The following is a 72,089-nucleotide window of genomic DNA, read 5'->3' as shown; positions in this document are numbered from 1 at the left end:
GTCCGTCCAGGGAGAGGAATCCCTTCTCTGTTGCTCTTCTTAAGGTTTCTTTAATTTTTACCCTGTTTTCAAGTTTTTGGGGTAGTTTTTCCTCATCTGAATCAAGTGATTGTAAAGCCCCTTGAGGCAAATTTGTGATTTGTGATGTTGCGATGCACCTGCCTGCTGACATTCAGAATGAAGAGCATTGTGTAAGGTATTACCAATACAAAAAAGCAACTAACTACAATGCTAGAGACTACATTGGAATGTTAATCACAATACTAATTTCCTCTCTCTTAAGTTCCAGTAGGAAGTGTAGAGTTAATGTAGGTTCAGACTATATCAGCTTGATTATAGCACGACCTAGCAGACGCAGGGTAGGCTCAGATTGGGAATGACAACGGGCGTCAGAAACGACAATTAAGCGTTTTATCCCGTGTAATAGACTGCAACTGGCGCAGCATCTAGTGTAGTATGACGTCCCGACAGAAAGACTACCAATTTTGTTTTTGCCTTCCACAACGTGTTCCCTCACGTCTGTGACTTTGACCAATAGGAGCACAGAGCGATCTGCCACGGTCAACTGTAAACATGGCAAGGCGAAAGAGAAATAAGAGTTATCTCAAGACACTTTACAGATAGAGTAGGTCTAGACCACACTGTATAATTTACAAAGACCCAACAATTCCAGTAATTCCCCCAAGAGCAAGCATTTAGTGCAAAAGTGGCGAGGAAAAACTTCCTTTTAGGGAGAAACCTCGGACAGACCCAGGCTCTTAGTAGGCGGTGTCTGACGGTGCCGGTTGGGGGTGTGTCAGTTCCTAGCATCTCCTTCCTGATGACATCAAGCCAGCTTTGATTGGTCGGGAACCAGTCATGTCTCTCGGCCGAGTCACGACAAGAATTTATGACTATGATTGTCTAATCTGATACAGTGACCATCATAATAGATAAAATACCATGTACTGTAAACCCGGCATTACACAACTCCAGGAATTCCACATTTCCGAGCATGAAAATGAACTACATTGTTTTCTACAGTAAAACCCATGCTACTGCCTTCTGTCAGTGCTATTAGACTTAGCCTTGGGGAGGTCACAAAACTAATCGTGTGCACATCACTATGGCTTGCCCAACTGTTCATGAGTGCAGCCTCACAGTGAAAATAATACACTTGCACATTTAGTGTGATCGTAGCATTTGTGTGAAGAGTGAAAAGTGAAGAAAAGTGAAAAACAGCATTAGGGTATAAATGTATACATAGTCATACACAAATACCATGTCGACTTACTGCTATAGTGGCAGTTAACAGAGATGGAAACACTTTTGGAATAAATAGCTAAAGAAATGCTGCTAGTGTGAGAAGTAAAAACACCATGGATGAACAGAGAAAGAAAAACATTATAGAAACTCTGGTGTGATCAACAGAAAAGAGGTCCAAGGAAAGGAGGTCCGAGCACCACTCACACTGTTTGACTGACAGCTGATCTTTGGCAAGTTCAGTGCAGACACACCACAGTGTCTTTGGCTGCTTAACTCCAGAGATGGAGCCAGAAGAAGAGAGAAACCTACACATAGAAAAAAAACTACTGCTACATAGCCACTCAAAAAAAATCCATTGATAAAAGAGAACCCTCAGCGCCACTGCTGCCACACAGTGCAGAAAGTTCTGCAGCATAGATCAGAGTAACGCATATATAACAGGATCACGGTGTCCTTCCCTCCTCTGCCACAGTCTCCCACTCTTCTATATCTGAGGACCTAAAGACTTCTGTCCCTGGCTAATAATTGCTGACACACCAAAGCCAACATAGCCCAGCGAGCCTTTAATAGTTGTCATTTTTCTTCCTTACAGGATGGCCTCTAAGGTGCCATCATGAATGATCAGCACACAGCACTGCAGCTCCCTGTGCAAGCTGCAACACACACACACACACACACACACACACACACACACACACACTATAGCCATCCCAGACATCTCAGCTCTACAGTATGGTCATTACTCCTTCTGTTTCCTCCTCACCTCTCATCTCTACCCCATACAGACAATTTATATAAAAGATTTTCTTGCCCACACCTTTCATCACAGGGCCTATTTTCATCACAGGGCCTATTTCACAACATTAATACTCTCTCTTACCAAAACCATCATAACATTATTTTATAAACTATTTGCGGATTACAATTTATCAGGCCCTGACGGAGGATTTTGCACAAACATAAAGACAGGATGGTGGCTGGTATACTACACTTGACCTAAGCTACTTAAGCTCCTCAGCACTTGTTACTAACTGACCATTATTTAGTCCAAGAGCCTGACATTGTGACAAGTAATGAATAGAATGAATAACTGGAAATCCAAGAGCCCACAAGGCTGAAATAATCCACCTGAGTGGAAATGTCCATGAGGAATTGGGCGCTCTTATGTTCGGCCTTGCAAGTCATTAGTGCAGCAGTATGCATGGGCGGAGAAGAAGCAGAGCATGGAGTCTCAGCAGAAGCAGACATTTCCCACATCACAACTTGGTGCCCAGTGTGGAGGCGACCTGCAACACTCACCATCTGATGTTAGTCCTATTATTACTCTAAATCAACACCCTTTCATCGTAGTAAGTTATTATGATCATCTACATCCATATTGTGAGATGTATGCTGTATACAAACAGGACATTATAATACAACCACAGTTATTTTGATAGAAACTTCCTATCTTGAGTCTGAAGCCTGAAGTCCTTTTCTTAGATTTGTCCCCTAGATTTAAATTGTTTTAAATTTGAGCAGTCCCAGAACTCAATTCCTCCGATATCTGAATAGATACAGTTATATAGGTAATATAGTTTATCTAGAGGCTTTTCTACTACAGCCCATACACCTTATTTTTCAATGTTTTTCCATCAGTGACTACGTTTACATGCACATAATATTCAGTTTTTTGCCCTTATTCCAAAAACAGATATTCCGACTAAGCTGTTTACATAGCTAATGAAAGGGAATATTCGAGTAACATTCCTGTTCACATGTGGCCTTGCAAAATACGATTTTTTCAAAGTTTACCAGCGGTGGCTAACCATAACACAGCGTCCCTCTTTCATTCCTTCATAGCGACGTTGAACTGTTGGCTGGTTGGTTTGAGTACAGCAACCATAGCAACGCATAGAGCTGACTGTAAACCGTAAACAGGCAAGAGGCCGTAAACTGGGCGTAAACTCCGGTCAAAACCTAGATTGAGACCCATGTTCCGAATGCTCTGTATACATGTCCAAAGAATGCCTCTAAAACCCAAATTATACCAGAATATCCCACGTCTTAATTGGAAAATGCTATATTCGGAAAACGGCCTTATATCCAACCGGAATATGCTATTTACATGACCTGTATCAAATTCGGAATATTGTCATATTCGGAATAATAGTGGAATATTAGTGTGCATGTAAACGTAGTCAGTGATTCAAAGTGGGAAATACAGTACAGTAGCTGGAGTCCAGTACCTTTGTGTGAATGTGGTTATGTTGCACTTGCTGGGTGCCCCCAAAGACCAAAATCCAAATTGTGCAATTTTGTTGCCATTTACCATCAACTTAATTTGAATACCCTAGAATCAGAATCGGATTTATTGCCAAGTAACACTTACAAGGAATTTGCCTTGGTGGTTGTTGCATACATAAACATGAACATATTGAAAAGAAAGTTAACAATAAATTTGAAAGACACAATAACTTAAACAAATATGTACAACATAACTTTAACAATTACATTGTACATGTTTGCTTGATATTGAGACTTAAAGAGGGGTATGTCCAGGAACAGACTGACAGCTGTCTCAAGCTGTCAAACTGAGCCACAGCCATTGCTGTTTGCTTCCAGCATCTCATCCCCACCCAACCTCTGCCACCTAAATTTGGGATTTCAAATCTAATCTCAGGTCTACTAAACATCCCTTTAAAATAAAGATCTTCAACAGGGGGTCCATGACCCCTACGGGGTACTCAGAGTTAGTGCAGTGGGCCTGCCAAATTATGTTAAAAAAAAAATGTTTTTTTGAAAGTTTCTTTGTTTAAAATTTGAAATATGTCTGAAAATATACATTATTTTGAATCCAACATATTAATAGCAAAAATAAATTGGCCTATTTGTGAAAAAAATATTTAAAGATGAGCTTACCATAGGTAAGGTGGCCACTATGATAGCAGTTGAGCTCAATGATTCACTGTGCCTTCCAAATGTATGTTTAACGTTAAAACATGATGTTAAATAATAACCATTTATTTTCATCCATTCGGCCCAGTTTAATATGCAACTCAATTGTATACAAAATATGTAGTAGGGGGTCCCTACTCGGACTCTCTTTCAGCTAAGGGGTCCCTGGCCTAATAAATGTTGAAGACCCCTGCTTTAAAAGATGATGGATTATAGCCTGGTTGACACCAGACCCTTCTCAGTTGTAACTGAGAGTGGGTCTGGGCAAGCTTAATTCACAATCCATTTCCAAAGGGGCGTCACCAACGGACACCGCTCAAATGCCTCTGGGCACAATTGGATAGTCCTTCAACCAATCGGACCAAAGATCCGGGTGACGTAGCGGCGACAGCGGCATCAACGGGTTGCTGCGCTTCGGTGGCCGTCATGTTGAATGTAAACAAAAAGCTGCTTGCCGTTGCTGCGCTATCGTCATCGTGTAAAGCCCACCTCAACGGTTGTGATTGGTGCCTCGATTTGGAAAAATTGGAAATGGGCTTGAATGGGCTCTTGGCCAGACTGACTTGAGCAAAGAGCAAATCTCAAATTTGCCAGAAGTTCATCAGGGTTTTCCCAGGCTAGATGGATTATACAACAGACACACAAAAGCCTCTCTCATTTGTTTTAATTGGTATCATAAATTGTAACACTGTTTTTCTTCTTGAAGATATATCTGTGTGAACCAACCGTCTCCTAGGCCCTCTTTCTTATCTATATACTCTCACGTCATCTAATTGAATGAGCAATTGTTAGAAAATGAACCTTTTCGAACATTGTGAACTGAACCCTGCTTCGTGTCACTTTGTCCTCCAAGCTCCTCACTGCTTTTAGAATCAACTCACATAGATCAAGCCAGTAGATTGTAGGATACAAACCACAGTCGTGATCGGATTGTTTTACAACACGTGTTTCTACAGACTACTGTATGACCTCACCCTCATTTGCCCCAAATCCCTCCCCCTTAAAGCCAGAAAAGAAGTAGATGTAAAGAAGAAGTAAATGTAAACGTGACTAATAAAACATTGAACAAAAACAAAAACTTTGTCTACTTTCTATTTAGCTTCATTGCGCTTTGTGTATTTGCGTCCCTTGTCACGGGACTCAGAGGCCCCAAAAGTACGACTCGAATCAGATGTAAAAGGTAATGGAGTTTATTGTACAAAGGTACAATGCAAGTGAAGGTACAAAAACGGCATGCAAAAACGTGGTCAAAGACGGGCAAGAGGTCATACAAAAACACAGGGAAGAGACACTAGGAATAACTCTGGAGAGTGAGACACGAGGTACTACAACAATCTGGCAAATGACAAAGGGACACGAGGTAAGTATATATACACTGAGGTGGGTGGAGACAATTACACACAGGTGGCACACATTAGGGAAGGGAGGGTAATCCCACAGACGGGAAGGCAGACAAAGACGGGAAGAAAAGTGACCTATCATAGAAACAGACTGAGTATTTCAAAATAAAACAGGAAGTCAACACAAACTAAACAAACGAGCTAAGAGCGGGAGCTGGACCTGACATCCCTCCACTGTGGTATCATGCCTCTGATCTGCTTCAATGAAAAAAGTTTTGTGTAGCATCTTTAAACTCAAACAATTCTGCTCTAATCCCCCTGACTCACTCTCACTATCAATCATCTCCGACTGTCAGCTGGGGGAAAAAAAACTCTCATTGTTTGTGATGACAATTTGCATCTTGTTTGTCATGATTGCTTTACATCAATATTCTACCCTCCAACCCTCCCAGAGCTCCGTAGCTGACATACATCCCCTATCAGCCCCGGTTCTGATCTCCTTTCGGGGGCTTCCTGATCTAGCAGTGCCGGCCCTGCCGGCTCTGTCTGCTCGTGTGCTGGGGCTCCAGCTGTCAAACATGGCAAGGCTGGGAGGCCACTCTTTTTTTAACACTGCATCTTAGGCTTGTTTTTCTGTCTGTTTTTTGCTGGTGGGCTTCATGTCTGGCTGGACACAACAGGACTCAACACAAATGTTGCTTTTTGGGGACATGCAGGACATAATATGGAGGATATCACTGAGATTACTTTGGTTTTATGACATATTGTGTTTGTCTCCAGACCAACACATAACCTGCTGGTGTCAGTGCCTAAAAATATCACAATGGCAGCTCATTTAAGCCTCTATTTCATCTGTCTGTGAATAAGCACACAAGAAGTCGGGTACATGCTCTGTCAGCCGTGGTTGAGCTAATGGGACAGGCAGTGATGCACCTATGATAATTGCTAGGATGAAGTTTGACGTCACTCTACATTCTCACAAACCCATCTCAGAGAATACTGGGGCGTTTCATGCCGGAGCACACACTCCTCCATGATTGATCACTCTGCTTATAATTTCCTAATTTCCAATCCACTGGGGGACTTAACTGGAAGTAGCCATTTTTCCTGAGCACCGACCAGCTTCCTTTTATTTTCGCACAGGGCTAAATGGGAAGAATCTTCCAGCCCATTAAGCAGACTTTCTGTGTCATAAAAGTTTGGTGGCAGAGTCTCTCGCCCTCTTTCCCTCTCCCTCTCTCTCTCTCTGTCCCTCTCTCTCAGCGGCAGCATGGAACAGTCTGCAGGCTGCAGGTTAATAGAAATCAGCCTGCTCATCAGCAATAGTGGATTGAACTTAACCACCCACCTCCGCCCTGTCAATTCAGATTTGGAAAAAACCCACTAACGCTGGCCGTCGTCTCATTTCCCTCTGTCAGGTAATCAGTATTTCACTATAATCCTTTAAGGAGTAAAATTACAATGACCTATCCGTATATCCTGGGCCAGGACAGGGAGTTTGCTTTTGGGAATGCAAGCCAAGGGGTGTAAAGCCTTATTAACATAGAAAAAATGTGCTATAATGCTGATATACAGTTATTAGCCAATCACAATTGTACTGTAAAAACCTAATGTGGTGTCTAATTAAACAAATGCAGCAGTTTTCTGAGACTTAAAGAATATATACATAAAGCTACATGGCAAAGCACAGTCATGGCTTTGGATGGTAAATGCAGCTTTTATATTTAATTCCCTGGTAAAGTCACTGATGTTCATGTTTTTAAGGCTGATTTGTTTCCCCGTAAGTGACAAATTTACTGTCAGTCCTGCAATGACACTCACAATTAATGTAGCGTGTGTATGCATATTAGAGTCTAATATCTGCAAGTGTGATTTTTGCTGCAGAACAGTATGTCATTAATCTGAGGGTCTACATTTTTAGAGTTTTTTTGGCATCCGGGACACTTAATGCTAAATGCGTCTTTTTCTCATGGCAACGGTTGTTATATGAATTTGGTTTAGCACGAATGATGGAAAAAATATTGTAAATCTTCCTACGCATTATGATGCAACTGTTGCAGCAGCCCCTCAAAAATGTAAATGGACAACAGTGTTAACAAAGTGTTGTTGAAATATCATTCTTAATGAATAATGAATGCTTAAACCGGGAGTGTGCAGGCAATTAAGCTTAGCTTAGCATAAAGACTGGACACAGGGGGAAACAGCTACCCTGGCTGCCTACCAGCAACTCCAAATTTTACAAATTAACACTCATTAAAATTTCAGCTTCAGCACGGATTAAACATGTAACATGTTAATTAGTGAGCTATAGAGCTTTAGGACAGAGCCAGGCTAGCTGTTAACCACTTCTTTTAGTCTTTATGCAAAACTAGTTAGTTAGTTAGTTAGTTAGTTAGTTAGTTAGCAGTAGCCAAACTAACTCCCTGCTGGCTCAGGCTTCAGACTTTACATGCAGACCTCTGAGAGTGGTATTGATCTCTTTTATCTAACCCTCGGCAACAAAGTGAATAAGCATATGTCCCAGAATGTGAAACTATTGCTTCATGCTGTATTCAATGGGATATAATTCAGGCTGTTTTCACTGTGCACAGACTTTAGTATCAAGTCAAAACTCCTGCTCATAACTGGTTTCTTTTGGATCACTGCTAACACATTCTTTGTAACCAATATGAACAGACACCATTGTCAAAATGTATACACAGCCGTTTACAAAAGGTGTCACATTCCTTTTTGTATCTAAGCTTCTCCAGCTTCTTTGAGCACTTTTCTATCATGCTTCGTGCTCTCAACCTTTGACTGAATTTAGGCGCCTTTCCCAAGTAGTCTTCTGTTTGTCTTTCTTTCTTTGGGATCAAACACTAATCGGAGGTTGTTCATTTGCATGTCCCAGAATCTGATTTTGTGCCACATATTCCTATAATTCAGTAGTCTCTGTGTGCAGCTTTTTGTCGTTTGCAGTGATAAGGAAAACATCAGATCTGCGTCATACGTGAGGGAAAAAAAACTGGGACACAGTCTTTGCTGTGGTATCACTTTATCTGAGACCTTAGCAGCATCCCCGCTCTCTGACTGGGCAATCAATCACTGAGAAAAAACATCCAGATTATCACTCTGTAATTTGGTTTAATATGTTGCTTGATGGAGTGACTGGAGCAATGCTGGGTTAATTCAGGTTGTAGTGAACGACAGTGAGTCAAAACAAAGACGGGGTGTGATAGGCAGCACATTTACTGTCTTTAATGCCATTAACTGATTAATTGAAATAAATGGAGAGATGCTTTTAGGATGGGGAAGGGGGCAGAAGGACCACCGTATGTTTGCATATCATAATCAGGTGTTGATTACAGACCTAGCTGCTGATTGAGAGACTTCAATCAGCAAGCAAAATACATCTCCATAAGCAGTCAGGTGAGGCAACTTTCAATCATCATTTAATTAGTGATTAGTAGTGATGAGGAAGAGATGCGAGGTACCCCACTTTGGAGATACTGGGTGAAAAACTAAAAAAAGAGTGACTGTCTGCAAAGCAACATGAATAGTGAAGAGGTTAAAAATATCTACAGAGAGTTTGGAATCTGTTATTCAGAGAAGCCAAAGACAAGAGTTGAGCGGAAGAACATGAACTTTTTATTTCTATACGACGACAACAATAAAAACTAAATTTCTCAAGAGCAATTTTTGAAGGGGACAAAAAATACAGCCAAAATTGTACAGTTACATAGAATATGTGTATAGTTGTGGAACTCCAGTAGTGAAGTGATTCTTTTCTCTAATATAGATGTGTTGAACTGAGAACTTATGAGAAATATATATATATATAACATGTGTCATGTTAGCTAGCCTGAGTCGACAGATGCCCATTACATTAAAGCTTTAGTGCCCAACTTTTTTATAATAATGAACGTCCATTACATTCAAGCTATTGCCAAATGAGTTGATACAACGCTAATTAAGTCTAGCGGCTCCACAAAACTCTCTGTTTCTCAGTATGGTTATGTTTAGAAATTGTGTCGTCTGGCGACTTTCGCGCAGAAACTTGAGTGAAGATAATTACCTCTTCTGAAGAGTCCATCATGTTTTAATCCTCCGTGTCCTCCTTGGCTACGTAGCAACTGCGTGGAGGAGGGGTGGGGTTGAAGCGCGATCACGGAAGGCTTGTATCATGTGGATGCACCGACAGAATTGTTGTCATTACTTAGAATTCCTCATGGGGGAGACAGAAACTACGCACTATAGCTTTAAAGCCATGAGTTTTTTATTAGTTCCTATTAGTTCCTTAAGGAAATAGTACACTACTATATAGTATGTTCGCCATTTTGTAGTGGCGTTCGAATTCTCCGCGGTTAATTTCATTAACTATATAGTCCACTATAAAATACCCACAATGCACTGCTAATTTGAGTGTACATACGATCAAAGATCCTCTATACTAACGATGCGCATTTCAAGCCTCGCCAATGGCATGAAACGGTACACACTTCCTGTCTCCTAAAGGAGTGTGGCCTCATTTGAAAGTGTGGTAAACGTCATGTGGATAGATGAAAAGTTATATTTGTATAATTTATTAATATTTTCTTTTGCTAACGTTAGATATTTACACAGCTAAAAGACATATTTAGCATCACAGAGATTAGTTTTGTTAGGGCGTTCACGAAGTTGATGTTAGCTTATCAGTGTTGCCAGATCTCGCAAGAGTTTGGTCCTGAGACAGAAACAGGTCTCAAACTAAGTTAATTTTCTCCCAATGTGTCTGTCTGAAAAATGCCGTTATAGTGTTAGAATGTTCTGGAGCTGTGTGGCTTGTGAGAAATGGCTCCAATATTTACTTTGGTGACTACGTTCAAGTTCACTTCTCCCGTTGGAATCAATACAAACGGGCCTGCCGCTAGTCTCTTAAAGAGGCGTGGCAGTGGCGGAGCCCACGTGACACAGATAGAGGAAACTACTCTGAGTAGGGGTGTCTTGGTTCTAAATCGTCTCTGATACGATGTACCGTACATTATACTCCCGTATACCACAATGCAACGCGGCCATGTTTTCCAGCGGAGAAGAAGAAGCAGAAGCACCTGCAAAAACTGAAAAGGAAAAATGGACCAGGCTTTCGTTTCTAAACATTGGTTAATGTAACATGCAACATATATACAACCTTTTTACTATTCTTCTGAGTGCTCGGTTTGTTTCAGGGACATATTAGAAGTAATTTTGTTTCGGTTTGTTTACAAGATGCTGGGCGCACCCGCCTCCATCACACAAATAACCGGCGCATCTTCTGACGCAACAATGTTTTTAGTGAGTGTCCGAAATCTCATTTGGTCGTTCCCTATATAGTTCACTATATAAACTGTGAGTGAACAGTTTCAAACACAGCTCTTGTGTGTGTTTTGTAACTGATAAGAGTGCCAGTAAGTCTGACACTCAAGTGTTTTCCCGTACTTTCCAAATACCTCATTTCATATAAAAGTGTAATGATACATGCAGGATATCAGATTGGTACACAACAGAACTAAAACCTCAAACTAGTTCAGAACACAGCAGCTAGGTGTGTCAATGGTTTTAACAGACGACATCACATGATCCAAATCCTGGCTTCGCTCCATTGGCTCCCTGTGTGATTTAGAATTGATTTTAAGATTTTACTGATCACTTTTAAAGCTAGTCTGGGTCTGGCTCCAAGCTATATAGCTGAGGTGTTGACCCCATATGAGCCAGTTGGCAGCCTTAGATCCTCGGGCGGGGCCTTTTGGCCAAAGTCCAGGCTTAAATCTAAAGGTGTCTGAGCTTTTGCCATCAGAGCCCCTCGACTTTGGAACAACCTGCCTGAGGAGATAAGGCTCACAGAATCAGTGAACTCTTTCAAATCACTTTTTAAAACCTATTTTGATAGACTTGCTTTCATGTGATGTCGTCTCTTTTTATTGCTCTTTATTTTTTATTTTACTTCCTCATTTTATTGTTTTTACCCTTTTTATTTGCATATTTTTATCCGTCTCCTTTTTCAAATTTTGTCTTCTCTCTACTATGTTTTGTGTCTTTTGTCTTCACGTTTTAATTACCAAAAAGTTGTCTTTCTATTGTTTGGCCCCACTGATTAGCTCTCTGTTGTTATATTGACCTCTGGATATCCTGCTTTTGCCTTTCATTGTCTGTCAAAGCACTTTGAAACTCTGTTTTTAAAGATGTTATAAAAGTTATTATTATTATTATTATAAAATTTCCAAGATCTGTTTTTCTAAATAATTGTGTTGCAATAATGAGCGGGTTACATGTCTTTTGAGGGGGGGCTAACATCAGAAAGTGTGGGAGATAATTAAGATAAGGTACGTTTTAACAATCTTCACAGGAGGGAAGCGGGGCGATCCCATCCGTGAAAACAACGCATATATGGACATGTACCATTGTAGTCTGTGACTAAAAACTTATCTACGGGGAGCTAACTTATGTCCGGGGAGCTTATTCCCCGGAGTCCTTATGTTTTCTCGCCTTGCAGTTTTCCTTGGATTGGGTTGGCACCTAAATCATGACAGGGTCCTCTGGTGTGCCCTACTACGCCCTGCTATGCCCTACTATGCCCTGCAACGTCCTGCTATGCCCCGCTACGCCCTGAACTGCTACAACTATTATTTCTAGTCATAGTTCCACTATCTTTATTGCTACTATAACTGCCACTGTAGATCATTCCAATCCATTCTTTAGATGTGAGATGGTGTCAGACTTTTCAGAGTCTGATTTAAACTGGTACATATAATTTCCCAAACTCTAGAAACTGTAAACAGTGTTTTTAGTTGGGTTTTAAAAAAAATAAAAAAATAAAAATAAATGTATAAAGAACCTAATAAAAACATCAGGATAGTTATATTACAAGTAAAAAAATATGATATAAACAATGGCACATTATGCAGTGCTTTAAAAATCATTGTTATTACTGCTGATTACATGAGATCAACTACAGCTTTTCACAGTTGGAAACCTCTACTGCGTAGTGTACAACAAAGCCACTACACACAGCTGCTGAGTGGAATCATAATTGTAATGTTTTGATTCCTGCTATACGAATGAAAAATGTAAATGGTCTTCCACGTTACAAAGCAGTAACGCTACAATACTCTGAAGGGTCAATCTCTCAAAGGGAGCTTCTATATATACATTTTATACAAGCATCAACCACATATAATAAAAAAAAAAAAAAAAAAAAAGGCTCACTGCAGTATTGATAAATGTTCCCAGTGTTTTCTGGGTCAGTATTTAACCCCAAAGCAGATGGATGTATCTGCTGTTTTAAATATTTTAAGAGTTGGATTGCATTTGAGGAATTAAATTCACTCTTTACACAAACAGTACTCTATTACTCTTACTGGTTCTCTAATATAAGTAGTCAAATGTGTGTGTAGGAGAGCGAGAGAGAGAGAGCGAGAGCGAGAGCGAGAGAGAGAGAGAGAGAGAGAGCGAGAGAGAGAGAGAGACATGTTGTCGGGAAGCAGACAGGAACACCAGGTGCTGACAAGCAGAGAACTGTGATTGTTCCAGAAGCTTCTCCAACAACAAGTCACGGCAGATGCTGGAGATGACAGAGCGATCTGGGAGCGCAGTGACAGACTTCAGCGTGCGTCGAGACCCAGCTGCAGCACACTGCGCCTGACGCGCTGTCTGCAAGCTGTGCAGCACCATGCGAGCACAGATCTGTACTGACCGCAGAGTCTGCAGAGTCCTCACAGACAACTTCTTGTACTAAAAGACCCCCTCCAAAAACGCTTTAACGCTCCCGTTGTCCTCGGGTCAAATTTGACCCATTTTCAAGTTTCTGTATCAGAAATGTGGGTTTCTCTTAACCAAATAATAATAAAAAAAAGATAACGTGGATGGTTCCCTAGAACGCTCTTCACAAGTATAATAAATGATCAGTTCACTACTTTCATTGAATTTGGGTGTTTTATTCAATTTTATAGCATATGTCAAAAGGCGCAGAAAAAAACTGTTGGCTGGTTGGTTTGTGTACAGCAGCCATAGCAACGCACAGAGCTGACCAAAAGCTGTATACAGGCAAGAGGCTGTAAACTGGGCGTAAACTACGGTAAAAACAGATTGAGACGCATATTCTGAATGCGCTGTAGACATGTTCAAAGAAAAGAATGCCTCTAAAACCTGAACAATACCAGAATATCCCACATGTCTTAAACGGAAAATATTCGCTATAATGCTATATTCGAAAAAAAGGCCTTGTTCTGAATATCCAAAGTTTACACGACTTGTTTAAAATTCTGAATATTGTCATATTCGGAATAATAGTGGAATATTAGTGTGCATGCAAACATAGTCATTGTTGTTGGACTGAAAGTGCCAAGTTGCATACTGGACCCCAATTGGCTTCCAACCTTGTGATGTCATAAAACTCTGGTCAGACGTACAGTACACGTTTTAACTCAGATTTAAGGTGAGCATACAGAAACTCCTCCTTTGTGACAGTGCTGTATTACTCCGATCCAGTCTCGAGTTTTTCTCGTGTCAGACTTCTCTAACGAGTCCAGCAAAGCATGTTTTTTTTTTCTAAAGTTACTTCCTCCTTCAAAGCAAAACCATTGATGAAGCGCAGAATAATGTTATTGTTACACCATAACAAAAAGACTCAACATCTAAAATGTGAAGCGCACTTCAGCTTAAGTGAAATTGCTTTCCTTAAAATAAATAATATGGCCTAATTTGATCCTACAGGGTTGTTACTCTGCACTTGCTTTTTGATAATTACAAATAATAATGCTAAATGATCATCTTAAAGGGTAACTGTTTTTTTTCAACCTGGACCCTATTTTCCTATTTTTTTTTGTGTCTAAGTGGTGATGGGAACAACAATCTTTGAATTTGGTCCAGTATTAAGCAAGATCACTGCAGTTGGCAGCGGCGAAACAGGCTACAACGTAAGTTAATAGGGCAATTGTGCAGCTTGTACTTATGCCGCGTTCTATTTACCTCGGAACTCGGAAGCCGCAACTGGGAATGACGTCATACCTGAGTTGAATGCTTTCTATTTAAAAGTCGGATTTTCATTGTTTTCATTAGCTCTAGCCCGGTTAGCTATTGTTAGCAATACCAGTTGATAACAACGCATTACGCCGTTTTTTGTGCATGCAAACAGCGTAACAACATGTCCACAGATAGAAGTTGAACATGCCTGTGTGAACGACTGATTTAGTGAAACACAAATAAGACATAAGTGCTTATAACTTTATGTTACTGCAGCTTTCACAACTGTTGATACAGGGGGCAGCCATGTTGGATTTTGAACTCGGGCTACTGCGAGGTTGTACGAGTTCCGAGCTCGTAAATACGAGGTCAGGGGGCATGTTTACGACTTTGACCTCGTAAAAAAACGAGTTGCGAGGTAAAAAGAACCTTCACAAAAGTGCTCGTTTTGCCACTGACAGGCTCAGATTAATATTCTAAGTGTCTGACAACATTATGGAAAGGATTTCTAAAGAGGTTGACCTTCCTGTTAAAGAATAAGATCCTTTTTTAAAACATAAAAACATCCGCGAAATTGCGTTCGCTAAACCCACCAGACTCCATGTAAATAAACAATAATTTTACCATCGTAAAATACACTTAATTCAAAGTCAACAGAAACAAAATAAAACTATGAAAAGCCGTTTTGGGTCATCTTTCCACTTTTCCAACAATCACAACTCTAGTTTTGGTTGAAATAAACACATAGTTTACCGATTTACATGTGAAAACATGTTGGCTCTATACATGCTAAAATTATTGCTTTTTAAAATGGAGTCTGGTGGGTTTAGCACCAGCGACTTCAGAGCTGTTTCTGGTTAAACAGAAAGGTCTCAAAGAGGTTTTAAAGGTCTATCTCTGAAGGGATCCTTTCCATAATGTTGTCAGACACTTAGAATATTAATCTGAGCCTGTCAGTGGCAAAATGAACACCTTTGTAAAAGGTAAATACAAGCTGGACAATTGCCCTATTAACTTAAGTTGTAGCTTGTTTCGCCGCTGCTGACTGCAGCGATCTTGCTTAATACTGGACCAATGTCAAAGATTGTTGTTCCCATCAGTCACTTAGACACAAAAACATAGGAAAATATCCAGGTCCAGGTTGAAAAAAATGGTAGTTACCCTTTAAGGGGAGACACCCCAGGTGAATAGGAAAACAAAATCACCATGAAACTTCCCCAGTTGATTAATTACATTAAGTTTTCTGAAATGTTATGTTTAAATATGCAAATAATGTGTTATCTTGTTAAATATGCGCAAATTTGCATACATTTCCAGAACAGAAATCTGAACATTGGATACAGCCAGGTTAAAAATTCTTGTTTAATTTTGTTGACATATTAGGGTCAAAAGTTTTTACAGAGGGAATTTTGGATTTGGTATAAAATGTTACATAAATAAGGCTATGAGTGATATCTGAACAAACCCCTCTGTAAAAACCTTCAGAATATAGATAGGAATGAAACTGGAAAGTTTGGTGTATGTAAGTGCTACTGAAGTGGAGACTTCTGGCTCGGAGTATGAGAAACACATTTTGAGAAAACGGCCTTTAGAAATATGCATTATGAAATTCCATGCATTGCATTATCCAATGCTAACTTATGGTGATTTTAGGAGAAATCTACAAGGCGCAAATAGACATAGTGGGGTAAAATAAACATCTAAATGTGTATTTTGAATTTTTTTTCTCCCAATAGTCTGAAAGAAGACATGCTACGGAAGCAAAATAGCCCAAAAACTCAAAATTGAAAACTTATGGTTTTGCCTGTAGTGTCTCCCCTTAAAATAGAAGATATACTGTATCTCGGAAGTAAGGGGTCTTGAAGAGGATTCTTTTTGTGTCTCGGTCTTGACTAGTCCAGGTCTTGGACTTGTTTTGAACTCGACAAAGGTGGTCTTGACTACAGCACTGCTTTATGAATATGAAAACAGCCTTCGAAGGTCAAATGTTGCACATATTTCATTCTGCAAAGGTCAAAGATCAAAGTAAAGTAACAATATGAAAAACATTTTGAGTGGAGCGGGGCTTAAAATAAAAGCATTTAACATTTTCATGCAAACCTTGAGATAAAAGGAAATAACAGTTTACATGTGTATTTTTTACTATTTATACTCATTCATCCAATTTAATTTTGAATCAAGTTTCACACTATTAAATTTACAGAACAAACAGATTATTATAGATGTTAATGCCATCACGCCTGTCAAAAACATACCATTTTGTATATTTTAAGACAAAAAAAAAAAATTTACATGGAAGAATCAGTGCCATCTGTTACTCTTCAATGAGGTTATACTACTCTCTAGTGGTTACCTGACACTACTGCAGCATTGCATAAGTGTAGGTATAAAATGAACTCAAAGCCTCTGTCTTTTCACATACCTTTCTCCATATATTCCCCAAATTCCAATCATCTTGCTGCCAAAAAATATATATTTTCAAATATATTTGAGCTCTACAGACAAAGTGACTGCCCTAAAATGTTTGTTTTTTTCTTGCCTGTGAAATGAAAAATATTTCAGATTTTCTTCAAATAAAGAAATAATCAGAAAATCATCAAGTGAATTTTCTGTCTGCTTCCCTGTTTTTCCTTCAGCCGGAGTTGTAAAAAAACCTTGAAGGAAAGGAGTCTGCATTCAGCATCCGGCAGCTTCGCCCATTACCATGTCCTAATAGCTTGCTCAATGGTGCAGTGTGTTCTGTGGGTTCACTGGTCAACCGAGACACACGCCATTAGCCCAAGCAAACGTTGCCTTGCAATGCTACACAAAGCACACCTTATTTGTATCACATTAGCTCTTTGATGTGGCATAACATATTATATCAACAGCTGCAATTTATCAAACAATTTTAGCACTGATTTGCTTCACTACCAGCACCGCAGCAGCAACATCACCACCCATCTCCAACTCCTTCCTCTGTTTCTTTGAGAAGCTGCCGCAGCAAATAAATTAAACATGTGTCATTGAACATGCTAAATGGCTTGCAACACATAATCATCTAAATAATTACGAGGCTGCCATTAAAGTGAGCTAGATGGATGACACATGAGGCGTTATGGAAAAACTGGAGGTAATGGTGCAATATTTGATATGGGCGAAAGGGAAGATGGGGGGGAGTGGGGGGTGGGGGGGTGGGGATAAAAAAAATAAAGAAAAAAAAATAAAGAAGGAAATGCAGTTTTCTGTGCGATCGCTTCCACCAGTCTTCTTTTTTGCCGTTAAAATCCCAGACTCTAAATGCTGAGGGACAATGGGGTGATTAGCCCAATCAGAAAAAGCATTGAGGGATTGTGGGTAGGCTGTGGCACCGCTCACAACCATCTTTTTTGTCCTCCCACATTTCATTAATCAGCAACCTGAGGCCCCCCGAAATCAGTTCAGCAGATTGGCAGCTCGCTCATTTGTTCCCACGTGGCAATCAGAGAGGAAAAGAAATCTCTTCACAACCTTTATGCTGTTACCTGACATTATAAACCATCTCTTTGTATTCTCTTTGTTACTTTTCTCAGCTTTTTTTGCACCTTCTCTGTAATTTGTTGCTGAAAATAGGTTTCTGACACAAAATGTGACCTCTATTAACCCTCAGACGAGGTATTTTTTTGTGCCTGATGGTAACAATACTGTCAATTTAGTCTGCCAGTTACAGATAAAAAGAAATAGAAATAAAACATAAGGAATGCTTTTTCTTTTAATAAGCATGGTTGAATACATGTGCCGTATATTACCTGCATTAAAAAAAAAACTGTAAAATAGAGTCTGCCATCAAGCATTTCCATGTACAATATTTAAAGAGCCTCATGTATCAGCCTAAATGATGCAGCATGTCACCAGACATGCATGACAAGCACAATTATATTCTGTTCATGGAGAATATTGTTCACAGCTCCCCACTTTTTACACACCATTACCTCACAATGTCTGTCCAGTGTGTACTTTTCATGATCCCACTTTAATGTAGAAGATTTAAAAAAAAAAAAAAAAAAAAAAAAAAAACTGTACATAATCTAAACTGCACTCTTTAAAATGAAGAATACGAGAAACACAAGCACAGTGTGCAAATGGGTGAAATGTCAGTGCTTTATATAGGGTGCAATAATGCGCTTTATTAGCAGTATAATTGTTTTAGGCAACGCTTTAGATTGCAGCCTGCAAATTACAGTTTAATTACTTACTATACACACAGTATGGGGTATCATTAAAAAGGACTCACAGAGTACATACCAGGACAAACTGTAGTTGGTAGGAGTAGTAGTAGTGTGGAGAGAAATGAGGGTTGAAAATTAACTTTTTCATGCACCAGCCAAATGGCTAGTGAATTTTCAAATTTTACAATAGCCACTCGATAGATTACAATTGGGTTTTTTTTGGCTGGTGAGTGAAGCAAATCCACCAGCCACTTGCATATTTTAGCAGCATTTTACTGGTGGATGGTGCAAGTTTTCAACCCTGTGACCACAAATAAGAACAAGATGTGTATGAAGATCTGTGATTAATTCACAGATGCATTGTCCAATCCACAAACAAATACCAAATCATTTTAATAAATGTTAAACAGTTCTACCAATAAATACAAGCCTATTTGAATAGGTGTCAGTATTCTACATATACATTTATAACCTCAAGGTTATTTATCTAGTAACATTTACTCTTTCAAAATCTCCTGTGCATATAAATGTCTAAAAATATGTTGTGTGTACACTGTCCAATCTGCCCCAACGGTTTTTTATGCTTTAGAGAACAGGCCTGAGAGCATGTACAAGTCAATAAGTTATAGCGCCACCTACTGGCAACAGGAAGTAAGTTACCTGAAATTTACATGATGTGGAAATTGTGTGTGTTCTCTAGTGCCACATAGTGGACAAAGGAAGTAATGTAGAATTTGAAATATGTCATTTCCAACACTATGCTACATGGAAGGAAATTAATTTAAATCTCCAATGGCAACAGAAATACACGGCCGCGTAGACTGGGAGCCCCCGGCCGGCACCCCCCCAACGTGCGGTCGTCGCTGCCTGCAAATTTAGTTTTTTTATTTACAGATTGTTGGATGTGTGTGCATGGATCACCAGACACGTGTGGGTTACATGTGTGTGCAGAGTTTTCTCTTAAAACACACCAGCACTTAAACCAGACTTAAACAAATGTTGCATTGGTGGAAAACTCCAACATCCAGCTTTTAAGTGCATTTATGTGGAATTTTTAAAGTGGGACAGGCCTATTTCCCAAAATTCTTTCACAAAGTATTTTACATGGAATGTTCCGGTGCCATATGGTGTTAATTTTGGCAACTTCAATTCACTATTTTTGTCATTTCAAGCATGTAGAGTCCCTTTCCTGACCCTTATAGACATGCTTCCTGACTGCCACTATCCCAACCTGATAAAACTTTAAGAATCCATTTAAATTGATGTGGATCAATTGGATTGGAAAATGCATATATAAACACCATAAATTAATCACAAATCATCACACACATTTTATTTGTGGGTCATGACAGGTCACATTTGTCACCAGTACTGAGACTTATTTCTCTCCAATACACAAGAGGTTCCGGACTAAGGTGGTAACAACTTTGTGTTCAAGACAGACTTAGAAATAAATTAAATTTCTTAGTACGTACTTAATGATGAAAGGGTACGATCTTATAATGTATTTTATTACATTATTTTATTTTTAAATGTATATTGCTGGGCAATAAAACTTTAGGCTAAGCTTGGGAAGAAGGGTGTTTCTGTTAAAATCCATTTTTAAAATAAAATACTGCAGAACAGTCATGTAGTTTTGAGTTTTTATGTCAGATCCATCAAATGGTCAAAACTGATGTTAGAAAAGAACCTTTTTGTCCTGTCATCATTTGATCATAACCAATTATGGAGCCAAAAAACATGTACTTACACTCAAACTTTATTGTGCATAAGCTATATTCATCCATGACAATACTTTATCATTCACGGCTTTAACATTTACAGTAGGTGCTTTGATGAGCAGTTACACTTTACAAACTTCTGTGCTTGATATTAACTTGCCTGCCCCGTGGTTCAGCCATGAGGAAGCAGTTCTCCTCCTGGGATGAATAAAGATTGAGCTCCATCCCTTTAGGACACACCATCTGCTTAAATATATCCCAACAAATGGGACCAATCTGAATGACAACCTCCAGCCAATAAACAATCAATTCAAGTCTATATTGCACAAACCTGCTCAAATTGGAACCCAATTCCCCCTGGGATATAGCTAGCCACTGAGCAATGCAATAAGGGACCAAGTTGTTGGTGTCAAATTGCAAGCAGGAAATGTAATTTGACAGAGATGAGGTCCTACTTAAGGGACAGAAAACCGCTGGGAATTGAGACTCTGCCATGAGTGACCTCTGGTGGGAGGGATCGGTTACAATCAGCCTCATAGGTTTCACTAATGCCAGATTATGTATTAGGATTGGGCATCGAGAACCGGTACCAATTTGGAATCGTTTTGAAAAAAAAAATTATTGGAATCGTCTGGAAAATTTGGCTTGTGTCCGAAATTGCATACTCTGCACTACATATTCAATATGTATACTATTGTTCAACATCCTTTTATGTAAATAAACAGTAGTGTGTATCTTTTTGGATGCACTAAACTGTAATTTTCAATGACACTTCCTGAGAGCCTCCTTGCCGTTGAAGACGCGTAACTATGTTAACCCCTGCTGACCTCCGCTCTAGCGGCATCGCCAGATAATTCTTAAATTACTGAAAGAGGTGAATAACTAGACCAGCAGTCCTTTAAAATATGTAGAAATGTAAATTAGAGTGTTATTGACGTTACAGAGCTCCTTGGTCTCTGTCCGTTATGATTGTTGTCGTTACTACCACATTGCATTGTGGGATATTTATACCGCCGTAGTGCCCAGTATTGCGTACTTTAACATTTTACCAGAAATAGTATGCAATTTGTGTACTATTGGTTTCATACTAAGGTTTCGGACATACAAAAAAAATCTCACATACTGTTTTAGCCTACTTAATAGCATGTTAGTATGGAATTTCGGACACAGCCTTGGTTTCGAATCTGATCATCGGTTCCAAATGAAATGCCATGGAGCACAGTAAGCGGCGCTCTAGTGTATTATTACTTTGTTGGAAAAGCCCGGTAAAACTGTAAATTACAGAAAACTGTTATTTCACCTATGTGAAATAAGCAACCCGTTTCAACCCATGAACCGTTTCAAATCCACCCCTTAAAGAATTGGAATCGATAAGAACTTGAATCGAATGGAAGAATCGGAATTCGAATCAGAATTGCTCAAATCAAACCGATGCCCAATTAGGATTAGATGCTATGTTGGTACTTCAGTTGCTGATATATCACCTATCAGATGATCAGCATTGTTCAGCTTTCAAACGGTATAATGAAGGGTCTTCTCTGCCATATTGTAGAAGAAGACTATATAATACTACAGTCTTTAGCCATGCAATTTGCGTGGCTCTATGTATGGCAATGGATGATGTATTGGATGGATGAACTCTGTGGACTTTTCCTCTAGCGTCACTATGATGGGTAGCACTTGAATTGTGTCTTTTTTTAAATTCTTTAATCATCCAAACAGAAATTGGAAAGGGACAGAGCAGCAGCAATAACTGATCTGAATTGAGTGAAAAATTTAACAATAACTTTTGTTTGAAAAAATGTCCAGTCTAAAAATGAATAATTTGTGTAAAAGTAGGCTATTATTTTGAATCCTATATTGTTTAGGGCTTATAAATTCAAAACTCATTAGCTGCTCCATACTTGACAGACATTTGTTTACACACTTTTTTTTATCATTTTACACTTAATTTGAGGTTTAGTTGTGCTCCCTTTACAAATTATGTTCATGTTCAATGCGCATTTGACCAACTGATACAGCGACATAACACAACATCTGCAGTTAATGAGAACTTTCCATTTGCTGTTATTAATGCCCAGGGTCTTGCAGGTCCGCCTTGGAAAAAAAAAAAAAATCAAACAACGTAAAAGAAGTGCATCATTTTACTTCATAGTTAGTTAGTTAGTTTTTGACCAAATACCTCGATATTGAGGCGATATTGCAGGGTTGACTTTTGTGACAGTGTCAAGGTGGAGATGAGGCTTGGACCCAAATGCAGTTCAACAAGATTTACTCCAACCAGGAAAAACACTTACAATGAATCGTCCACAGGGAAGCACACAACACGACATGAACCACACCAACAGAAAGGAATACTCCCACGAGACACAAAGGGAAACACAGAGACTAAATACACAAAGTAAATGAGGAAACAAGCAACAGGTGACACTAGGCTGGGAAACAGGTGAAACACATTAGGGCTGGGAGAACAATCAAAAAAGGCGGGAAACACAAGACAGGAAGTAACAAGGGAGACAAGACAGACTTCAAAATAAAACAGGAAACAGAGCAAAACAGAAAAACAAGACTACCACAATAAGACAGAACACGGAACAAAATACCAAAACCATGACACACAACTCTATTTAGTGTACAGGTAGCATGTGAAAACAACTCGGATGGCAACTCGCCAGCCAGTAGAGCTCTGTCTGGGCGGTTTACATCTCTGTACATGAGAGATAATACTGGTGTTTCTCGCACCTTTCTAAAGTCGATAGTTTAATTGCTGCTTAGAAATGCTACCTGTCACTTAATGCTGTGATGGATATTTACAGTGGGCTATAATCATGTAAATGTGCATGCATTATGTTGCTGCTGCAGAAATAAATAATAAAGTTCCATTCATTTGTCACACGGATAAAAATGTCCTCAGCATATACCACTTAGTTTGATACTGTTCTCAGATGGCACACTGTGCTGTAGCAGATGACATACTTTAACAGAAATAGAGCTTTCATGTTATGTGAAGCAAAAAAGCTGAAGGCAAAAAAATGAGGAGCACAGATGAAATAAAAAAAAAAGAAATGAAGAGGCTCTACTGGAGTTCCCAGCTGGCAGAGCCATTTCTGCTGTTTCCAGCAAAGCCATCCTCAGCAACCCCATGGAGTGAAACCATATGATTGCTGTAAACGCCGGAGGGGAAGGACGCTCGCTAATGTAAAGCAAGCAATTCCCTTCCCCAGAAGTTAGAGATTAAAAAAAGAAGCACAAGCCAGGGTGAAGATGCATTTGAGGATAAGGGAGAACTTTAACAATCTTTTACATTTGTCATTAGATTCTTTTACTATAACGATGCACACGTTATTTTTGACACAATGTTGTACTTAAAGTGGCTATATGTAACTTTCAGTTTGTGTTGATTCCAGCAGCCGCTTTGGACAAAGGCGGTAGTGTTTTTACCACACCTGCTGTCGTAAAGGTCTTTTCTATACGGTGCTGCATTGCCCACTGTTGATTACTGAGTTAGCATTTCGGGGAGGTGATATAGTTGCGATGAATGTTTTGCTCAGACAGGAAATCATTCATTTACAATAAGAGAATAAGTTACAGATGCATCGTTGCATTTCAAGTGTAGCATACGGTAACTTAGCCTACTTTGGATGTATCGTGAGCTAAACCGGGTATCACTGTCACTGTGTCACAAGCCAAAGCATTAAGAGTTTGTTGCAACCAACGTAGTAATAACCTAGATTAATATAGCGCATTTCATGAAACCCAATGACGCTATACACAAGTACTGGGGGACAAGGGAAAAGAAAATAGTAGGCCAACACAAACACGGACTAAAAGGAATAAAATGTCTGCGCAATCCCATAATTGTCTCCATCTGTTAAAAGCCCGACCGAAGTTGACTTGCGTTATCGCCCGTTGCCTTTCACTTTCCCTTTTAGCTTTTAGTTGTTCTTTGTTTAATTTCCTTCTGTTCTGTGATGGTCCTGCCCCAGTATCAGCCATAACTACAGCAGATAACTACTAAAATAACCTAGGCTTATATAAAGAAATCTCCTGCTGCTACCTTTTACCTGGCTCAGCTGGCTGGATACACTAACACAGGCTTTTCGGTGTTACAAAGAAATCTGTGACCCTTCACATTTTGTGACTTTGCGCGAAAAATCGGACCAGGCAGAGGCATTAATAATAACTATATAAAACTAGCGTTCTTTTCACTGTTAGTCTCGTTTGCTGTTACAGGTCATTTATGATCATCAGATGGAACATTACACAGTTTCATAAACATTAAAAAATTATATAGTCACTTTAAGGATGGCGTGTAAGAGACCAGTATTAAAGGGGAAGTGCATGTTTTCTTCTTAAAGGGTCAGGCAGGTCAGGGAATAAGGCTTGAAACTCTAGGGCTGAAAATGAGTCCAACTCCGGCCCTGTATCCATATACAGTATGAGTAAGACTTCCTCTAGATATTCCAAATGAATAATGAAGCCAGGAAAGGTTTACTGTGGTAGGTCCTCTGTCCGATTAAGACTGGACAAACTGCTCCCAGCTCATCAGAGAAATAAAAGCAGCCATGGTGGTAAGTACTCAAATCAAAGGATGACAGTGAAATAAAATTATGATTACACTCCAGGTGTACTGAATTTCCCTTTTCAGAATTTGAATCTGAGGAAAAAGTGAATTATTTTACCACTAATTTAATTGTTTAAAAAAATGTCATGTCTTTATGTGCCCATGAACACCTTGAAAGTTATATAAGTTATATATATATATAAAGTTATATATACTGCTCATGCACACACATTCATTCTCCCTTGTCGGGGAAGGGGCTTAGGAGAACGTTTTGGGCTTTAGCGGAAAAGGGGGAGGGACTGAGAAGTTGTTGATGTTCAAATTTTGTTGGCTAAGTCCTTGATCTTCCCAATCCTACCTACAGCACCTTTAAATGTCTTTGTGCCTGTGATTTGTTCTTCACGCCACTGGATGGAGACAGTGAGACAACATCTAAATTGAATACTGATATCAGATTAATTGCATGTTTCATGTTTGTCAGGGGGGATTTTGAGCAAATTCACTGTATAGCCTAATAAGGAAATAAGGCCAAAGCTAGGACCACAGCAGATCTTGCCATGCACCAACAAAAATCACTGGTTGGCTCCCTGAATATCTTATATTCAGCCAAAGGGTTTTAGGCCTAACTGTATTAAGACCACGTCCTCATCATAACTCATAGTGAAAGGCTACAGTGGGTTGTTTCAGTGATGCAATTTAAAATAGAGTTTGATGAATTGTGACCATCTTGCAAAAAACATCATAAGGAAATCAACAAAAAGCCAATTGAAATTTCAGAAGGTGTCAAGCTGTGTTTTCAAACTACATCTATGGGTGCAGACTGGGAAATGGTAAGTGAAGAGGATATATTTTCTGATACATGTGGGCAAACTGCATCACACAATTGTTCAAGAATACAAAATAAAGACGAGAAAAAGAGAATTAACATCACACAGTCAAAACACATGAATACAGATATGCACCAAAAAAAAAAACATATACTTAGCCCTACTCAACACGCCCAAGGTAAATTATATTGAGTAATTATAATTATTATTACGAACAATCTTTTTATAAAGCACTTTTCTATGATCAATTGATGAAGGTTCCGTCAGGCTGTGATAATTACTCCTATGTTGCGTATTCATTCATTTTGAGCCACTTAGCCTAATCGTTACATTATTACGCTGTCATATAGGCTACTGATGTAACAGTATGGCTACTACATTGCATCATTGTTTCTCTCTGGAACTTTTACATTTAACTTGTTGCAGGGTGTTGTGGCCTTCCAGCTGCTTCCATTAGTCATATGTCGGACTAATTAAGAGTAATTTAGTAAAATAAACTTAGTTTAGGCGGGTTTACCCCTCAACAACATCCTTGTCCCTGAAAACTGCGTTCCACACCGGTGTCGTGCCAAGGTACTTATCCCCGCCAGGATTTGTATCCCCTGGTCGCGGGAGCGCGCATAAACTCAGAGCGGAGTTTAACTGCTGCACTTCGAATTCACCTCTTAAATGGAACAAATAGCGGCGTGGAAGACACAACAGGGTTTTCCATAGTAACAAGGGTCTCATTTATCTACATAAATATGTTTATTTGTATGTAACATTATGGAAGAGGTATGACTAACCCTAACCCGTTGAATTTTAAAGCTGATTCACATACTACAGATACTACAATTCCCATTGATGCCCAGCCTGTCCATATCTACCCTGGAGTTATGGAGAAAACCCAGCTCCAACCAAATCAAATCAACATTTTGACAATTCTATTGCTAAAGTGCCTGAATTTGCACTGGCCCAAATGGCCAAATATGGCTACCCGTTGAATTTTAAAGCTGACTCACATACTACAGATACTACAATTCCCATTGATGCCTAGCCTGTCCATATCTACCCTGGAGTTATGGAGAAAACCCAGCTCCAACCAAATCAAACCAAATCAACATTTTGACAATTCTATTGCTAAAGTGCCTGAATTTGGACTGGCCCCAAATGGCCAAATATGGCTCCCCGTTGAATTTTAAAGCTGATTCACATACTACAGATACTACAATTCCCATTGATGCCCAGCCTGTCCATATCTACCCTGGAGTTATGGAGAATACCCATCTCCAACCAAATCAAATCAAATCAACATTTTGACAATTCTATTGCTAAAGTGCCTGACTTTACACTGGCCCCAAATGGCCAAATATGGCTGCCTGTTGAATTTTAAAGCTGATTCACATAAAACAGATACTACAATTCCCATTGATGCCCAGCCTGTCCATATCTACCCTGGAGTTATGGAGAAAACCCAGCTCCAACCAAATCAACATTTTGACAATGCTATTGCTAAAGTGCCTGACTTTGCACTGGCCCCAAATGGCCAAATATGGGTTCCCGTAGAATTTGAAACCTGATTCGCATACGTCAGCTCTTCAAGTTTGTAGAGATGCCCAACACGTCCATATCTACTGTTGAATTATGGAGAAAAGCCAGAAAATTCCAGAAAAAAGCCAAGTCAAACAAATCTAGATTTCGGCAATTATGTTGCTAATTCTCCTGACCTTGCCCTGTCCCCAAACGGACAAATATGGGTTCCCGTTGAATTTGAAACCTGATTCGCATACGTCAGCTCTTTACGTTTGTAGAGATGCCCAACATGTTCATATCTACTGTGGAATTATGGAGAAAAGCCAGAAAAAGCCAACTCAAACAAATCCAGATTTTGACAATTATGTTGCTAAACCTCCTGACTTTGCACTGTCCCCAAACGGCCAAATATGGGTTCCCATTGAATTTGAAACCTGAGTCGCATACTACAGCTCTTCACGTTTGTATGGATGCCCAACATGTCCATATCTACTGTGGAATTATTGAGAAATGCCAGAAAAAAGCCAAGTAAAAAAAATCCAGATTTCGACAATTATGTTGCTAAACCTCCTGACTTTGCGTTGTCCCCAAACGGCCAAATATGGGCTCCCGTTGAATTTGAAACCTGATTCGCATATGTAAGATCTTCACGTTTGTAGAGATGCCTAACATGTCCATATATACTGTGGAATTATGGAGAAAAGCCAGAAAATTCCAGAAAAAAGCCAAGTCAAATAGATCCAGATTTCGACAATTATGTTGCTAAACCTCCTAACTTTGCTCTGTCCCCAAACGGCCAAATATGGGTTCCCGTTGAATTTGAAAACTGATTCGCATACGTCAGCTCTTCACGTTTGTAGAGATGCCCAACATGTCCATATATACTGTGGAATTATGGAGAAAAGCCAGAAAATTCCAGAAAAAAGCCAACTCAAACAAATCCAGATGTCGACAATTATGTTGCTAAACCTCCTGACTTTGCGTTGTCCCCAAACGGCCAAATATGGGTTCCCGTTGAATTTGAACCCTGACTCGCATACGTCAGCTCTTCAGGTTTGTAGAGATGCCCAACATGTCCATATCTACTGTGGAATTACGGAGAAAATGCAGAAAAAAGCCAACTCATACAAATCCAGATTTTGACAATTATGTTGCTAAACCTCCTGACTTTGCGCTGTCCCCAAACGGTCAAATATGGGTTCCCGTTGAATTTGAAACCTGATTAGCATATGTCAGCTCTTCACGTTTGTAGAGATGCCCAACATGTCCATATCTACTGTGGAATCATGGAGAAAAGCCAGAAAATTCCAGAAAAAAGCCAACTCAAACACATCCAGATTTCGGCAATTATGTTGCTAAACCTCCTGACTTTGCGCTGTCCCCATACGGCCAAATATGGGTTCCCATTGAATTTGAAACCTGAGTCGCATACTACAGCTCTTCACGTTTGTATGGATGCCCAACATGTCCATATCTACTGTGGAATTATGGAGAAAAGCCAGAAAATTTCAGAAAAAAGCCAAGTCAAACAAATCCAGACTTCGGCAATTATGTTGCTAAACCTCCAGACTTTGCAATGTCCCCAAACGGCCAAATATGGGTTCCCACTAAATTTAAAACCTGATTCGCATACTACAGCTCTTCACGTTTCTAGGGATGCCCAACATGTCCATATCTACTGTGGAATTATGGAGAAAAGCCAGAAAAAAGCCAACTCAAACAAATCCAGATTTCGACAATTATGTTGCTAAACCTCCTGACCTTGCTCTGTCCCCAAACGGACAAATATGGGTTCCCGTTGAATTTAAAACTGATCCCAATACTACAGCTCTTCGCATTTGAAGGGATGCCCAACATGTCCATATCTACTGTGGAATTATTGAGAAAGGTCAGAAAAAAGCCAACTCAAACAAATCCAGATTTCGACAATTATGTTGCTAAACCTCCTGACTTTGCGCTGTCCCCATACGGCCAAATATGGGTTCCCATTGAATTTTAAACCTGATTCGCATACTACAGCCCTTCACGTTTGTAGCAATGCCCAACATGTCCATATCTACTGTGGAATTATGGAGAAAAGCTAGAAAAAAGCCAACTCAAACAAATCCAGATTTCGACAATTATGTTACTAAACCTCCTGACTTTGCGCTGTCCCCAAACGGCCAGATATGGGCTCCCGTTGAATTTGAAACCTGATTCGCATACTAGAGCTCTTCATGTTTGTAGGGATGCCCAACATGTCCATATCTACTGTGGAATTATGGAGAAAAGCCAGAAAAAAGCCAACTCAAACAAATCCAGATTTCGGCTATTATGTTACATAGGGGATACACATTATATCAAGTTTTTTTTCACCTGATATAATGTGTATCCCCTCCCCTAACATGCAAAGGGTCTGTCCTGTTGTCATGTGTGTTATTTTCTGTCTTTACCAGGTCACAATAAACAACATGAGATAATGTGGAGATGTCTGCATTTTTTCTAGCAAAAGTTACATAGTGGATACAGAAAATATCAGGCCATTTTTCACCTGCTATAATGTTTATCCCTTCCCCTAACATGCAAAGGGTCTGTCCTGTCATCATGTGTCTTATTTTCTGTGTCTACCAGGTCACAATAAACAACCTGAGATAATATGGAGATGTCTGCTCTTTTCTAGTAAAAGTTACATAGGGGATACACAAAATATCTGGCCGTATTTCACCTGACATAATGTGTATCCCCTCCCCTAACATGCAAAGGGTCTGTCATCATGTGTGTTATTTTCTGACTTTACCAGGTCACAATAAACAACCTGAGAGAATATGGAGATGTCTGCTGTTTTCTAGCACAAGTTACATATGGGATACACAAAATATCAGGCTGTTTTTCACCTGCTATAATGTGTATCCCCTCCCCTAACATGCAAAGAGTCTGTCCTGTCATCATGTGTGTTATTTTCTGTGTCTACCAGGTCACAATAAACAACCTGAGATAATATGGAGACATCTGCTGTTTTCTAGCAAAAGTTACATAGGGGATACATAAAATATCAGGCCGTTTTTCACCTGATATAATGTGTATCCCCTCCCCTAACATGCAAAGCGTCTGTCATCATGTGTGTTATTTTCTGACTTTACCAGGTCAAAATAAACAACATGAGATAATATGGAGATGTCTGCTCTTTTCTAGCAAAAGTTACATAGTGGATACACATTATATCAGGCTGTGTTTCACTTGATATAATGTGTATCCCCTCCCCTAACATGCAGAGGGTCTGTTCTCTCATCATGTGTGCTATTTTCTGTCTTTACCAGGTCACAATAAACAAACTGAGATAATGTGGAGAGGTCTGCAGTTTTCTAGCAATAGTTACAGAGGGGATAAACATTATATTAGGCTGTTTTTCACCTGCTATAATGTGTATCCCCTTCCCTAACATGCAAACGGTCTGTCCTGTCATCATGTGTGTTATTTTCTGTCTTTACCAGGTCACAATAAACAACCTGAGAGAATATGGAGATGTCTGCTGTTTTCTAGCACAAGTTACATATGGGATACACAAAACATCAGGCCGTTTTTCACCTGCTATAATGTGTATCCCCTCCCCTAACATGCGAAGGGCCTGTCATCATGTGTGTTATTTTCTGACTTTACCAGGTCACAATAAACAACCTGAGATAATATGGAGATGTCTGCTCTTTACAAGCAAAAGTTACATAGGTGATACACTAAACATCAGGCCGTTTTTCACCCCAATATGAATGTGTATCCCCTCCCCTAACATGCAAAGGGTCGGTCATCATGTGTGTTATTTTCTGACTTTACCAGGTCACAATAAACAAACTGAGATAATATGGAGATGGCTGCAGTTTTCTAGCAATAGTTACAGAGGGGATACACAAAATATCTGACGGTTTTTCACCTGATATAATGTGTATCCCCTCCCCTAACATGCAAAGGGTCTGTCCTGTCATCATGTGTGTTATTTTCTGTGTTTACCAGGCCAAAGTGAACAACCTGAGATAATATGGAGATTTCTGCGGTTTTCTAGTAAAAGTTACATAGGGGATACACATTATATCAGGCTGTTTTTCTCCTGATATGTGTATCCCCTAACCTAACATGCAAAGGGTCTGTTCGTCCTCATGTGTGTTATTTATTTTGTTTTATCTGTAATGTAATGTCTATCTGTAATGTCTATCTGTAATGTAATGTCTGTAATGTCTATCTGTAATGTAATGTCTATCTGTAACGTATATCTATAATGTAATGTCTGTAATGTCTATCTGTAATGTAATGTCTGTAATGGAATGTCTGTCTGTAATGTCTATCTGTAATGTAATGTCTGTTATGTCTATCTGCAATGTAACGTCTGTAATGTATATCTGTAATGTAATGTCTGTAATGTATATCTGTAATGTAATGTCTGTAATGTAATGTTTGTAATGGAATGTCTGTAATGTCTATCTGTAATGTAATGTATGTAATGTAATGTCTGTAATGTCTATCTGTAATGTAATGTCTGTCATGTAATGTCTGTCTGTAATGTGATGTCTGTAATGTAGTGTCTGTATTGTAATGTCCGTGATGTCTATCCGTTGTAATGTCTGTAATGTCTATCTGTAATGTAATGTCTGCAATGTCTATCTGTAATTATCTGTAATGTCTATCTGTAATGTCTGCAATCTAATGTCTGTAATGTCTATCTGTAATGTAATGTCTATAATATAATGTCTGTAATGTGTGGTGGAAGTTTTTCGATGCAGCAGGTGTAGATGTTTTAAAAATAGGTGAAACAAAATAAGGACAGTCGAAGACTAAACCAAGTTAGGTTTTTTGTATTTTATTAAGTATATTTGCAAATATAGGAGGAACACATTTCACAGAAGGCACGCAGCACAGGTGTGGAAAAGCTCTTCAAATGAGTGAACAGAAACACTGAACTTAAATACATCTTCAGAGTGACAGCACACACGCACTTGGCTTATTATGACTCTACATTTCTCACAGGCAATCTGATACACATGAAGACAATCAAAAAACACAAGAGACATCTTGGAGCCATTTCGCCTCCTTCCCCCTGTACGACTTTCACCCCCCCAGTTGCATCTCAACTGGCATGGGAAAACTAAATGTATCAGGAGAGATAGTTTTAGGGCGACCTTGTAGCCCCTATCTGTTCAGACAAACAGTGCTCACATTATGTTCCAGACTTTGTGATTCTCACTTAGTTAGAATCAGAATCTACATGTGGGAATGAGATAAACTCCCTTTCAGTATTGTAAAATAAACCAAAGCACAAATAAAACATAAGAATATAAGGAATCATGCTTAAATGTAATTTTCGCCATTACAAATGTCTATCTGTAATGTAATGTCTGTAATGTCTAGCTGTAATGTAATGTCTAATGTCTATCTGTAATGTAATGTATGTGATGTAATGTCTATCTGTAATATAATGTCTGTAATGGAATGTCTGTAATGTATATCTGTAATGTAATGTCTATAATATAATGTATGTAGTGTCTATCTGTAATGTAATGTCTGTAATGTCTATCTGTAATGTAATGTCTGTAATGTATGTCTGTAATGTAATGTCTGTCATGTAATGTATGTAATGTCTGTCTGTAATGTAATGTCTGTAATGTCTATCTGTAATGTCTGTAATGTAATGTCTGTAATGTAATGTCTGTAACGTAATGCATGTAATGTACCGCTGAATTCCGACACGCAGTCGGACAAAATTTGTCATCAATTTTCATAAAACGGGCCATATTTGACTTCTACATAGTTGATTTCTCACAAAAAAAAGTCTCAGAAGTGAATTTAATGATAAAAAAGCAGATGAACAATGTATACAATTTCTGAGATCTGCGCAACCTATTCAGAAGAATACCTGATCTCAGATGAGTGGTGTAGCCTATGTAAATGTTGGGGCGTGACAAAGATAGAGACTAGAGCCAAATAAGGTACAGCCACATAGTTGATGTCAACTATGAGCTTCGCTGAGTTGCCCGTTTTCAGAAGCAGTTCAAATTGTGAGATTTGCAGAGGAAAGAGGTGTCAATGGGATTTTGAGGTTGTATGTCCTATTTACCCACCAAACTGTCGTTATTCAACTATGACAAGGTAAAATCGGTTTTGCATTCTATCACCCCTTTAAACTCCGTGAGTGCACGCGCGCTCCCGCGGCCAGGGGATACAAGGATACAAATCCTGGTGGGGATAAGTACCTTGACACGACACCGGCATCCTCCCACTGTCTGCTCCGCCCACATATCATCTACATTTCCTCCAATTGGTTTCAAATCAAAGGAGGAACTCCTAAATCGAGATCTGGTTGGCTCACAGCGATGTCAATCACTCTTCCCACGGTCAGTCTTTGCAAATCGACGAATAGATGCGGAACAGGGAAAAGGAGAGCATAGCGGCCTGGCAAAAATAGGTAGAGGTGGTGGACGTGTGTTGCCCTTCATCATTTTAGCACAATTTTATACTCTTGCGGTCCCGTTGTATTATTTTATCGAATTGGACTGGGAAATACAGTAAACCGCTGTGAAAATGGCGCAGCCAGACGGCAAGAAAATATTCTTTGAGAACCTGTCGGGAGCGGGGAAAGCCATCGCAGTGCTGACGAGCGGAGGGGATGCTCAAGGTAAACTCTCGGATTGACAGTTTCCCAGATAATGTAACGTTATTAGTGTGCCAGTGAGGACAGGCCCGTAGAGGGCAAAAATACACGTCTTCAACTGGGTGATGCACTGTACTGTTAGTAAAGTGGCTACGCTTCTCTTATTATAGTGTAAGAAACATTGTACAGCAGCAAAAGTATAACAGTGAATAAGGTTACGACCATTCAGTCAGGAAGCCCGCCAGTTAGCATCATGGATGTATTATAGTTAGCATGCTAACATAACATTTCTTGCTAACTGGCTAACAGCATCATCCTCTGCCATTGATTTGGGGACATATTTGTCGCTAAGCACAGTGACAGCAGTTAAGAGAGCTGTCAAGGTCGAGCCAAGCCGTGTCGCTTTTTCTTATTCACAGACATAGTGCAGCATAACTGACGAGTTAAGGTTACAATTTAATTAACTTGTTCTAATTAATTTATGAAGCAGTGGCTGCTATAAAAGTGCAGACCACTGCATTGCGGGTTGTGCTGTTAGGCTACTAACAAGCAGGGACTGACAAGAGGGACACTGCAAAAAATAGCATCCTTAACATGTAGGCTATATTTTCAGTGAGATGAGACATGAGGTTGTGGTTAGTTAGCAGCCACAGTAGGTGCCTGTGGTGGGGTGCCTGTATCCTGTCTACGTGATGAGTTGCACAGCTACATCAAATATCCTTTATACTAAACCGTCTCTGGTTACATCTCTGCTAACGTTACGTCTCTCCCACTCGGGCGTCATAGAGGAAACCCTGGTCACGTGCTCACCGGCTCGTCTCCTCATTTGACTGAAACACTAGTTATAATCAATTTTTTACAGTCAGTGGTTATAATACACACTTTCTACCACTATATAAAAGGTACTACATTTTCATAGTAATTTGGGTTAGCATAAGACTGTAGTAGTAATGGCTACTGCAACTTAATGCTAAAAACCAATATCGTTTTTTCAGTTCAAGCTCTGCTATGAATTTTGAAGGCAGAAACTAAGTTATTAAATGAAAGCTACCAGTAACCAGTAGGCCTTTTTTGTGGCAATATGATATTTTAATAATACAATTTTAGAACAAACAGTGCAGCAGAATTTAGTGTAACATGTTGAAGCATTTAAGATGTTGTGGCATACATTTTTCTTCTGTGAAAAAGGCTGTAGGTGGTCAACCTGGAGACGTTGTTTTAGCTTGCACTCTACTTTCTGCAGCACTGCCGTTTTATACGCTTTACTGTAATTGCCAGCCACGTTATGGACAATATAGCACTCTTTGGCTCAGGATTAAAAAAAATAAAAAATCAATCTTTGGTGGGTGGCTTTAGAATTGGAATTCACTATTAGCAGCCTACACATTAACACACACAGGAAGAAAAAAGCATGGAGTTGGCCCCAGAGCCAAACCAATGAGGCAGTGGCATGCATGACAGGAACTGAATGTCAGTGTCAGAGGGCATTGTGTAGCCTTGGCTTGGTCTTTCACTCACTCTGCATGAGAATAGTGGCAGTTATGCAGAATGAGAACTTAAGACTTTTAGCTTTGATAAAAACCTCTAAGCTGGACAAGAAACATGAAAGATAATTTTTTGGATAATCTTAAAATTGTATCTACTGTATGTCGTATTTACTTTCTTACTTGCATTCGTTGTGTGTATGTTTATCAATCCCTAAACCTTTTCTGTCTTCTCTAACTGTGATTAAACTAGGCTGTTTATTTGAACATAGTTATGTAATATATAATAAAACAGTAGGTAACTGGCTGTTACACTAACAGTATGGTGAATAGTTGGTCCCTTTCTAATGCTTATGGGTGCTTTGTTTTGTGACTGTAGGAATGTAGGAAAAAAACACTAATTTCTCAAGGAGTTTTACTTCGCAGTATAGTTTACCATATACTGTACATTTCACTTAGTCTTTTTTTCTTTGCTGTCTTCTCCACTGCCCCACTAACGTAAACCTTTGTGTTGCTTAGTAACAACACTGCTTGGCTGCCATTAGATCTGTATTGTTTACCGGTTTGTGCAGAGAAAGGAAACTCAGTCCTTTCTTCTGTTGTTTATATCTCCTGCAGTCGTCAGCCAAGTTCCTGTCTGCCTGCTGTGGGTAAAGCATTATCGCCACTGTCAGTGTTTAAGCTAACCTGTCATTGACATTCAAGTTCACTTGGACTAACCACAAAGTAACTGAGAGGCTGTAGGAGGAGCTGGGAAACTGACTGACCAAAAATGGCAGTATGCTGTGGTGAAAAAAAATGTGGCCCAAGCCACAGACAAGTTTAAACACAGATAGATTCCAAACACACACCCACACATTTATATAACATAAATACTAAGAGAGGGAATTAAAGTTCTGCTGCTGCCGTTCTTTATGACAGAGATAAAATTGGTATCCATGCAGCACCGTGTTTTCCTTCTTTAAAGTTTAACTATTTACTCTGCTCATCACTGCAGTGTTGTACAAAGTTGTTTTGCTAAGATTACTTAAAAAGGTATTCTTTATTGTTTTTCAGGGATGAATGCTGCCGTACGTGCCGTGGTTCGCATGGGGTTATATGTGGGAGCAAAAGTTTATTTCATTCATGAGGTGAGCCCACACTTAGTGATGATCATTGTTAAGGCCTTTGACACAGCTCATAGTTTATTTTATACAATAGAAGTGTGCCCGACATAGGAAAACATGACTTGCAGCCACATCACCTTTATATAGTAATACCGGTTTGTTTTAAAAAAAAAAAAATCCACAGGTAAAATGTGTAATTAATTAACTTTTTTTTAACACAGCAGAGGTATAAGACATCCATATTTTAGCAAACTAATGTCAAAGATGTCAGAAGTAGTGACAAGTGTTTCAGATTAATGCATTTAGGGTTGGGTACTGAACTCGGTACTTTTTTGGGTACCGACCGAATTACCTCACGTTAAATCAAACGGTGCCAGGATACAAATACAAGAATGAAAGTTACAGTGTAGTGTAAGAAATTAATAATTATTAGGTTGGTGGTATCGGACAGGTCTGGGAGGGGAGAGGGAGGGGGGTGTTTTATTTTGTGTGGCGTGTAAAATGTTTTAAATAAATAACCAAATGTTCTAAGTAAATAGGATAAATAGGTTTGGAATTATTTTTACAACTGAAATTATTGTTTTGTTATTACAGAGGGAAAGTACCAAAAAAAAGGTACTGTTGGGTACCGGAACCAAATTCCAGGTACTGGTATCGGTCTCGTACCGGAAAAAAGTAAACGGTACCCAACCCTAAATGCATTTAATGAAGGAAGGGCTGCACTTTAGTTGCAAATTGACAACAGTAGGATCCTGGTCTACATCTATGGACACAGGGATGTTTTTTCGCACAGAGCAGATGTTACAGGAGTTTTGGCGAGGGTCCGTGCTCTGCTTGTCCACCCTGGATCCCTGCACATCTGTGTATGTCATGAACCTCCTCGCTCAGTGTGCTGTTACATAACTGACTTGAGGCTTTAGCATATGCCTCGTATGAAACCACCCTCCCACTCAGGTACCACAGTACTCTGGGTTGTTCTCATGCACACTTCTGCATGACAACATATGAGGATGTACACACTTTTAAACCATATTCATTTCTTGATTTTTACAATTTCACTTTGCTATGGTATTGCATTAGGTTGATATATTTATTTAGTTCTGAGTTATGATGAGCTAATGATGCCATTAGGAGTCCACATCACTCCAGCTGTTAGCTTGATGTTGTTTGCAGTATCTGTTTAGTAATCTTAGTTCGTATTTATTTACTGAGATGCTTCATCTTTTTTATCAGGGATATCAGGGTATGGTGGACGGTGGCGAGAACATAAAGGAAGCCACATGGGAGAGTGTCTCCAGCATGCTACAAGTGGTGAGTACTTATCATGGGCAGCAGCCACACATCTAATGCAATAGGGTACTCAAGAGGAACATGCAAATCATGTAGCTAATAGGCAAAGTTGTCTTGTGGTTAAAGAGGTCATTACCTAACATAGCAGTCACTGTGTACTATCAGCAGTGTTTACTCTTGTCAAAGTGTCCTCAAGCAAGACACTACTGCAACAAGTACACAGGGCTTGAGTTGCAAAAAGGAAGCGAAGTGACCTAAAGTCACAGAAAAAGAGTGTAATAGGCTGAAATCTTCACGCTTGTCGTCATCAGGGCGGGACTGTTATCGGCAGTGCCCGCTGTAAAGAGTTTCGCAGCCACGAGGGACGCCTGAAGGCAGCTCACAACTTGGTGCAGCACGGCATCACCAACCTGTGTGTGATTGGTGGAGATGGCAGCCTGACCGGAGCCAACCTCTTTAGGGAGGAATGGAGTGGGCTGCTGGGGGAGTTGGCGGAGCAAGGTACTGAGGAAAGATAAACCTCCTCTTTGCTTTAACCTCATACTATTTTCTTAATTTCAGGTGTGCTCAATCTGCTGCAAACCCAGTAACTGCATGTTGTGCTGTTAGTAGTCTCGCTTTGCCAGACCCTCCTCCACAGCGCTGCGGAGGAGGGTCTGGCTAGTCTACACAGCATTCGGGGATGGGAGAAAAACATGCTCTGGTTTATTGGCATTTCTTTAAACCAATCACAATTAGGGATGTCACGAGAATCGATACCTTCCGGTTCTAAAATTACAAAACCCCGACGATGCACCGTAGGCACCATTAGCGACGATGCCAGTGTTAGCAACATCGTTGCTGCGCGTCTTCCGGCAATGATGGGGGCAGTATACACTTGAGAGTGTTCCAGTCGATACATTCAGAAGAAGGAGGTCACGAAGAAGTGGCCGAAGTCACGTCTTTCTACTTCCGGTACATACGAGAGTCAGCTCTACCCGACCTGAAAAACGGCATGTTCACTGCAAACTCACGGCCCTCTCTTTCCGATTTAGCTACAGCCCCCCTCTCTTGGCTTCAAATAACTCACTGTTGTCGGCTACGGCCACTGAACAGGCTACACGTTGTAAACAACCGTGGCTCGCTTGCCTGCTCCTCCCAAGCCCCCAGGAAGAGCGGCATGTCTAAAAGCCACCATGGGCTTGGCAGATAACGGTGGTACTGCACCCCATGGCCCAGAAAGACTTTTCAATTAGACTTTGCATGGCGAAAGAAACGTCTATATTTCAGCGGATAATTTTTTTGGGGTACATCAACTAACCAGCCCGAACAATTAAAGGGTCCTTGTTTAAAACGTCACGTTTTTAACATTTTTAACATTCACTAGTAGCCAAATCCAGAGTTATTAAACTAGGTATGACGAACGTGCATAATGGACGCGAGCAGTGGATATAGCTAATGGTTATAATTCACCATGTGTTCTATTAATACGTCCATGGTATTATCTTATGATACACCCGAGAGATGTATGTATGCTGTAAAGCCTGTAACGTGGATGTAACGTCATATATGAAGCGTTTTCCAAACTGGTGGGGCTATCAGCTAGTAGCTATTAGCGGTAGTTAGCATGGATGTATTAAGAGAACAGTAATACCATAATAAGCTCTATGCCTACATAACGTTACTACAGACATAGCTAGGGATTACATCGCATTGGTTCTCTCTTATGATACATCCGAGGGCTGTATGCTGTAAAGCTTGTAACGTGGATGAGCGATGAAGCCATGGATGAGCTCTGTTCACGAAACTGCAGGCTAACCTTAATAGTTAGCGTTAGCCAGTAGCACAACATAATAATTACATCTCCTTGGTTGTCTAAATACATCCATTGTTTATTTAGCTAAGCATGTAAACGATCAGGAACAACGGAAACACAATGTTTAACGTTAGTGAATATTGAATGCATATTTTAGACAATAAAACGGCGAGTTCATGAGTTCGCCACTTGTAAGAGACACGAGAGAGACGCTCATGAACGAGCTTGTTGCTACCGGTTGCTACGACAACACAAACAAACTGTTGCTGGTGCACATGTCCATGGTGACGTCATGGGCCAGTCAACGCGGAAGAGCCGAGCTCCATGTTTGCTTTATGCGCTTTTGAGCACTCTCATTGGAATGTACGGGGCTTCCCGCCGAACACTGTATCCAGTTCTCTTAATACATCCATGGCTCCTCCGGTAACGTTAGCCGTTAGCAGGGTTAGCATGGCGCCGTTAGCCACGGTTAGCCCGGACCAGTCGGGATCACTTTACTGGCAGTGTCTCAATTGTTTTTGCGAGTAACCAACTCGGGTACTCTAGCTATACTGTATAATTCAATGTGAGTACACAAATGTTGAAATGACATAAAATGCCCATCCCTTGTAGCTGTGATAAATTAGCCTGAAGCTAATGCTTAGCTACCTATTCAGGAGGAAATTAGACAACTCTGCATCCTTTTGGACTCTAAGCTGCCAATATTTACCCGGGGTTTGTAACGCTCTGGTCACGCAACTGTTAGAAACACTGTTGTTGTTTTTGCACAGTACCTTTTGAAAAGATGCCTGGAAGTCTGGAATGTGTCTGGGGACACTAGTTCTTGCACTATGACCATTCATTGCACTTTATTATGTTATTCTATGCTCTATTGCATATATGTCTTGTTATGACATTTTGATATTTTTCAAATATTTTAATAAAGAAGTTCAAGTTAAAGTACATGGAATCTTAGAAAATCTTTTTTTTTTACCGTGGACAAAGACTAGTCAATAAGACGAAAGCAGTGTGCATGCGTTGCTCAGGAATGATCAGGTATGTTTCTGGCAACACTTCAAACTTGTTAACGCACTTGAAAAGGCATCACGCGAGTGTGAACATCACTACTACAAGGAAAAAAACGACCGTAATTCAAACGCAGCTCCCGTTGGCATCGATTCCGATCGGGGCCAACGCAATAACGAAAGCAATTAGTGTTTTTATAGCAGCTGATCTACGACCATACTCGGTTGTTGACAAGCTGGGATTGATAATGCTGCACTGTAATCCATAGTTATTTATTTATATTTTTCATTATATTTTATTATGTGATATTGGTTTGAGAATGAGAGTATTTTATTTAGTGGAGAACTTTGCAGCAGTATTTTATTTCTTATTCTTTTTTTATTTTATATATATATATATTATTTATTATATTTTATTAAAAAGTGTTTAAAAAAGTGTAAACAAATTGTTAAAAAAAAGTTTATAGTAATAAACAACCTGCAGTTTAATGTTTGCATTTCTTTCCCTTACTGTACCGAAAATGAACCGAACCGTGACTTTAAAACCGAGGTACGTACCGAACCGTGATTTTTGCGTACCGTTACACCCCTACTCGCTACAACACCTGCCAGTATTAGCAGACACCTCAACACTGCCATGTATTGTTTGTCAGTGTTCTGCCTCCAGCAAATATGGGTTTATTCCATACAGGGCATGATGGTAAAGATCCCCCTTCGAAGGCTAAACGTTTCTGTTAGGATTTAACTACCTCACAGGAAAACTGAATTAAGAGGCTCAGGGTTGTCTATTTTCAAGTTAGAGATAAAGAGACAGTCTTGCTATGAATCTTGTCCTCAAACCATTTCCAGCTGCCAGCTTCACTCTCGCATGTGTAGGCCCATTAGAAAAGTGAATCTAGCATTATAAGCAAGATAACATAAATAATATGATCCTTTCAGGCTTGATCGAGGCTGACGCTGTTCAGAAGTATTCGGCCCTTCACATCGTGGGGATGGTTGGCTCCATTGATAACGACTTCTGTGGAACTGACATGACAATCGGCACTGACTCTGCTCTGCACAGAATCATCGAAGTGGTGGATGCAATTATGACAACTGCACAGAGGTGAGGGGGAGATAGAGCAGCTCTATTTGTTTGTTTATTTATATCAGTTATATTTGATACTGCTATGAGCAGAAATACACCCTGAACTTGCAAATAAAGGTTGGATAATGCAAAATCCATTTGAAGTCCTAAATAGGAGACTTTGTACTTACTGTGACTAAGCATTTCATTGTCCTAGCATACATATACATCTATGAAAGATTTATGTATACCTACTTACACTTGCTTTTTAACAAATGTAAGGTCAATGCAGTATTGGAAAAGGAATGTCAGTATATCCTGAGGAATTAAAGTTGAAATAAAACATATGCTCCGTTGTTGACCTGTCAGGCAATTGAACAGCAAACACATCACCATGTTTAGGCTAATTTCAGCTCTATTTAGCATCACCTTTCAAACGTTCTTGAATACATCAGTATAGCGCTGTGTTACTCAAATGCACTGCTAAGTCATATTTTCTGTTCTGATCTTTCAGTCACCAGAGAACATTTGTGTTGGAGGTGATGGGCAGACACTGTGGGTAAGAATGCATTTGATAAACTCAATAGCAGATCCAAAAACATAATCCCTAATCTCTGCCACAGAGATAGAGACCAATATCACCTCTGTTTATATATACAATGTTCTGTCTGTGTGTTTTATCCTAGCTACCTGGCCTTGGTTAGTGCCCTGGCATGTGGAGCAGACTGGGTGTTGATCCCTGAGATGCCCCCAGAGGACGGCTGGGAGGAAAAGATGTGTGAAAAACTGTCTGCGGTAACACAATCTTATTTGTTCCCCACAGTAAACCCAGTGACTCATAACAAGTGTATATAATTCTGTCTTGCTGTCTTGTTTAACATGACAAGGTTAGTATTCTGCACAACATTTCCAGAAAATCCTGTTTTTCTTTTATCAGAGAAGACTTATGTGAAGTGTTTAGTCTTGAGTCGTCTGGTGTCATATTGTGTTTTTTTCTGCTTTGGAAACATGCCACTGTTCTATGATTCAGACCCGTTCCAGGGGCACAAGGCTGAACATTATCATAGTTGCAGAGGGAGCCATAGACAGGCATGGGAAGCCCATAACCTCTGGTATAGTGAAGGATGTGAGTACCTGAGTGCAAAGAAAGGGGAAGCCAGAAGCATGGAGACCCGACTGATGGAAATCAGTCTTCTGTGCCACAAATAGCCTAAATAAACTGTATTACAGTTTTCTTGATAATTGGCATCAGAATATCCTAACAGGATGCTAATGTGAGTGGAAAAAAGACCCACCTTGCTCCTGATAAGAAAACCATGATGCTGCATGCTAAGTCCACAATAATGCAGTAATGACCAGCAATAAGGTTGGCAGGATATTGCTGATTACAAAGTGCAAACACAAGCTGCAGTGACAAATTTCATTATGAAATAATATATTCTCAGCCTCCCGGCTGTTAGCATCGTCTGGCCCCCTGTGCTTCTGAAAGCCCACGTCACAGCCACCGTCTCAGTTTTTCTGTCATGTTGTTTCTCCACCACCCCTCCTTGTAGAACCGAGCAGGAATGAAAAGGCTGAATATCATAATTGTAGCCGAAGGGGCGATTGATCGTAGCAACACGCCCATTACCACTGACTATATCAAGGATGTAAGTACAGAGCTTTGTGTAAAAGTGTGGCAAGTGCCAGCTTGGACTGCCTCCTGTATGACCTATACTACTGTCCTGCTGCCCTGGTGTGGCTTTAACTCTGTTGCTGTGTTTCTGGAGTGCTCTATCAGACACACTCTCTAGTTTTACAGTATAAGATGGCTGTACCGCTATAAAACCCTGAGCAGATACCCTCACTAAACCTCACGCCCAGACATTTGTGAAATCCACTGTCATTCATTTCTAACCACTTCACACATAGTTGTATTGAATGTTTTTTTTTTTTTTTTAAATGTAATATGGGTATGTATGTTATGACACTGTAAACTTGCTCACAGAGATAATCACCGTATGCCACGACCCTGCGCTAACAGTTTTTTTTATTTAAAGGCAAACATATCAAGCGTTTTGTTTTCTCGTACAGTACCCGAGTATCACCACTTGATTTAGCACTTCCAGCTTGAGATCTTCTGTGATGTTCAGTTCAAGCTAAGAGCTCCCCGCTAACATGACTGAAAAATTAGAATGGCTTGCTTGTGCTTTGCTGTTTCCCCTTCTCTTAAGCTTTTCTACTGTGTTTGTGTTTCAGTGTGTGATGTGCCTGGTCACGTTTGTATGTATGTATGTACGTTTGCATACACACTTGTTTCATAGTATGGTTCTATTGCAGACAGAATTTCACTTTTAGCGGAATTACTAATATGCATGAAATACATTTGCATAATCTCATGAATCCGTTAAATATACTGTACAGAAGTAGTTCCCTTTAGAGGAATAACAAAGAATATTGCCGCAGTATTTGCTAAGACGTGTACATTTTATCCTCCTAGCTTGTTGTCAAATGCTTGGGTTTTGACACACGAGTGACAATCCTAGGGCATGTGCAGAGAGGAGGGACCCCTTCTGCTTTTGACCGCATCCTGGTAGGTCCACCACTTATTTATTTATTTTTAACATGAATTAATCCATTTTTCAAGCAAAATACTAAACATTTGCTGGTTGCAGCTCCTGAAATATCAGGATGTGATGCTTTTCTTTGTCATATCCGATAGCAAACTGAATATCTTTGGGTTTTGGACTGTTTGGCTTTGGGAAGTTGTAACACGCATTTTGTAGACATATCAATTCATTGAGAAAATAACCATTAGTTGTAGCTCTAATATAAAATTGATTATACACTGATTTTAGAACCATAACATTGTCAGATTCGATTTATCTGCCTTTGTTTGACTACCATTTGCATGTTTGACTTTTACAACTTGTAGCATTTATAATAGAAATTATCTATATAAGTGTGCACACTATCAATCAGTTGTACACGTTTGCTGTGTGCTCTATTTGAGATATTTTGGTAGGAATAGTCCAGTTGTCCAAAGCATTTCCGGTTTAATCCTGTGTGTGTCTGAGGAGAATTGGCTCCAGGTTTCAGGCTAAGCACATTAACCTGATTTGTAGCTCAACACGTGAAGCACCGCATCACAAACAGTGACAGACAAATCTCTTCACGTTTACCACACACCAAATACAAATTGAAGCTGAGAAAAAGACATATCAGAGGATTTTTTTTCTCCCGATATTGTGTCCAGTGTGAAAAATAAATCACTGGATTTGGGGAAGAATGTGTTGGCAAAGAAAACATTACATGTGTACAGGAGAAACAAAGACATGTTTTGATAGTGAGGATGACGCAGTTTTATCTGTGTGTGTTTGCTCACACAGGCCAGTCGTATGGGTGTGGAGGCTGTTCTTGCCCTTCTTGAGACCACAGCCAACACGCCAGCCTGCGTGGTCTCTCTGTGCGGTAACCAATCGGTGCGCCTGCCTCTGATGGAGTGTGTACAGATGGTAGGCACTGGACCGGGCTGGAAACAGGCCACACATTCAATGCACACACAAACGCTTATTTACAAAAGTACGGAAGCTGAGGCGAGAGGGGAACTGCAAAGCACATACAAACACAAAACTGGGAAATGACTCAGCTGGACTAAGAGAGGCAGAGTCAATGGGGGCGGGTTGGAGGAGCATTAAGGAATGGCCCATCGGGCCTGAAGTGCCACTAATGTTCACAAGAGAGTTGTATTGTTTGAGAGGCAGTTGTGTCTGGTTAATGATTATGTAAAGCACTTGGCAGGGTTGGCGATGACTGCCTGCTGGATGGTGATGTAATAGCAACCCATTACCATAGAAACGCATAGAGGCTTTGTTGTTGAACTTGAATACCATGTTTAGATTTTGACAGAACTCAAGGGACAATCTCGCCAAATGTTGCAATTATTTTTTTCAGATTTTGTAAAGTGGTTCAAGGAATGCAGTTCTATTCCAGGTCAAAATATGGTTACATATTAGCTCAGTATTGATGACATGTCTACTCTTGCATTGTTCTGTCTCTTTAAAATAGAAAGGCGGTGAGTCCCAAATGCAGCAATTGTTGTGCTCATAATAGGCCCTTCAAAGATCACAGTATGAATGCCTACACGTATTTCATCATAGCTGATATAAATTAAACAAAGTGCCTCTGCTTTTGTACATACAGGAAGTACAGTGTATGAAATTATACTGAATTCAAACAGTGAAAATACTCCTCTTTTCCTTAGACTCAAGAGGTCCAGAGGGCCATGGATGGAAAACGGTTTGAGGAGGCTGTTAAGCTTCGGGGCAGGTATGACTGACGGCCCGCTGGGACCAATCCCATATACCAAAGACATCACTTAACTCAAGCTCAAGACATGGAATGAGTTTGATGTTGCTTACTGTAGACAGGTGTAGTACAGAAAGTGGACCATGGTGCTATTTTAAGCACCATCAATCTGTCGTTTATACACAGCATAGAGTCAACGATTAGTTGTAAATTATAATGATGCAGCTAATTCAATTTACATCCCTCAGTTTTGACCCTCAGTCACTCCAGGAATTTGCGATGTCGCGATTGCAACAATTCAACCAATCTCCCGAGAGTTTAGTGCTACTCGCAATTTTGTCCAACCACCGCAACTTTAGCGCAAATTTGACCAATAACCCGAGCGTCCCCAACTTCCACCAATCACAGCAGTCCCCCGTGCCAGACCTTTGCCTAGGTACCGGACACTGAGAGCCACTGACCAAGCGGGAGTGAGAACGAGTTGATGTAACACACGTACGTCGCCAAATTAATTTCCTTGTTTTTGGTATGAAGATGAGACGTGTGACTCGAACATCTCACATTGACCAACAAAACATACCACCAAAGACCATGCAGAACAATTCAGATTGTCCTGCCAACCTGTACACATTTTAACATCAAAGTACGCTGTAACGATTTGTCACTCTGAAGTCGCTAAAAGCTGCTGCTGTTTCAATCCTGTCTGCTTTCTGCAGCGGGTGGGGCTGCTTCTTAGTTCTCCCCGTGACACACAGACACACACACACACACACACACACACACACAGTAGATGCAGGAGAAACCGGAGAGGAGAAGGTAATAAGAAGATGACTTGAGTTGAGTACAGCTACGCTCGTGATTGTAAGTGCAATAAAAAGTTAAAGGCCAATTAGTAGACTACTTTATCAAACCGTAAGTGAATATATCCCAGACCAGGATAGGAAATTAACTTTCAAAATGTGAACATTAACCAGCCACTAACAGATATATGTTCAAATTTGATTCATTCAATTGTAAATAATTATTTTGTGTCATAAATCCACCAGCCATTTTCATATTATACCAGCATTTGCAGCATCCTGAGCCTTTTTGGTAAGGTTAAGCATGTTTTACAGTAACCGCAGCCCGCGTGGCGCATCCAAATGTGTCGTCATGAGATCGCCGTGACCATTTTATACCTGCGCTGGTGGTCGCGACACTAGTTGCAGTCTTCTCCTGAACAGAGGTGGTGCTAATGAGCAAAGACAACAGACGTTGCTCTTTCTACGGACTAGAAGAAGAAGAAAAAGGTAAACAACGGCAGAACTGGCTGCAGCATTGCCGTCAATGCTTCGATTTGATTGGATGAGCTACTTCGTCGGATCAAGCCTTTCATTCACCATAAAAGAACTCATCTTAACCCAGTAAGTTTACAAGAGAGACTAGCAGTCACTGTGAGAGCCCTGGCATCCGGTTGGCTGTGACCCGTTCGGCCTCCCGTTTCCGCTTTGTCGCGCGCCGCGGGGGGGGGGGGGGGGGGCCGTGCGCGACAGCTCGGCGCGCTCTATAAATCGGACGCGCTGGCAGGATATGACATCATTTTGACGTCACGATGGCGCGCGCCAGCTTGGATGCGTTCAGTATATAACACCTATTAGCCTACTGGGAACTACTCAGAGTAGTTTTATTCATCCTGAAACAAGTTTCCTTTTATTTTTTAAGAAGTACACTAAAAAACTTTTTTGCAATTTTCACCATCTCCTGCAATTTCATCACAACAAAAAAACAGAACATCGCAACTTTTATTGCAATTTTGAACAAAAGCTGCCCCAAAATCTGGCATTTTGGGCCACAACAATCCAAAAAAAAGGCAGCGAAACTTGAAAGGACTGCTATATTGTGCATTTTCATGTATGTGGTGCTGAAAATGTTCCATACTATTGGTGTAACAATATTGCCTGTGCCATGTTTTACTGCAGGAGTTTTGAAAACAACCTGAGGACATACAAACTGCTGGCTCATCGTAAACCAGAATCCGAACTGCCAGTTGTAAGTCACCTCACAACATCTTGACATTTCCTTTCCTTTTGACAGTGACAGTGTTGTCAGCTCTGTTCCCTCGCTCCTAACACAAGCCAGAAATATACAGACACATACTAAGCAGGAGTTGTTTTTTTTCCACACATAGTAGCAGCCCCCACCATGCCTGGAGTGCAGACTGTTTTTTAGAGAGTTACATTTCCCTCCCCAAACCACTGAGATGTTTAATTTTTTATTACTGTCCTAAGGATCTGCCAACAAATAATGACTCAGCTGATGCAGTTGTGGTGCACTGTGCTGCTATTTTCAGATGTATCCTTGGCAAAACAAGGCTCATGTACTGATTAAAGTATTCCTGTAAGTGCATGATTTGGCAATATAGAGTAATGTGAGTATTTCTCTGAAAACAGGTGCATAAAGCATGCTAGTTAAACATGGTGTCAGTGGTTTCCTGCTGTTAAGTGGAAAATAAGGTGACTTGTAATTATGTGAACCAGTTAATAATACACTGTTTGCTAGTACCTGCTTGCTGTGTAGGCTATAGTTGCAGTGGTATGCATCACATAAGGCCCAGGTGGCTCAGTGTTGGTCTGTCGTACAGCGATATCACATGACACCTGGCTCCCCACTAAGGGATGACTTGTTCAACCCTGCCAGGAGCTGTGACAGCCTGCTGGTGTAGCTCCAAAAGAAGCAGCTCAGATCAGTGAAGTGTAGAGGCAGCATGACAGACGCCATGCTGTGGAGCTCGCCTCAGGGTTTGGCTCCCCCTGCATCTGTGATAATGACCAATGTAGGCCCAGCATGGAGCTGAGAGCAGAGCAGAAACCATTTATTGATTCACTCTGCGGAGCTTGATTACCTGTCCTCCCAAAACAACTGCAACATACAGTCTTTATTTAGTGGGATGATAAACAATGTTAGTCCCATTTCATGTCCGTTTTCTGCCCTCAGAGCAACTTCAATGTGGCAGTGTTGAATGTTGGTGCCCCTGCAGCGGGCATGAATGCTGCCGTTCGTTCAGCCGTCAGGGTGGGCATCTCTGAAGGGCACAAGATGTTTGCTGTCAGTGATGGGTTTGAGGGATTCTACAAAGGCCAGGTGGGTACTACTGTATATGACATATATACTAGTGCACTGTTGCATGTATATAATACACCACTTTGCAATCTCACTCCATTAAATTAAAAATCTTGTAGGAAAGTCATCACACTAAGGATATTTAATGTTACAATTGAAATGTATTCATCAAATAACCTACACTAACAGTTTAATAAAATATTGTGTGTTCCACATTTTAATCAATAGCTCAAAGAGAATTGGCGAGTCAGACAGTGCACAACCATTGTTAGGCCACAAGGGATAATCTGTCTAGATTAATGTAAACCAATTTCCTGCACTGACTCTCCCTCCTCTGCCCGGCTCAGCCAAAGTTGATGCAGTACCACAATAAACTGATAGAGGGCAAAAGAATACACAGACAGTAAAACACAGCTTCTGAGTAATCAATCAGTGGGATGATTTTCACGTGATCTAAACTATGGAGGAAATCTTCAATGATGAATGAAAGGTAAAAGCAGACAGTAGATATGTGAGTCTTTATGTGAACCCAGGTCTGTGCTGTAATTCGAGACTGCTATTTTCCTGCTCTGTGACTGGTAGAACTGGTTTCCTCTCTTTTATCCTCCTTTGACCTTTTCCCGGAGAAAAAAAAGTCCATAGTTGTCTTATTCAAAGAACAGCACTTAAACGATCTGATCGTTTATCTGCATCAAAATGTCCTCAGTATTAGTGGTTAGTTAAACATCCGGTGTGTGCTCTGGCCAGCTGAAATCAGGCTGTGCCAACTGACCCCAGGAAGATTAGACCAGCGGGAGTAATGGATTTCTATACTTCTGTACTTCTGCTACACACCTCTGTGATTTCACCGGTCCACTTCCTCTGTTATATATAAGAGTGTGTGGCCAGAAAGTTAACTCTCCTAACAATCTCTGATCACCGAGACACCAGGAAGATGTGTCAGATAATACAGAACTGTAACTAACACAGGAGGTTCTGGTTGTATTAAGATGTGAGGTAAATGGACCAACCACAATAAAGAATCAATTTTAGGCATAGGATTCATACATTTGAATGCTAAAAGAAGGACATTTTTAAAACTTGATGGAGTAAGATTTGCATGTGTCGCTGTTGTCTTCCCCTCAGATTAAGGAGATTAAATGGGCTGATGTCGGAGGATGGACGGGACAAGGTGGATCCCTGTTGGGAACCAAAAGGTAAAGTCTTGCTCAGTTATCTCTGGTTGAACAGCAACTGTTCAGCATTCAAAATGAGATTCATAAGGTTTAAAAAAAAAAAAAAAAAAAAATATATATATATATATATATATATATATATATATATCAGTGTTTCCCACACATAGACTAATGTGTGGCAGTGCGCCGCACTATCAACACCGGCCGCCGCACATTGCGTTTCATTATTAGTATATTTTTTTTTTTTAAACGCTATTTAAAACACGTTAAGCTACATTTCCTTTTCCTGCCCTCCTCCGTCTCTCTGTCACTTGTGTCTTGCTCACACACACACACAGCTCCTCCCACCGTGCAGTGTTTGGTGTTTTTAGCCCCCAACGGCGCCTTTCAGGCAGCGCGGCAATAGTTATGTTTCAAGGGTTAAGGTGAGGGTTAGCTGCTTGGAAGGCGACGTTGGAGGCGACCATTGAGCCCTCTTGATTGTTACGAAAATAAGTATTCCCCCCCTGATACGAGGTGACGACCCCCCTTTTCCTTCTGTCTGTGTGTGGGTAAAACGGACACAATGACAGACAGCAGCACTCTGCTGCACACATCTGTTGGAGCAGAGGAGAAAAAGAGGAGCAGGGAAACACTAAAGCAAATAAAAACCGCGATTACAGCGGGTTACTACCGTTGGTCGTCAAATACCGCCGCTTTGTATCATACAGATGCTAAAGGGTTTTGTGTGTCGGTATGAGACGCTGACAAAGTGGCGGTTGGGAATGAGAATGGGCTGCACACCCTGTACTGTTATTGGCTGGGGGTTACACACCCACATGCAGCCAAAGGCTCTTTGCTGACACCCATAAAGTAACTCTAACCCACAGCAAAATAAAAATAAAAGTTAAAATACAGGCAGAGGGCAGGGTCACTGTAGATACAGACACTGAACACACTTCTGGTGGGTCACAAGTGATGATTGAAAGGAATTATTTTTGTATTAGTCTATACATTGTTTTTTACGATACTGCTGCATATTATACCTTTTAAGGACCACATTCACAGCTATATACTTTGTAACTGTTTGAATGTTTTGACATGCACTGAAACAGTTCATATAAAGAAATAACTATTCTTTCCTTTCCTACAGAACACTTCCTGCAAAGCATATTGACAAAATTGCTGAGCAGATGCGAGAGCACAACATTAATGCACTCCTAATTGTTGGTGGATTTGAGGTATGTTTAAAGCTTTCATTTTTGTCCCTGCTAGCTAATATAGCTAATGAGGCTACATTGTCATTTTTACTTTCCATAAGCTTTTAAGCTCTTAGACATTTGAAAATTCATGACAGGAGCGCTAATGCTATATTTAATATTCAGCAACATGGTGAGAATGCTCATACACTTAAAAACGACAAACTGTTGAAGCATTACTGATTATATTATCAGATGTCTATATGTACAGTATATGACAGTGAACACAATAATGTTGATCCTTTCCATCAGTCTTATCCCATTTTATGTCAGCATACCACCATATGGCTCCTTACATAGTCATCTACATAATCATGCTTCAAAGTAATTTCTTGGTTCACTGTTGATTTTCATTACTCTAAATATATCATTAGAGAGAAAGTAGGATTCTAAATTTGAGGCATTTCAATTATTGAAATGAAAAGTAAAGCAACACACACTACGGGCCCTATCTTGCACCCAGCGCAATTGACTTTGTACACCGACGCATATATCATTCCTATTTTGCACACGACGCACAGCGGACTTTTCCCTCCACAAACTCACGTCGTTAAATTAGGAAATGAACTTGGGCTCCCGGGGGCGGTTCAGCAAAAAGAGGAGGCGTGTTCCGGTGCAAACGTTCCCTAATGCTATTTTGCAGTTTCAGAAAACAATTCCGCCACAGACCAGGAAAAACCTAGTCTAAAGTCAATGGCGCGTTATTCAGATGCTATTTTAAGGGCGCATGCTTGGCCGTAATGTAGAGTGTGCACACCGCGCATACACTTGGCTTCTCTCATCTCACGGACCCAGCAGTTCACATTTTTTGCAAACCATACATAAATACAAGGAAAAATATGACCTTGTTTTACACAACATTTCCATGAATCATGGATGTGTTGATGACATAAATGAGGAAATATTAGAGGACTTAAGGAGATGTGATGTTGAACTGCATGTGCCGATGCCACTTAACCCAAATGCTCCAGCAGCAGCACGGGAGAGGAGAGACAGAAGAGCTGCAGCGTCTATAGTGAGGTCATCTCGGTCTAATGTTAGACTACATTGCAAAAATATCACCATGCATTCATAACCTCGTGATTCAGTGAGAGTGAGCCCAAAACATCGGAAAGTATGTTTTTGTGACATTTCTTTATTTACATTTTGTCAAAAAGAAAAATCAATAGCAAACGTCGGTCTCCTCGGCTGTGAACCGCTCCTGGCATGCGCCCATGGATGTATTAGAGCGTGCGCCTAGCAAATCCGCCATTATAATAGCAATCCGCCATGGAACAAGCGTGCCTGCTTTTAAAGGGAACGTGAGAGAACGCTCCGATTGGTTTATTGCACATTACGCCCAAACCACACCTATGAGTAATGTAGCTACTTCAGACCAACCCATTTTAGATTTGCGTCGGGCGCAAGAGTCATTTATCCCGCCGGTATAATAGCAACAGCGCCCGAGAGCCGCGTTTGATACTTGCGTTTCAGATCGTTAAAATAGGGCCCTGTAACTGAAATATAACAATATGATGATTTGGTTATAATTGGAAACAGGGAGCACCTGCTTTTTTCCAGCCATTTCACGCAATCCCATTAAGATGCTCACCAGCTTTATTTTCCTGTGATATATGCAAGTAAATGTATATGTATGGATGTGTGTGTGTGTGAGAGAGATAATGTTTAGAGTATGTGGAGTGGTACCTGTCTGTTTTCGCTGCTGTCCGCTGTGATAGACCTGGCTCCTCCCCTTGGCACCCTGTCCTTCCCCTCCTTGTGGCAAGTAGCACCTCTCAACCAAACCAACCTGCCAGCCACCCTTGCAGACACTAAAGTGCTTGGCTCTGCCCTGCAGGGCTTCCTGTCACTGCTGGAATTGTTAACGGCGCGCGGGAAATATGACGAGTTCTGTGTGCCCATGGTCATGGTCCCAGCCACTGTCTCCAACAATGTGCCGGGCTCAGACCTCAGCATTGGCGCTGACACGGCTCTGAACGCCATCACTACTGTAAGTGATGGGGCTGGCAACCAGAACAGTTGAACTCACAGCAACACACAGACAGATAGATAGAAACCACACACACAAGCAGACAAACAGTCAAACTTGCTCATGCTCACATAGCCAGCCAATCATGTTTCAAGAAAGGGAAAAATTTATCAGTCAGTGAATTATTTGGAGGAAATTTTGTGAACATTGCACCTGTTAGCCACATCTGGACTAAAACAAAAACATCAGAAACTCAGCCAGACAGACAAATAGAGTCACATCTGTACTGTGAGGCCTGACTGGTAAAGGTAAAACCAAGGTACCGAGTAGCGTCCCTCCCTTCCCTATCAGGTGAGTAAGTGAGTGACAACATGCAGGCATGCTGTGAGGTGCACGAGAGTCGTGGCCGCCAATGTTTGCTCTGCTCTCCCTGTCTGTGTGTTTGTGTCCTCCCACATCATGAACATCAAGATGAGTGGTTAACATGATGTCTAGTTGGCTCTCACATACAGCTACAGAGCACAAACTAACACCTTGTAGTAGTTAACATGCACTGCATTGCATCTGTCTGCTTGTATTGATAATGAAGCTTCTATACAAACTTTATTTAGTAACATTGCATAAATCTGAGGTTCTTTATGCGAAGAATATATAAAGATAATACCCAACATTGCTCTTGCTGTTTTTGTTTAAAGCATCATGGTAACTCAAATGCACTAAAGACCCAGCGCAAATATAAACAGGATAACATCTCCAAACCTGAATCTTTGCCACCATCTTATTCATCCTTCCTGTGTATGCAGACTCAATCGGTGCTCGTCTTGCCTGCAGATAACCTTCCACAGCAGATGTGGCCGTCATATGGTTGTCCTATGCAGTGTCACTGCATTGAGCTGCTGAATCACGAACACACAGACCTCTGTCTTTCTTCCCTCTGTTCTATCTGTTCCATCACCTTCCTTCTACGTTTTGTCCTTTCAATGTCCTGTCCCTCCATTCTCTTCATTTTCCCTTCTTCACTTTCTTCTGTATCTCTCTATCCACACGTCTGTCCCTCTGTCCTTTCTGCCAAAGGGAAGCCATTGCCGCTATCACACGGAAAGAGCCGGAATGGCAGGATACACTCCTGTAAACTGAGAGAGATTCACCTCTCTCTCTCAGTGGCCAGCCTTTAGTGGCTCTAACGCGTTTTCATATACTGCCGCTTCAGGCCTTTGAGAGTCTGCTGCAGCTGTATGAGGCTCGCTCTGCCTATGAGGAGCTTTGCATCCCGATGTGTATGCTGCCTGCCACCATAAGTAACAATGTACCAGGCACAGATCTCAGTATCGGGGCAGACACGGCCCTCAATGCCATCGTGGAGGTAAGGCAGACAAACCGCCGCCCCAACAACTTTGACCGCTTTGTTTAAAATGTTAATGCACAGAGGATGAAAATGACACATAATATCACGTTAATGGTCCAGTGCTTATACTCAGCAGACTGTCAGCTTGCAAAAGCACATGTGCAGTAAAGTGTTGCATGAGTATTTGCTGCAGCTCTATAGATTTCTGTATCTGTATCTTAACCTAACTTTAGTTCTAACATTATACCTCAGAATTAACCTTAACCCAAACACTGAAGGCAAGTAGGGTCTAATGAAAGATGCTATCAAGTTGCATTATGGGAAATGTTGATCCAGTGTTGACCCATTCTATTCTAATATCTCGGCCTCGGCTGCCTCGATCCGTCTCTTGTGAGTCCCCCCCAACTTTATTGATGTGGAATGCGCCTTTAACATTGTTGTAGCATCTGAAACTGGAATTATTACTGACATCACAGTCACCTGATGTCAAACTGATTATCAGCATTGGACTATTAAAATAATGTTTTAATATCAGATCAAATAGAAAAGATAATTTATACTGTATCTATAAATAAAATTCTAACCAAAAGTTCTAACCAAACATTTTAATTTTAAATATGTGAAGTTTACCATTTGATGTGCTCTCTCATCCTTATGCAGGACTCCAGTCTAACTGGCGAAAGCAGCATTTTAGCCTGAATCTGCCTGAATTGTTAAAACGTAGCAAGTTGACTCTTGTGCAGATTGAGAAATAAGCATGCTGGCCTTGAAACTAGTGTCTTGCTGTTGTATTTCTATGTGTAATGTATTTATCAGAACATGACTAATCGTCACACTTCCAACCTTGCTGGTTTGATTTTTTGGCACTTTGATATGTTATTAAACAAGACATTTATCTGGAGATATCTCACATATTAACATAGTTTCATATATAATTCATAATGCTAAGCTTGTAATAATCACCTCATGTGTACTGACATTGTGAGCTTATATGCATGTGTCAGACTTGTGACCGCATCAAGCAGTCGGCCAGTGGGACCAAGAGACGCGTGTTCATCATCGAGACCATGGGAGGCTACTGCGGCTACCTGGCCAGTGTAGGCGGCCTGGCTGCTGGAGCCGATGCTGCCTATATCTACGAGGAGCCATTCGACATCAGAGACTTGCAGGTAACACATAATGTCTTAGTAACACGCACACATGCACCTCAACATTGACTGGCTCTGCTGTTTGTGTCTCCTCTTTGATTTCTCAACTCTCCATCAAGGCATTCACTCCCTTAGGCCCCATTCAGACCAAAATAGTGATCTGGCGATTTGCCGCAGGGTTGTGCGGCGGTGTGGTCACTGAAACTGCCCATTTGTGTGACATCCTGTTGTGTTCTTTGACCCCCCAATGTAGCACAAGTAGACTTAATATTTCACAGTTACCGTTTTCCGTCAAATTGTTTATAGATCTCGACGTTTCCAACTGCACTTGAAGGCAGCTTCATTTCACAGAGTAAGAGAGAAAGAAAAGACAAAGAGCCAAGCGAGACAAATCGACTGTGCTTTGTTGTTTGGCAAACAGTCAGCTGTTACACAAACTCCTGGGCAGTTCAGACTTTCTTGTGGCAGCGATAAAAGTAGTGATGTTTACTGTACAGAAGTCTCACACCGCCTCAAAACTGGTTGACAAGTCTGATTGCGGTTACATGATTGTCCACTGCAGCGTGATGTCGGGGTTGCGTTCCTTCAAAAGTTGAGTTGGTCTCAACTTTACGCCGCAGGCCCGCTGCGTTGTTTTGTGTGTGTCCCCTGTGGCAAACCCCACCGCAGCCTGAAGCACTACCCCCATTCAAAATGAATGGAAAGACCTGCGTTTTTGCTGCACCGTCTGACGGCTGACGCAGGCTGTGTGAATGCCCACTCACACTCACTTCATCTACAAGAGGCAATTCAGACTAATTTTGGGATGCCCTCAACAGTGCAATGCCATCTACTGGTCACTCACATTTCCTATTTATTCCTACAGGCCAATGTTGAACATTTGACTGAGAAAATGAAGACCAGCATTCAAAGAGGACTGGTCCTCAGGTAACATGATGATTCCAGCAGTCCAGACAATCACAGCTAATTTTAAGGCTGAGCCACTTAGTGATTATGTGATGTTGTGCAAGTACAAATTCAGACACATAACTGGTGCACTGCTGCTGCATTTTTGAAGTTCCTATGATCCAGTATTTCCTGTCCTCAGCACTTGATTTTAAGCTGCTTGTATAGTAAACAGAAGCAATGTTGATGTCAACACTTAAAACAGCTGATATTTTGTTTTCATCTTGTTGTCACTATGACATGATCTCAGTGAGGAAAGAACAATGGCTACATGTAGACTTAGACATCTGACTAATAACTGTAAAATAAATAAAAGTGTGTGTGTGTGTGTGTGTGTGTAGGAATGAGAACTGTAATGAAAACTACACCACCGACTTTATCTACCAGCTGTACTCTGAAGAAGGAAGGGGAGTGTTTGACTCCAGGAAGAATGTGCTCGGACACATGCAGCAGGTAGGCACAGCCACACTGGTTCCCATTTCATTTCAATTTAATTCAATTTTATTTATAGTGTCAAATCATAACAGGAGTTATCTCAAAACACTTTACAGATAGAATAGGTCTAGAGACCATACCCTATAATATAATAATAATAATAATAATAATAATAATAAAGACCAAACAATTTCATACTGACTAAATGGGAGTATTTCCTTTCTGTAGCTTTATCAGGGGTAACAATTCATTCAGACTAAAGAAAGATTTAATAACATTTGTCTATATTTGTATCATAAATATGCAGATCTTCATTTTACATGGATGGGCTTTGTTGTATTTTGGCTTTGTGTGTCTTGAGAGTAGTGCAGATAAAACTGGATCAAACTAAACTTTGATGATCCTCAAGGGGTTGTGCCTGCAGCAAGTAATGGGTTTCAGGAAAAATGAAAGTACATTTGGTTCCAGAAAACATAGCACAAATAATAACCATATAATAAAGAAAGACGTTTGGTGGGTGTCCTGGTGGCTCTGGGTTTGAATCTGGTCTTATATATTTGATGAATACAGGGTTTCTACAGGTTTCAACAAGTCAAATGTAAGACTTTTTAAGACCTTTTTAAGACAAAGACATAAAAAAAAAAAAATGATGTCAGAGTCCGGAAACTTCGTCTGAAACAATTCCCCGATTTCCTCATCGGCATATAGATGTATATGTCTAGATTGGCTGCAATAGCAGTTGCATGTTGGTCTCATTTGTAGTTGTAATACAGCGAATTATATTTGGACTAGCGAAAGAAAGAACTACAACAACACAGAATATAAAAAAAAAACATTGTAAAGTGCTGCAGGAACATTTCAATGAGCATTAGAGGTAGTGTTACATTGACGTAGGAAAATTAAGACCTGTTTAAAATTATTTAAGACCTTCAACATGATACTTCAGCAGATTTAAGACTTTTTAAGGCTTAACATTTTGATTCTTAAATTTTAGACTTTTTAAGACCCCGTGGAAACCCTGGAATATACATCTTTCTATCATCATTTCCTGTTTCTTGACTGTGGATGTGACATATTTACCATTAAAAGACCAACAAAATTTACAGCAGGTTGAGAATGCAGGCTGTAGTGTAAGAAGACAACAGAAAAGTCTGAAACAAATGAGAGTCTGGCCACAGCACAACTAAAGGAAAATGCCAAATTTAATACACAGCACATATGGACAAAATATCATATATCATATATTGTTTTTTTGGGGTTAAAGAATGCGATAAAATGAAACATTTTGATTCTTTTGAAAGGGAGGAGCACCGTCTCCGTTTGACCGTAACTTTGGGACCAAGATCTCTGCCAAGGCAATGCAGTGGGTTAGCAAAAAGCTGCTGGAGACATTCAGACAGGGTAAGGTTAATGCTCCACTTCAATATTAGTGAGACGACGCATGGTAGTGGATCCTTCCTCCCTACAGAGGCGTGACCTGTCATGAAGTCACTGTCTGACATTTTGATGTATTTCTGTCCTCTCAAAGGAAATCACTTATTGATCATTTACATCCATACACATAACTATTTAATGAGAAAGTGACTTGAATGTTCTTATGGACGGATAACGCTAACAACTGTGAGTGATGTGTGAACTGTAGTTTGTCTTAAAAGCACACTGCATGTGTATAAACTTTAGGCTACAATTAAAGTTAAAACAACTCTTTTGTTTTTTATGTCTATTTCCCATACACATGGATGACATAAGATGAAGGTAAATCTTTTTTTTTTTTTTTGCTGGCTCCATGACCATCTATATCTTTATATTTAGCTCCATGTCCCTCCCTGTCGTCTTTGCGATTATTCTGCCATATTATGGATCCACACAGGCGGTCTAGGCACTTGTGGGGTACAGCTAAGACTGGTTAGCCTTGCTACTGTCTTAGGGTCCTATTTTAACGGACTAAGTGCGTGAAGAGCCTGGCGCAGGTGCGTTTAGGGCGTGTACAAATCCACTTTTGCTAGTTAAACGGCGGGGAAAAGGGTCCGTGTGCCAGGCGCTTGGTTCAAAAGGGTTGTACTTAGTGTCTTCATTAATTACAGGTGTGTTTTGGTCTTAACATGCAATAAACCAATTAGAGTGTCATCTCCCATTCTCTTTAAAAGCCAGGCACGTTTGTATCTTGACTCATTGCCATTATGATGGCGGATTTGCTAAACAGGAAGGAGAGATATTCAGGAGAAGAAACTGATGATCATATCATAATACTATTTCACATTGTAATATTTTTATTTTTAATCCTTTGTATGTTTGTGTGCTGCTGCGCGTCCCTGTGTGTGTAACAAGCATAGTGTGCGCATGCTGTGCACGAGCCTAGGCACATTTTACTAATGTGCTGTTAAAATAATAAAATGCTGCGTTATTGACTTTAGACCAGGTTTTTGTTGGTCAATGGCGCGATCACTTCCCGCTGCCTCAAGATAGCAATACTCCAAGAATTCACCTGAACACACCTTCCTGTAAGACCAGCACGCCCATAGGCGCACAGATGGGCGCAGGTGCTTTTGCTATTTAAACAACGTGGGCGCTGGACGGGAAACTGACAAATGCATCTGTCTTAAACTAGCAAAGACACTTGGATCGGGCTTTGCGCTGCGCCAGGTGCAAGATAGGGCCCTTAGTCTCACAAATTTAGCAGTAGCCACCATGCTACTCTATTTCCAGTTCCCAAGTCATCTGAAATTGTAAGACTGGAAACTATGAGCATGAGCTGTATCAATAATGGAACCATTTTCCTGCTTTACCCCACATTTTCTGTCTATGATGCTTGATGTTGCCTCAGTTGCTTCCTGTCTTTCAGTTGCACCTCATTGTAGCCCTCCTGTAGATCCACACAGAACTGCTTCCATCCCTCTATAGAACCTCTCACACCCACTGCCAAATGTCTGTCCGTTTGCAACCAGCAAAGGTACGTTCCTGTGTTTCCTCCTCTGACTGCTCCGGTGTTTCCCTGCAGGCCGAGTGTTTGCCAACACCGAGGACTCCTGCTGCCTGCTGGGGATGCGTCGCAGGGCTCTGGTCTTCCAGCCCGTTGTACAACTCAAGGACGAGACCGACTTTGTGTACGTATCACACTACTCAAACTCCACCAATGTTCTCTGGCAATTTCATTGGGGGGGGGGGGCTTGAAGGTATTTGAAAATACACATGGGTCAGTAAAAGTTCTAATTTATAAATTTTACACAAAATACAAAAATTCTCAGTATTGTAGCAGTAATTAACCTTGATCCGTATCTCAAACAATGCTGTGGTTGATGCTTGACTTTGAGGGAATTGGGCCTGGAAAGTCACTGAATTTGATACTGAAGGTGGTGTGGGAACCCTGTTCTAGTTGTGGTTAGGGGTGTAACCATCCAATATTATCAATATAAAGTGAAAATATCAATACATATCGTCATCTTTAGGATGCGCCTGTATTTTGAAATTCCCACTTTAGATTTATTCTTTTTATTAAATAGAGTAGTTTGTTTTAATTTCAATGTCTGGAAGAGCTCAGTAATGAAATTGTCAAATCATATTTTAGTTGCTTTTCGTAAATATATATAAAATTGTGTTAAATGGGCTTATGGTATCGCCTCGTATTGGTCGCAGGCCGCTGAATAGAATCAAAATTGTATCATGGCAGACTTTGTGATATCAGTAAATATTGTATCTTTGTCCTAAGAATGGATATAATATCGTATCAGGATATAACGTGTGATTTACACCCCTAGTTGTGGTACATGTTAGTGTTGGCTCCCCCCAACAACAATGTGGGACCACAACTAAGATGACTGATGCTAAATAGTTATATTTATATTAGAGCTGATCCATCAATTAACCCAAACACCAGTTTTAGCCTTTAAAGTCACTCTTGTATCACATATCCATGTGGTCTCTGCTCCCTATTATATAATTATGATATTTGCTCGCCTGCCTGCAGTCACAGGATCCCTAAGGAGCAGTGGTGGTTGAAGCTGCGTCCTCTGATGAAGATCCTAGCCAAGTACAAGACCACCTTCGACGTGTCCGACTCCGGACAGCTGGAGCACGTCGTACGCAACCGGCCTAAAGAGTCTGACGCTTCAGTAGCCATGTGAAGACCTAAAACAAAATCCAGTCTGTATGTAAGACTGAATGTCTGTGAGGAGTTGGCGCATGTGTAGTAAAAGAGCTCCGGTAATCAGCAGCCATCTCTGTTTGGCCACATGCTGTGTTCATTTCCTGTCTGTGTCATTTCCTTCAGTGTCACTCCACTGTTTTGGCTCAACTCATGAACTGTAACCTAGCCTCTGCAGCGCCCCTAATACCAAACACCCTCTTGCTCTCGCACACATCCACACAGCTGTGTGTGTCCTTGTTGCCCTGGATGTTTAATGTCCCCGCTGTTTTAAAATTGCACTTTCTCTGTGTCCAGTTGCTTAAGCAGGCTCCGAAGCTCAGAGCTGCACGAGGACAGAATAGACATTGTATCTGCTGTAAGAAACAGTGTGTGTTATCTGCCTAGAACCAGTGTGAAGTTCAGCATATTTATTAGAGACTGATGCAATACAGTTCTACTGCTGCAAGTCAAGAGAACTGCGTGCTGTGCTTTACACTGAAACTAATATTTATCTTTTTAACATTGTTTCTTATTTTGCTCGCAAACATGGATATTTTATTAACCGTAGGCACTGCTGTACTGAGTAGCTGTCTGTCATAATGCACCAACGAGTTATATGTGTACAGTAAGAGACTAATGTTTCCCACAGAATAAAAATCCCTCTTGAGAAGTGTACCCTATTAGTGTCTCTGGATTTATTTACTTAACCCCTCCACATTTATTAAAAACATTTAACTATCTATTCTTTATCACATTCTTTCCAGCTCTTCAAGTTATATGATGTTCACTGCATGAAATATTGAAACACAAGACTCCATGTTTTTATGGCTGCACCATTCCATCTAATGGCAATATTCTAGATAACTTGGGCCCTATTTGATATACATTTTACAAAAATTCAGCCTGCGATATCTATTGAAACATTTGGATCTTTGCTAGAATTTGAATAAATTCCCAAATTCTTTGGGTTTCACCAAAGCTCTGGACCAGAGCCTCTGTTTAAAGTGACTGTTAACTTATCAAAGAGCTACAGAGAGAAAATGACCACAAAGAGACTCAAAAGGGCAGCATTGTCTTAACATCCATCCATGTTAGTGGGTTTTTATAAAAAAATGCTCCTTGATGGTGCTCTGTTGGGCATTCAAATCAGCAACACTATAAACCCAGTAGAGAAACACATAAAGGCAGCAAATAAAAATGAATCGATTAATATCATATCATTTCAGAAGATTAAAAAGAGAAATTGCTCAATTTGTCTGTTCTACTTGTGCTGTTCTAACAGGAAATCAGCTTCCGGCTATCTGATCCTGTAAGGGACTGGAATATTGAAGAAAAAAAACAACATTTCCAATGTGTGTATTCTCTCCAATAAGTCCAAAGATGTCAGCAATGAAATGTGAAAATACAGAAGCATCTTGTGGTCTCTTGATTAAGAAACATCTAGGCAATACCTCTACCGTGACACAGAGTTGACCAATTATTTCTAACAAGATTCAAAAAGAGTCCCAGAGTGCACTGGTGCTGGTGTCTTCATGTTGTGGCTAAAGGCCAGCAGGTGGCGGCAGAGCACTGGCACATGGCTGGTGGCCGGGTTCACCGGGTGCATTATGACACAGATTCCCCCCATCAGTCGCTGTCCACTTCTGCTCTTCACACTTTCACTACATGGTGGCTTATTATTACTAGAGCAGATTACGTGTGTGAGGCCTTGTGTGAATCTGCATGTGTCTGTAGCCATAATTAGGAATTAATCTTATCATTTTTAAAGAAAATTTTCAATTTCCCATGGGTGTATTAATTGTGAATGCACATAATAAGGCTGCTTTTCCCTGCCTAAATGGCCCTTTTTTTCTGTTTTAACTGCGAGTAATTACATGCATATATGGCCAGGCTGAGGCCATCGCTTAGCGACAGCGCAGTGATGTGAAATGTAATTTGAAGAAAGAGCTACCTGAATCACCTTTACTCCCCACAGACCCTCCTAGAATAATTATCCTCCTTAACTTAAACCAGTGGGGTGGATTCAGCCTCACACCCACTCCTGTGCACAAAAAGATGCCTCCCATCGCTATCGTTTCCTCGGACCCCAATGGACACATGCTTAATTGTGGAAACATTGCCATGTTGCTGGCTACTTCTCTCCGAGCATGAAATTAGTATACCCAATAATTTGGGTTGATTTAAGAATGCAAGAGGTGACCGCAGGGTCATTGGCGCATAGGTAATCAATACTAATTACCATTTCATTTCTCCCCCTTACTTATTTTTCTTCTAGAATTGCATGCGAATCGGATCTTATTGGACTGGTTAAAGGTTGCAAATGAAGGGTCCTCACTCCCTGATACTCATCAAAGGCCAACCACACGCTCGGTAACTTTGTCTTCATTTAATTCTACATCGTCTTCAGACAAGGCCCCAATTATAAGCCTGCAGTGAATCTCAAAAATAGCTGCCGCACATTGACCTTTTTAGATTAAAAGCACATTCTCTTTCTCTCATGTGTCCCGTACTGAGCAATTTCCCCTCAAATGAACCACAGCGGTTGGGATTTTTTTTCAGTTCTGTAATAAGTGAAGAGCAGCAAAGCTAAAATAAGATTACTATAACAACAACAAAAAAAAAAAGTATATCGTGATAACAATAGCAAACGAGAGCCAATAAATCCTGGCTGGCTGAGATTGAAAAAGCAAATTTTTTTTTTCTTTCTTCAAATGAATCACATATATGACATTTAGAATGAATATTTATGAGTAAATAAATCCATGCAAAAAATAAATGAGCACATTATACATTCCAGGAGAGAGCGCAGGATGAAAAAGCACAGAACAGCAGAAGTTATAGATTTTAGATACGAGTCTACTGCAGTTCCTACTGGCTGCATGGGAAATGTATACTTTTGCTGAAGCTGGTTCCTAAATAAACAAGAGTGAATCACAGGACTTGTTTCCAGACATTGGATAAGGGATTGGATCCAGCTCGCACACACGAGAGAAGCTCTGGCTTAAAAACAAGCCCAGTGAGTCGCACTCCAATTTAGACTTCCCACAATCCAGCAGGCGAGTGGCGAAATGCTCATACGAGACTCTCCCTTTGACAATTAAGACACCCATGGAGGCATGGAAAGCTCTCAATTCCATTAGCCTCAGCACCGTTTCACTCCATCTGTCCACTGAGCCTTAACTTACTTATTAGTACAAGTCTGCCGTATTTTGTTAGGGAAGCGATTAGTGAAATCTACATGAAAAGGCAATTTCCCCCTCTTCCTTTCTTTCTCCTCACTCTCACACTTCATTGAGATCAGACAGATCTAAAGAATGGCGTTTGCACACTAATGAAATTCGCTCTGCATCATATCGGATGTTATTCTTCGGACAGAAGCCACTTGTGTCTTTATTTACTTGTTTTATGTGTGACAAATGGTCAGAGTTGGCAAAAATTACATCGTTGCTGGTATGTTGTGCCCCCCCCCCATTTAACCAAAGGCTGGAAGCATCAGCTGGCAGTCAGCTTAGAGACTGCAGCTCCACTTTGATGTATTGGAGTTAATATCTTCCTGACATTTCTCAGGACAGATTCTCATCACTAGATTCATCTGTACTTTTGGGGCTATGTGATAAATGAGTCAGGACATTCATTTGCCTCCCCTCGTCTCTTGCTTCTGCAGAGAAAGGGTGTGTGTGCAGAGAAAGGGTGTGTGTGTGTGTGTGTGTGTGTGTGTGTGTGTGTGTGTGTGTGCGTATGCGTGTGTGTGTGTGTGTGTGTGTGTGTGTAAATATGCATCTACTGTTGAGATGAAGGGGTGTGAATCTTTTCATGAGGTAGGTCGTGCGTGTGCTGTGAGTGTGCGTGTGTGTGTGTGTGTGTATGTGTGCGTTCCATTGTGCGTTTCCATATCCAGCCCCAGTGTGCCTGAGCAAGCGGGGGAGTCTGAAGCGAGCGTACTTGTGACATGAAATAGACGGCGGCATTAGTGGAACCGACATTAATTTGACAGAGCGCTCACTAACATGCGAAGTCACTCGCAGTTCATAATAATAATATTAACTCGGCATTAACATGCAAGGCTGTCTGTTGCACCAGATGCCGAGCGTTTCCGAGAGTGGGTGCCGCTGCTGCCGCCGCCGCCTGGCTTTCTGGGCCACGAGAAAGTGTGGTTCATGGCTAGAGAATGCACAACAAGAAAAGCCTCATTCTTTCTGTCTGCACATCTTAGTGATGCTGAAACTCCTCTGCTGTGGCTGCAAGGGAGACACACAGCAGCATTCTGGAAATAGCTAAAGGCAGCCAGACGGTGTAAAGGTTATAGTTTAGGGAGCAGACATAAAACCTGTTCGTCACTGCACAGCGGCTAGAGCTTTTTTCTACGTGATGAATTGCTGGCATACCCTTGAGCAGAGCAGCACACAAAGACACACACACACCCACCCACACAAACACACATAACGGGTGCAGCCAGTGGAAAAGCTGAAGGCTATTTAGTCCCAGCCATCAACACTAATCAAAAACCACTTTACCTGATAAGAACCTCAGTAGCCGTCTACCAACTACAGTCACCCACATCCCTCTTTGCTAATATTGACCGGGCTTAAACAAGGTGCCACTAGTAGGGACCATGAAGGTGACGAAGAGATTCGGGTCAGAGTGCTAATTCGTAGCAACGCAACAAAAAAGGGACCACTCAATCGCTGACCTGGAAGATTAGTCTATGACAAAGATTGTGTCCCAAACAAGTAAGAACGCAATTACATTATTTAATGTTGAGTGAGACAAAAAAAGAAATATAGTGCCAGAACAGAGAATAACATGCAGGCGCATGGACACACGGACACACACACACACACACGGACGGGCGCGCGCGCATGCGCGCGCGCACACACACACACACACACACACACACACACACACACACGCGCGCGCGCACACAGACAGAGACAGACACACACACACACACACACACACACACACACACACACACACACACACACACACACAGTATAAGTATGGATTGGGCATTGACCAGAGCTCATGAAAGATGCAGTTATGCAGATGGTGTCAGCCTGAGTGAATGCAGGCCATAGGGGTCTGGTGTGGAGCAGCCCAAAGCTTCCCCCTCAGCTCAATGGTCAGCTCTTCAGAAGCCTTCGGGTGTCACATTGAATCACCAAAATACAATAGTGCATAGTTTTCATTTCGTAAGCAACAATTTTGAAGAGATATATTAAGATAACAGCCTTTTTTTTCTCCACTAGGAGGAGGAGACAGAACTGACATAAGCAAACAATAACTGTGACTAAATCTCCAGGTGATTTAGTGTACAAAAGTTGAAAATAAAACTTTAAAGCTGCTCTTATCAATATTTTCATATTAACAATGGATCGTATGACTAATTGTGTCAAGTTGTGTGTGAACGGCCACTCGGTGATGAACCCAATTATTCCTGTCAGTTCTATGGAGCTTCATGGCAGCTTTCAGCTCATCGTTTTCATCTTACAGCCCACCACTTTATTGTGGTTCACTCTCACCCGGTCTCATAGCATTGTTTTTCACAAGGGGGTAAGCGTACATCTCGAAAGTGTACCTCCAATGGGGAGATTCTAGGCTAACGAGCCATCACCTCCCGTTAGCATCCCATTGACTGCCATTCATTTTGGTGTCACTTTGACAGCAAATAACTTTACATCTGAAGTGTTTAAACACGGTATTTGTCCATTGTTTATTTCTAAAGAAACACGACAATGTATAAAAGGCTCCATTACCTTGTATCTCACGTTATGTAGCAGACGTTCTTGTAAAAATAGGCTAACGATTGTGTCATAACCACATGACTTTCTGCAACTAGCATTTTGGTTAGCAATAATTAGCCTGTAACTTATGTTATCTCCTTACATATACCTACGCTCTTCGTCTCTATAGGATTGGGAATGATTGAGATTTCTCTTGGCAGAGCTACCAGAAGACTTACAACTTTCAGACAGGTTGCTCACGTCACATCTACGTCGTCAAGCTCAGTTTGAGGCGGCGCAGTACGCTCAGCCATCACCGGAAGTGACTTCACTGGTCTCCGTAGAAATATATGGCATCGCTGTGTCCATTCTTTTACTGTCTATGGTTTTTCACCGTAGCCGGCAGCTGTTTTTCACAAAAAAATTACACCAAACAGCATACAGACCAACTTTGCAACTAGCTAGTAAGCATAGTGGAGCATTTAGCTTTTAAAGAGTTGGTGGAGACCAAAAATAGAGCTAGAAGGCGAACAGCGAAAATTGAATTAAATTGGACCGAGTGGCCTGAAACACCACTTCGAATGAATACTTATGTTACTCTGTAGCTGCTCTGTGTGTAAATAGGTAGATGTTTGCTAACATTTTTGCCATAACTACTTAAATGGTTATAGTAATGTCAGTGTTGTGTTCCCAGCTGTGTTCCCATTGCCCCGCTGTGGCCAAAAACACAGTTTAACAAATTCTCTCTATAGTTTTGAAGAAGAGATGAAATTATTCTTTGCCAGGACCAGTTGTTAGACCCAGGCCCAAAAATAGTCCAGCACATAACTCCTCAAAAAACGCCAATTGTTGTTTTCATGACTCAGTTTTGGTACGGATTAAACTAACCAGATTAGACATGCTAATCAGTGAGCTTTAGAGGTGCTGGTTGGTGGATTTTGTAACTTTTGGGCAGAGCCATAGACTGACAAGCCAGACCCACATCAAGATGTTGGGTCTGGAAACTCACCATTGACAGGGCTCAATCCGAGAGGCGGGCTAAACGGTTGTCTTTCAAATTCCCACTGCACGCAATAGGATAGCGCTACAACCAAGCAGAGCAACGCTAGTTGATAGATTAAACGTATCCGTATCCGGTCTGCAAAACTCCGAACACATTTTCCTTTTTTAAGAATGACTTCAGTGCCGTTCTTTGTTCTTTTCTCAAAGAAAAGCTTAACTCCAAGTCTTCCAGAGTCGCGACCAAAGCCAATTGGAAAAAACGCTGTTCGCCAGCAGCAGCAGCCATCTTCCTTGTTTTCAAGTAGCAGGGAATTCACGCGGAACCGTCGTAACTCTGCCGTCATTATGTTTAGCCCGCCCACCGACTCTATACACAATGGTGATTACATTTGCTGCCAATAGGGTGCGTTTAGATTTCTAGGCTAGCAGAGCCAGGCTTTTCTCTTGTTTCCAGTCTTTATGCTAAGCTAACATAGCCAGCTGCCAGCTCCACCTTTACCATAAAAACATAACAGTGGTATCAATCTTCTCATCTAACTCTTGACAAGAAAGCAAATATGCGTATTTCTCAAAATATTTAACAATTCCTTTAACGTCATACTAGGCATCCTCTTTGCAAAAGTGCATTCTTTATAAAAAACAGTCATTTTCTGGCCAATTTTCAATTCCAGTTATTTCAGCCTATAATCAATTAGAGTATGACTAAAAGGCTAATAAAACTAGGCTAATTTGTCAACATATCCATTGATACTAAAACTAGACTAACATGCTGATTTTCTATTTTCTATGAGATTAAAGTCGCCTAAAAAGGGTCAAGTTGACTGAATAGGACAAACTCACAAAGAGTTTTGATCTCAGGAATAAGACAGAATCTAAAAATGGCTGACAAAATAAAAATAAAAAACTAGTAGATATAGATATAGTACAAGATGGTGTCACTATGGCAGCCCATCTGTAAGTCAACGTCTTTTCACTGCTGTTTTATTTCTGAAAGCAGTTCTTGTTTTATCCTTCAACTCCTACACAACCTGCTCGACCAGCCCCTTTGTGTCTGCCATGTGTTTGATGTTTTCACTCTTCCACACAGCTCTTTACCGAGAAACACTGTCATTTACTGAGCAGCGGGGCCAGACCTTCCTCCACAGCGCTGCGGAGGAGGGTCTGGCTAGTCCACACAGCATTCCGGGATGGGAGAAAAACTGGTTTAATGGCATTTCTTTAAACCAATCACAATCGTCTTGGGCAGTGCTAAGTGTCGGACGGAGCCCCGGTGCCAGCTGCAAAATAGCCTCAGCAAGGAACTTGTTCTGGTTGAACATGAGAACGTTTAAAGGTTGTTTTAGTTGTGTAACAGAAAACTCAGATTGGAGATCTGAGGAGCAGTTGACCATAGTCCTCAGAAATCCACCGCATTTTAGAATTCCAACACAAAGAAAGCGGAAGGTGAGGGCGAAATTCCCGGCGGCAACGGACCAATCCCAGAAGTGGAACGTCGTGGATATAGACTAAGCGCAGTGTAACAGTACTCAAACACACGCTCAGGTCTGGAGTCTGAGGGTCGTTGGGGCATGTGAAAAAAAGATCATGTTGCAGTAAAAGACTGCACTGTCCTACTGCAGATTTCCATCGCTTCATACATGCATTATTCAATTTAATATTTTCCCATTTTATGTCCCTAAATATTCATGAATGATAAGGGCTCAGGGCAAACTTGTTCAAAACTTGGCAAATCTGTGAAAACTTGCTTCCTGCGACGTGTGTTTTGGCCGGAGTTGCTTTTTGTCTTCGCACCCCCCCCCCCCCCGCTTTCAGAAGATCTATATCGCAACGTCGCTGTACCCCCGCATATTGTGTTATGTTACACCATCACCGGTAAATGAAATAATTAATTCACGGCTTGACACAAAGGCAGATGAAGGCATATTTGAGCATTCAAAGAGAGAGAGAGTGGGGGGGGGAGAGAACATTCCCAAAATTAATTTTCATCTCCAGGGTTCATGCATATTTAATAAGAGAGCGCTTGAATATCATAGGGTAATACTAGCCCCGGCGTGCATACAGAGGCCGGGTTGCGGAGAGAAAATAAACGACCGTGATCGTTGTCATGAGCAATAACTCTCTGCAGAGCTGGGAAACAAAATAGCCAGAAATGCTTTGATGAAGGAGAGCAGGAGAGGAGCGGGAGAGGGAGGGGAGAGGGAGAGAGACATAGCGCGGCGAAGGAAAGCGAGTGAGACAGAAAGAAGCTGTAGCAGAGGTTAAATACTTGTGGAGTGACGGTCCCTTTGGATGCGGCTGCTGTGGCTGCCGCTGTCTTTGTTTTGCACGGGGATCGGAGCAGGGGAGTATGGGGATGGTGAGGGGGTGTGTGATGACTGAGTGACAGTAGTTGACAAGCCCTGTGGACGGCATCCCAGGAGGCTCTGTGTTGCCTGCCCCCCCCCCTTTAAGATCGGTAAACACATCACAGAATCAGCACACACACACACGCACGCACGCAAACACACACACACAAATCCTTGAAAACATGTTCTCACACACAAACACAAGTTTCCAGTTGTCAGTGAGGGACAGAGTGAATACAAAGCTCCAGTCCTTTTATTTAAGCGCACATTAAACATTAAAGCCTCTGCTATTACCGAACATAACATATGCACTGGTGTTGCTGATAAGCTGTAGGTGTGCGTGCGTTTTGCAGCTGTGTGCTCAGGGTAGCGCGGCGTGCACTTTGAGCACATACCGCCAGTGTCTGCCTACCTATTAAAAGTCTCTGTGCTTATCCCGTATTCATCCCACGTGTGACAAAAAATGAGGCATGAAACAGCGTTGTCATGCTGAACAGAATTTTAATTACCGACCCTCTCCTCCCTACCACGCGTGTGCGCTCCCAATTGGTCTGAAATAACAGGGGGGGGGGAAGAGATAGAGGCGAATGAAAGAATAGGAGGCCTTTCTGAGGGGTGCACAGTGCCATTAACACAGCACTATCAGAGCAGGCTGGGAAAAACTAATATCAGCGCGCAACATTAACAGCACGTGGAGTAAGTCAGCCACCTGAGTGCAATAAGAAAACTGAAAAAAAAAAAAAAAAAAAACATGTCAAAAAGGACAGAGGCCTGTCTTTCTCCAATGGAGAATTATTAGCATTTAGAATTCGATGGAAAAGACACTAAATGTGTTAGATTTCCATGCAGAACCCATGCTAAGAACACAGTTAGGTCAGAGACGTTCCCTCAGCTAACCGCTCAGACTTCAAGTAGCTGAGATGTGAAGCGAAGATAAAGACTGATGTTGATCTGAATAAACTTACCACCCCCACCCCCCATCCCTTCCTCTTCCCTCTAATCCCAGCCCCCATGCTGCCGTGCTGAGCTCTATGACAGCTCAGGGAGCCCCACTAACTCATCTCAGCCCCTGGAGCTCCGACACCTTGCTTGTTTTATTTCCCATCCGCTAAATTGAGTCGTAAAGACTTGTAAAAATAACGACGGGCACGGATGGGCCGTGTTCCGTTTTTTTACTCCCCTCCCACCCCCCTACCACGCACTCCCTTTCTCTTTGCCACGAGTCCCAGGTGGGCCGTTTGTCGATCCATTTAAAAGCCATGACACGTTAACAAGAGCGAGAGGGTATTTACGCAACGCTGACCTTCGGCGCTGCAGATTTTGTCGGTTTGATGCAGGTGTCTGCTAAACTTAAATTTATTCCCCCTCAATCATTTACGGGGGGAGGAGGTCGAGGCACATCCGAGACATGCAGACAGATGTGTGGGATCCGTTTATACGCTGTCCTCCTGGGCCACAAACTCAACACATGGATACAGTAACATGAAGCTAGACCTCCACCAACGGTGGTACAGAGCATGGGGTTAATCTTTAGGCCCAGCGTGAGAACACGCACTATAAATCCCACCTAGGGCAAGAGCAAATCAATCCTTCATATTCTCCATTTCAC

The 72,089-nt window shown here is 40.9% G+C and overlaps 1 protein-coding gene across 8 annotated transcripts; it reads left to right on the top strand.

Annotated features, from left to right (window-relative positions):
- The first annotated feature begins 33,641 nt into the window (after positions 1-33,641).
- Positions 33,642-62,090, top strand: pfkpa (phosphofructokinase, platelet a). 8 transcript variants are annotated; one of them, XM_031304730.2, is made up of 23 exons: positions 33,642-33,925; positions 36,442-36,515; positions 37,725-37,802; positions 38,093-38,282; positions 41,520-41,685; positions 42,161-42,205; positions 42,333-42,441; positions 43,200-43,295; positions 44,126-44,218; positions 45,015-45,140; positions 45,890-45,954; positions 47,892-47,961; positions 48,907-49,053; positions 50,158-50,228; positions 51,340-51,427; positions 54,625-54,777; positions 55,764-55,928; positions 56,773-56,834; positions 57,194-57,305; positions 58,589-58,688; positions 59,037-59,042; positions 60,286-60,391; positions 61,252-62,090. In XM_031304730.2, the coding sequence occupies exons 1-23, from the start codon at positions 33,832-33,834 to the stop codon at positions 61,406-61,408; spliced, it is 2,373 nt and encodes a 790-aa protein (XP_031160590.1). In that variant the 5' UTR covers positions 33,642-33,831; the 3' UTR covers positions 61,409-62,090. The 8 variants fall into 8 exon arrangements, with proteins under 8 accessions (XP_031160590.1, XP_031160592.1, XP_031160591.1 ...); XM_031304732.2 differs by lacking the exon at positions 54,625-54,777 and adding an exon at positions 53,283-53,435; XM_031304731.2 differs by lacking the exon at positions 43,200-43,295 and adding an exon at positions 42,677-42,772.
- Positions 62,091-72,089: the final 9,999 nt, after the last annotated feature.

This window comes from Sander lucioperca, chromosome 1, assembly GCF_008315115.2.
Source record: "Sander lucioperca isolate FBNREF2018 chromosome 1, SLUC_FBN_1.2, whole genome shotgun sequence".
NCBI lineage: Eukaryota > Metazoa > Chordata > Actinopteri > Perciformes > Percidae > Sander > Sander lucioperca.
Note: the sequence above shows the minus strand (reverse complement) of the source record. Positions and strands in the feature narration are given on the sequence as shown.

Coding starts and splice junctions, on each gene's coding strand:
- pfkpa (XM_031304730.2), top strand. CDS start 33,832: ATGGCGCAGCCAGACGGCAAGAAAATATTCTTTGAGAACCTGTCGGGA. Junction 49,054..50,157: donor AGGGATTCTACAAAGGCCAG/GTGGGTACTACT, acceptor TCTTCCCCTCAG/ATTAAGGAGATTAAATGGGC. Junction 57,306..58,588: donor TGCTCGGACACATGCAGCAG/GTAGGCACAGCC, acceptor TTCTTTTGAAAG/GGAGGAGCACCGTCTCCGTT.